Genomic DNA, 72089 nt, shown 5'->3' with positions numbered 1-72089 from the left:
CAAGTCATGATATAATTTTGGCTCTCTCAAAGAGGTGTGTCCAGCAAGGATTTATGACTTAAAGCACAAAATAAAACAAGCAAAGACACATATCATACAAGATGCTCCAAGAAAAACACATATCATGTGACGAATAAAAATATAGCCTCGAGTAAAATACCGATGGTCGTTAGAAGAGAGAGGGGATGCCACTCCGGGGCATCCCCAAGCTTAGTTGGTTGCTCATTCTTGGATAAGAGCTTGGGATGCTGGGGCATCCCCAAGCTTAGGCACTTCTACTCCTTATTCCTTCATCCATCGTAAGATAACCCAAAACTTGAAAACTTCAATCACACAAAACTCAACAAAACCTTTGTGAGATCAGTTAGTAAAAGAAAGCAAACCACTAATATAAGTGCTGTATAAAACCAATTCATATTTTGTTTTTCTATTATATCTACTGTATTCCAACTTTTCTATGGAAAAACTCATCAAAGAAAACCATAGAGCCATCAAAATAAGCACGCAACACAAAGAAAACAGAATCTGTCAAAACAGAACAGTCTGTAGCAATCTGATTTGTTTGAATACTTATGGACCTCCAAAAATTCTGAAAAACTAGGAAAACCTGTGTAATTTGTATATTAATCTTCTTCAAAAAGAATTGGCATTTTATCACGTTCTGGTGATTATTAACAATTATTTTTGTGAGCATAAAGTTTCTGTCTTTTTCACCAAGATCAAACAACTATCACCCAAGAAGATCCTATTGGTTCTACTTGGCACAAACACTAATTAAAACACACAAAAACACAATCATAACAGTGGAATAATTGTGCAAACACTCAAGAAAAGAAAGCAAAAAGCAAAAATAAAATTTATTCATTGGGTTGCCTCCCAACAAGCGGTGTAGTTTTACGCCCTTAGCTAGGCATAAGATTTCAACGATGCTCACACGAAAGATAATAATTGGAACACAAAGAGAGCATCATGAAACCTGTGACAATCACATTTAAGTCTAACATACTTGCTATGCAGAGGAATTTTATAGGAAAACAAATTTTCAAGACAAGAAATATCTAGCATATGCAAAGGAGAGGAATAAAACATTGCCAATCTCAACATAACGAGAGGAAATTTAATAACATGAAAATTTCTACAACCATATTTTCCTCTCTCCTAATAATTATATGTAGGATCATAATCAAATTCAACAATATAGCTATCATATAAAATATTCTGTATATGATCCACATGCATGCAACGTTGACACTCTTCCAAAATAGTGGGATTACTTTTACCTAAAGTTGACGCTCTTCCAAACCCACTTTCAATATTATTGCAAACATATTCATCATGAGGCTTAAATAAATTTTCAAGATCATAAGAAGAATCACCCCAATCATGAACATTGCAACAAGTAGTGGACATAGCAAAATTAGCATCCCCAAGCTTGGGGTTTTGCATATTATTAGCACAATTGACATTAATAGAATTTATAGTAAAATCATTGCAATCATGATTTTCATTCAAGGAGCTATCATGAATCACTTCATAAATTTCTTCATATAATTTTCAGATCCATGAATCTCAAGCAAAACTTCATAAAGATAATCTAGTGAACTCAATTCACTAGCAATAGGTTCATCATAATTGGATCTTTTGAAAAGATTAGCAAGTGGATGAGGATCCATATCAATAGATATTTACCAAGCAAAGATGAGATCTGACGAGAAAAAGGCGAACGAAAAAGAGGGCGAATAAAACGGTGAATTTTTGTGAAGTGGGGGAGAGGAAAATGAGAGGCAAATGGCAAATAATGTAAATTGCGAGGAGATGAGATTTGTGATTAGGAACCTAGTATATGTTGAAGATCCTCCCCGGCAACGGCGCCAGAAATTCCTTTTGATTGCTCCCTTACTATAGCGCCAGAAAGCTCCTGTCTGCTAGGACTACGTCGGTATTTCCCCAAAGAGGAAGGGATGATGTAGCACAGCGAAGGTAGGTATTTCCCTCAGTTATGAAACCAAGGTTGTCGAACTAGTAGGAGAACCAAGCAACACAACGTAAAACAACACCTGCACACAAATAACAACACCTCGCAACCCGACGTGTTAAAGGGGTGGTCAATCCCTTTCGGGTAACGAGGCCAGCAATTTGTAATAAATTGAAATAGTAGATCGTCAATAAAATAAAGTGCAGCAAAGTTTTTTATTTATTTTTGGTTTAATAGATCTGAATAAAAATGCAAAGGAAAAGTAGATCGCAAAGCAAATATATGAGAAAGAACACCCGGGGCCTGTAGGTTTCACTAGTGGCTTCTCTCAAGAAAAATAGCAAACGATGGGTAAACAAATTACTGTTGGGCAATTGATAGAACCTCAAATAATTATGACGATATCCAGGCAATGATCATTACATAGGCATCACGTCCAAGATTAGTAGACCAACTCCTACCTGCATCTACTACTATTACTCCGCACATCGACCACTATCCAGCATGCATCTAGTGTATTAAGTTCATGGAAAAACGGAGTAATGCAATAAGAACGATGACATGATGTAGACAAGATCCGTTTAACTATTGCATAGATATAGATCCCATCTTTTTATCCTTAGTAGCAACGATACATACGTGTTGTTTCCCTTTCTGCAACTGGGATCAAGCACCGTAAGATCGAACCCACTACCGGGCACCTCTCCCCATTGCAAGATAAATAGATCAAGTTGGCCAAACAAAACCCAAATATCGGAGAAGAAATACGAGGCTATAAGAGATCATGCATATAAAAGATCAAAGAAACTCAAATAACTTTCATGGATATAAAAATATGTGACTGATCATAAACTCAAAGTTCATCAGATCGCAAAAAACACACAGCAAAAAGAGTTACATCATATGGATCTTCAAGAGACCATTGTATTGAGAATTCAGCGAGAGAGAGAAAGACATCTAGCTACTACCTAAAGACCTGAAGGTCTACAAAGAACTACTCACGGATAATCGGAGAGGCACCAATGGAGGTGGTGAACCCCATCTGAGATGGTGTCTAGATTGGATCTGATGGTTCTGGACTCTACGGCGGCTGGATGAATATTTCGTCGACGCTTCTAGGGTTCTAGCATTTTTGGGGTATTTATAGAGCAAAGAGGCGGTCCGTGGGGTACCCGAGGTGGGCACAACCCACCAGGGCGCGCCTGGGCCCCCTGGTGTGCCCTGGTGGGTTATCCCCTCCTCGGGACTCCTCCCAGGTGCAACCAGGGCCCGTTGTGTTCCTTCTGGCCCATAAAAATTCTCCATGGAGTTTCGTGGCATTTGGATTTTGTTTGATATTGATTTCCTGCGATGTAAAAAATATGCAAAAAACAACAACTGGCATTTGGCACTATGTCAATAGGTTAGTACCAAAAAATGATATAAAATGACTATAAAATGATTATTAAACATCCAAGATTGATAATAAAACAGCATGGAACAATAAAAATTATAGATACGTTGGAGACGTATCAGTAAGTAGACAAGAGTAAATGCTTGGCAATGTAAGAAGAACTTTTCTTACGAATATCATCATTGATTGCTTTTAAGATCCCATGCTCTTGCTCTAGATTGAGATTTTCAAAGCGTAGCTTCTCACGAGTTTTTGAAAGCTCTCGATGATCCTCTAAGGTAGTTTCATGAGCTAAGTTACGAGTGTTTAGTTCTTTAGTTAGACGCTCAATATCCTTCTTATCATCGTCATTCGTTTTATATTGATTAGCATGATTAACAGCAATTTCATCATAGTTTTCATCACTAGAGTTGTCAACAAGTAAATCATCATCACCTAGCAAATCATCTTCATCACTATTGAAATCAACATACTCAGGGTGTGATACCTTAGGGCCTTTAGCCATGAAGCATCTTCCAATCCCTTCATTTGGTGAATCAAATATGTCGTAGGAGTTGGATGACACAAGTGCAAGACCGGCAACAGCTTCATCTTGAGTATATTCAGAGTCGGAGTGATAACTTCTCTCAGAGTAGTTGTCGGAGTCGGAGCCGGATACCCATTCACCAACATGAGCTTGATGTCTTCGTCTTGTGTAGCTCTTTGATGACCCGTCCTTCCTTTCTGAATCCTTGGTTCTGCGAGAGGGTCTTCGTTCATAACGATCATCTCTACTCCTCCTCTCTCTTGGTGGTGGTTCCTCTCTTTTAGGTGAGTCTTCTCTTCTCTTGTAGGGAGCCATACACTCACTAGAGTTGTGTCCGGGTCTTCCACAATTGTAGCAACTGCGATCATGACTAGAAGATCTTTTGTCATTGTAGGACCTTGACTTGTAACTTCTTTCTTTGCTTCTACTCTTGTAGAACTTGTTGAAGTTCTTCACCATTAGGCTCAATTCTTCATTGAAGACTTGTTTCTCACTTGACGTTGTAGGAGCATCACATGAAGCTTTGTAAGCACCACTTGACTTGTTGTGAAGCTCTTCTTTATCCTTAAGTGACATCTCATGAGCAACAATTCTACCAATGACTTCCGTTGGTTTGAGATCTTTGTAATTGGGCATCACTTGGATCAAAGTGCACACGGTATCATATTTTCCATCCAAGGCTCTTAGGATCTTCTTGATGATGAATCTGATGGTCATCTCTTCACTTCCTAAGCCGGCAATCTCATTTTTGATAAGAGCAAGCGTAGAGTACATCTCAGCGACACCTTCACCATCCTTCATTTTGAACTGGTCAAGTTGACTTTGAAGCACATCCAATTTGGATTCCTTGACAGACTCGGTACCTTCATGCATATCAATCGACGGCCTAGCGTACCCAAATTTCCTTTGCATTCTTAAGGCGGCTGCCGGCGTTTTGGGAACGGGGGTACCCAGACTTGCCTGCCTGCAGCCCACGGCATGGCTCCATCGACGGCCTGGTATGGCCCAGCTTCAACAACAACAACCCAAGACCCTCACGAGGGGCCAAGCCTCGCGAGGCAGACGACACCAAGACCTCCCTGTGGGGCAGCCTCCCGAGGCTGGCTCCCGAGGAGCAGAGATATCAATGCAAGGTGCACCTCGCGAGGTTCATATGACGTGAGCCATGACGACCAAGGCCAGGCGGGCGCCAGCGGTTGCAGTGTACCAGTTTCCTCTTTGGTGCTAAGGAGGCAAGCGCAGGCGTGGAGTCCCGAGGCGTCAAGGTTTCTATTTTGTTGCAAAAGGACCAGGACCGCCAGGACGGCACGTGGGAGGTCATCGCGGAGTCCACCGCGGCGTCACAACCAGGAGCTTTTGCAGGCGAAGACTACTTTTGTCAGGATAACTTGTACTATTTGTCTCCCTTTGAATTTGGCCGTTGTGGGATCCCTTCCTGCCTACATTTGGGAAGAGGACCAAGGCCACTATAAATAGGACCTAGCGACCACCATAGAAGGGATCGGATCCATTCCACCCTGACCACCTCACCAGCTCATTGAGCCCAAGAACACCTCACCTCCTGAGGCTGTTCATCCATTGTACTAGTTCATCCACAGCCCCTCGACGCCAATCCACCACAAAGCAGGAGTAGGGTCTTACACCGCAAGGTGGCCCGAACCTGGGTAAACGACCGTGTCTCTTGTCCATTTGGTTCGTTGAGCTCGGCCGTGGAATCAGAGCGTAGGCAAACTGGGGAGGACGAGTTCTTCGCACGCACCCCAGAGTTCGAATCTCTCAAGGGTCCGCGGGACCCCGAATCCGACATTTGGTGCAGCAGGTAGGGGTGCGTCGGAGCCTCTCTTCCGCTGATCGATTCGCCGCCGCTCCACCGCTTCCATGGCTGACGCCTGTCGAGCCCGTGCTGAGTGTCGGGCCGCCCTTGCTGCTCGCATCGCCCAGACGGCGCCCGCCGGCGGGCCTCCCCGTTGTTCTCCATTGCTTGCCGCCAACACCGCCACCGGCCCGGCGGGGCACGAGCAGCAAGCTTCGTCGCTGCACCCCTCCATGCGGTGTGACGGACGCACGGCCACCACGTCGCTGTCTCCGGCTGGTTCGTCATCTCACGCTCGTCGCGGGCCGGCAGACGCTCAGGCTGCGCTGCTCATGGCCCACAAGCTCCTACGCTACCGCCCCGCCGACGACTTCTGCGAAGACTGGCTGGACCGCATCGCCGAGCTCGTCGGCGCCGCTGGGGGCTCTCCCGCATCGTCTCTCGCTGCCTCGCCCGCCGCCTACTGCGTGTGACGTAGCCCATGGAGCGCCTCCTCCACCTCCCCGTCAAGATGCCATCATCGAGACAAGGCGCGCGGCCCCGCGGTGTGACCCACTGTGCAGGGCGCCCACGCGCGAAGAAGAAAGCTTCCAAGAGGTTCAGCGGCCACAAGAAGATGCTCCCGCGCTCCCAGCACCACCACGTCATGACTGCGCGCCACCTTCGGTGGTGGCGTGTGAGCGCCAAGACAAGGCCCCACCTCCACGAGGGGCTCCCGTGACTACCGCGGGCTGCCGTGCCTTCACTCCAGAGCTACGCAGCGTCGTCTGGCCGGGGAAGTTCAAGCCCGACCTGCCTCCACGCTACGATGGCACCCCCGACCCTGCTGAGTTCTTACAGCTCTATGAGCTGAGCATCGAGGCGGCCAATGGCGACGAGAAGGTTATGGCGAACTGGTTTCCCATGGCCCTCAAGGATGGGGCACGTTCTTGGCTCCTGAACCTGCCCATGGGTTCGATCTCCTCCTGGGGCAAGATGCGCGAGTATTTAGTCGCCAACCTCCAGGGCACTCGCGACCGCCCGCCTGCCGTGGGTGACCTGCGGCGCATCAAGCAGCAGCCAGGAGAGACCCTACAGAAATACATCCAGCGCTTCAACAACGTCCGTCTCAAGATCCCCAAGGTGTCGGACGAGGCCATCATCTCCGCATTCACTGATGGTGTCCGTGACGTCAAGATGAAGGAAGAGCTCGCCATACATGAGGACTCGTGCACGGCTCTGGAGATGTTCAACATGGCAACCAAGTGCGCAAGAGCTGAGGAAGGACGCCTCTCCCTCCTCGAGCTCCCAGATACTGACTCGGAGGACAAGAAAGCCAAGGCCAAGGACGTGAAGCGCAAGGGGCGACCGTACTCGCGGCTGAACCAGAGATGAAGGGCGGCTGCGACCACCCCCAAAGTCATCCAAAAGCAGCCACCCATTCTGCGTCTTCCACAACATGCACAACCACAACACCAACGACTGTCAGGATCTCAGGGCCATCCACGACGGGCGCCTTGGTGGTCGCCCCGAGCACGGCGACCGCGGCTATGACCGCGGAGGAGGACGAATTGGAGGACACTGGGACGACCGCGGTCCCCGACAGGAGTGGTGCGATCAGCCTCATGAGGAGCGCTGGCAGGGCCAGCCTCGTGAGGGCCCTTGGAGGGACCAGCCTCATGAGGATCGTCCTCAGGGCAACGCTGGCCTCCCTCCGCTACCGCCAGTGCCAAGAAGGAACGACGACCACCACCAGGATGAGGGGGCTAGGGGCTTCCAGGAGCCGTGCGCCATCGCCTGCATCCTAGGCGGTGCTCAGGCCCCAGCCTCTTATCACATCTTCAAGAAGTTTGCCTGCGAGGTGAACGCAGCTCTCCCCAGGCCCGAGGCCACGCGACTGCTCAGGTGGTCCAAGTGCACCATCACCGTCAGCTCGACCGACTAGCTCAAGTGTGGGGCAACTTCCGGTGCCCTCCCAATGCTCCGCTCGCCCGCCATCAGCAATGTCCTTGTCACCAAGACTCTCATCGATGGTGGTGCAGGGCTCAATGTTCTTTCCATCGAGACGTTCGACCGCCTCCAAGTGCCCTCTGACCAGCTGCAGCCCACCAAGCCTTTCTCAGGAGTGACCAACGACTCCACCACCTCGATAGGGCAGATCCGCCTCCCTGTCACCTTCGGCCAATGCGACAACTATCGCACAGAGCTCATCGATTTCGACGTCGCCCACATCCGCCTCCCGTACCATGCCATCCTTGGGTATCCAGCCCTGGCCAAGTTCATGGCAGTGACTCATCATGGTTACAAAGTCCTCAAGATGCTAGGAAACCGTGACATCATCACAATCGCCTGCGAGGAAAAGTACGCAGTGTGCTCCCTCGAGCGCACTTACCAGGCTGCGGCGGTCGAGAACCCCGACGATGAAGGCGCCATCTACCCTCCTGAGGTTGTCCCCAAGAAGAAGAAGTAGCTGCTCCATCAAGAACCTCAGGGGAACAGGGCGTCCAATGGCACAACCTCAGGGCCTGCGCCCACGGATGGGGCGCCTCCCTCCCTTGCATAGGAAGGCGCGCCCGGTGCCCCCTCAGCTTGGGCTTTGGAGGCTTGGGGGCTCTCTTCTGGAGGGCCTCTGACCTAGCCAATGTCACGAGGGAGGCGCTCGGGCACCACGTGGAGGCGTGCTTCATCGCACGCTTCCCCCACAAGGGCACAAGACGCGGGACGCCAGGTGCTCAGGAGTTCATCACCAAGGCAACCGAGGAGCTTCAAGAGGCAAGAGCCATGCGCGGCGACCGCCGCCCACCACCTGGCGCGACTCCTTGTCCTGGCGAGGACAGTGAGCTGCGCGTCTGCGTCAACATCCCAAGGCCCAATAGGGTTGCCTCTCAGCGGCTCTACTGGCCGTCGCGTGTCGGCCGATGCGAGGGCCCCCCTCACAGCTATGTTCGCATGCCTTTTGGTTTGCCGAATGCGGCTGTTACATTTCAGGACCACCTGCGGAGTGTCATGGCGGATCAGGAGGCCAGGCACCAGGGCGGTCCTGGCGGAGATGGCGATGGTTCTTCACGAGCCCCCTGAGCCTCCAGAGCCCCCCGAGGCTCAGGACCCATGCGGCTCGTGAGGAGCGACTTCTTCAACACGCGTCTTCAGCTACTTCAACACCTCTTCAGCAATGGTGCCAGGTGACATTTTTCGATTTATTCAGTTGGGGGCGCCCCTCGAGCTGCATTATCCCCAAGTCGTGTGGGTTTGTCCCTGCGATATGTATCGTTCTTTCATCCTTTAGTCGTTCAGCTGGGAGCGCCCCTCGAGTGTTGGGGAACGTAGTAATTTCAAAATTTCCTACGCACATGCAAGATCATGGTGATGCATAGCAACGAGAGGGGAGAGTGTTGTCCACGTACCCTCGTAGACCGACAGCGGAAGCGTTATCACAACGCGGTTGATGTAGTCGTACGTCTTCACGATCCGACCGATCAAGTACCGAACGTACGGCACCTCCAAGTTCTACACACGTTCAGCTCGATGACGTCCCTCGAACTCCGATCCAGCCGAGTGTTGAGGGAGAGTTTCGTCAGCACGACGGCGTGGTGACGATGATGATGTTCCACCAACGCAGGGCTTCGCCTAAGCTCTGCAACGGTATTATCGAGGTGTAATCTGGTGGAGGGGGCACCGCACACGGCTAAAATATCGTATATCAAGTGTCCTTAGGTGCCCCCTGCCCCCATATATAAAGGAGCAAGGGGGAGGCCGGCTGCCCTAGGCGCGCCAAGGAGAGAGGGGGAGTCCTCCTCCTAGTAGGAGTAGGACTCCCCTTTCCTAGTCCTACTAGGAAAAGAGGGGGGAAGGAAAGAGAGGGAGAGGGAGAGGGAAAGGGGGCTGCGCCCCCCTCTCCTAGTCCAACTATGATTCCCCTTGGGAGGGGGCGCGCCACCTCCTGGCTGCTGCCCTCTCTCTCCCCTCAAGGCCCACCAAGGCCCAATACTTCCCCGGGGGGTTCCGGTAACCCTCCGGCACTCCGGTTTAATCCGAAACTTCTCCGGAACACTTCCGGTGTCCGAATATAGTCATCCAATATATCAATCTTTACGTCTCGACCATTTCGAGACTCCTCGTCATGTCCGTGATCACATCCGGGACTCCGAACAACCTTCGGTACATCAAATCACAAACTCATAATATAACTGTCATCATAACTTTAAGTGTGCGGACCCTTTGGGTTCGAGAACTATGTAGACATGACCGAGACACCTCTCCGGTCAATAACCAATAGCGGGACCTGGATGCCCATATTGGCTCCCACATATTCTACAAAGATCTTTATCGGTTGGACCGCATAACAACATACGTTGTTCCCTTTGTCATCGGTATGTTACTTGCCCGAGATTCGATCGTCGGTATCTCGATACCTAGTTCAATCTCGTTACCGGCAAGTCTCTTTACTCGTTCCGTAATACATCATCCCGCAACTAACTCATTAGTCACAATGCTTGCAAGGCTTATAGTGATGTGCATTACCGAGTGGGCCCAGAGATACCTCTCCGACAATCGGAGTGACAAATCCTAATCTCGAAATATGCCAACCCAACAAGTACCTTTGGAGACACCTGTAGAGCACCTTTATAATCACCCAGTTATGTTGTGATGTTTGGTAGCACACAAAGTGTTCCTCCGGTAAACGGGAGTTGCATAATCTCATAGTCATAGGAACATGTATAAGTCATGAAGAAAGCAATAGCAACATACTAAACGATCGGGTGCTAAGCTAACGTAAGGGTTCATGTCAGTCACGTCATTCTCCTAATGAGGTGATCCCGTTAATCAAATGACAACTCATGTCTTTGGCTAGGAAACATAACCATCTTTGATTAACGAGCTAGTCAAGTAGAGGCATACTAGTGACACTCTGTTTGTCTATGTATTCACACATGTATTATGTTTCCTGTTAATACAATTCTAGCATGAATAATAAACATTTATCATGATATAAGGAAATAAATAATACTTTATTATTGCCTCTAGGGCATATTTCCTTCAGCCTCCCACTTGCACTAGAGTCAATAATCTAGTTCACATCGCCATGTGATTTAACATTAATAATTCACATCACCATGTGATTAACACCCATAGTTCACATCTCTATGTGACCAACACTCAAAGGGTTTACTAGAGTCAATAATCTAGTTCACATCGCTATGTGATTAACACCCAAAGAGTACTAAGGTGTGATCATGTTTTGATTGTGAGATAATTTTAGTCAACGGGTCTGTCACATTCAGATCCGTAAGTATTTTGCAAATTTCTATGTCTACAATGCTCTGCACGGAGCTACTCTAGCTAATTGCTCCCACTTTCAATATGTATCTAGACCGAGACTTAGAGTCATCTAGATTTAGTGTCAAAACTTGCATCGGCGTAACCCTTTACGACGAACCTTTTGTCACTTCCATAATCGAGAAACGTATCCTTATTCCACTAAGGATAATTTTGACCGCTGTCCAGTGATCTACTCCTAGATCACTATTGTACTCCCTTGCCAAAATCAGTGTAGGGTATACAATAGATCTGGTACACAGCATGGCATACTTTATAGAACCTATGGCCAAGGCATAGGGAATGACTTTCATTCTCTTTCTATCTTCTGCCGTGGTCGGGCTTTGAGTCTTACTCAATTTCACACCTTGTAACACAGGCAAGAACTCTTTCTTTGACTGTTCTATTTTGAACTAATTCAAAATCTTGTTAAGGTATGTACTCATTGAAAAACTTATCAAGCGTCTTCATCTATCTCTATAGATCTTGATGCTCAATATGTAAGCAGCTTCACCGAGGTCTTTCTTTGAAAACTCCTTTCAAACACTCCTTTATGCTTTGCAGAATAATTCTACATTATTTCCGATCAACAATATGTCATTCACATATACTTATCAGAAATGCTGTAGTGCTCCATCTCACTTTCTTGTAAATATAGGCTTCACCGCAAGTCTGTATAAAACTATATCCTTTGATCAACTTATAAAAGCGTATATTCCAACTCCGAGATGCTTGCACCAGTCCATAGATGGATCGCTGGAGCTTGCATATTTTGTTAGCACCTTTAGGATTGACAAAACCTTCTGGTTGCATCATATACAACTCTTCTTTAATAAATCCATGAAGGAATGCAGTTTTGTTTATCCATTTGCCATATTTCATAAAATGCGGCAATTGCTAACATGATTCAGACAGACTTAAGCATAGATACGAGTGAGAAACTCTCATCATAGTCAACACCTTGAACTTGTCGAAAAACCTTTTTGCGACAATTCTAGCTTTGTAGATAGTAACACTACTATCAGCGTCCGTCTTCCTCTTGGCGATCCATTTATTCTCAATTGCTTGCCAATCATCGGGCAAGTCAACCAAAGTCCACACTTTGTTCTCATACATGGATCTCATCTCAGATTTCATGGCCTCAAGCCATTTTGCGGAATCTGGGCTCACCATCGCTTCTTCATAGTTCGCAGGTTTGTCATGGTCTAGTAACATAACCTCCAGAACAGGATTACCGTACCACTCTGGTGCGGATCTTGATCTAGTTGACCTATGAAGTTCAGTAATAACTTGATCTGAAGTTTCATGATCATTATCATTATCTTCCTCACTAATTGGTGTAGGTGTCGCAGAAACTGATTTCTGCGATGATCTACTTTCCAATAAGGGAGCAGGTATAGTTACCTCATCAAGTTCTACTTTCCTCCCACTCACTTCTTTCGAGAGAAACTCCTTCTCTAGAAAGGATCCATTCTTAGCAACGAATATCTTGCCTTCGGATCTGTGATAGAAGGTGTACCCAACAGTCTCCTTTGGGTATCCTATGAAGACACATTTCTCCGATTTGGGTTTGAGCTTATCAGGATGAAATTTTTTCACATAAGCATCGCAACCCCAAAATTTTAAGAAACGACAACTTCAGTTTCTTGCTAAACCTCAGTTCATAAGGAGTCGTCTCAACGGATTTTGATGGTGCCCTATTTAACGTGAATGCAGCTGTCTCTAATGCATAACCCCAAAACGATAGTGGTAAATTGGTAAGAGACATCATAGATTGCACTATATCCAATAAAGTACGGTTATGACGTTTGGACACACCATTATGCTGTGGTGTTCCAGGTGGCATGAATTTGTGAAACTATTCCACATTGTTTTAACTGAAGGCCAAACTCGTAACTCAAATACTCTTCTCTACGATCAGATTGTAGAAACTTTATTTTCTTGTTACGATGATTTTCCACTTCACTCTGAAATTATATGAACTTTTCAAATGTTTCAGACTTATGTTTCATTAAGTAGATATACCCATATTTGCTCAAATCATCTGTGAAGGTCAGAAAATAATGATATCCGCCACGAGCCTCAATATTCATCGGACCAAATACATCTGTATGTATGATTTCCAACAAATCTGTTGCTCTCTCCATAGTTCCGGAGAATGGTGTTTTGGTCATCTTGCCCATAAGGCACGGTTCGCAAGTACCAAGTGATTCAAAATCAAGTGATTCCAAAATTCCATCAGTATGGAGTTTCTTCATGCGCTTTACACCGATATGACCCAAACGGCAGTGCCACAAATAAGTTGCACTATCATTATTAACTTTGCATCTTTTGGCTTCATTATTATGAATATGTGTATCACTACGATCGAGATCCAACAAACCATTTTCATTGGTGTGCATGACCATAGAAGGTTTTTATTCATGTAAACAGAACAACAATTGTTCTCTAACTTAAATGAATAACCGTATTGCAATAAACATGATCAAATCATATTCATGCTCAACGCAAACACCAAATAACACTTATTTAGTTTCAACACTAATCCCGAAAGTATAGGGAGTGCGCGATGATGACCATATCAATCTTGGAACTACTTCCAACACACATCGTCACCTCGCCTTTTACTAGTCTCTGTTTATACTGCAACTCCCGTTTCGAGTTACTACTCTTTAGCAACTGAACCAGTATCAAATACCGAGGGGTTGCTATAAACACTAGTAAAGTACACATCAATAACATGTATATCCAATATACCTTTGTTCACTTTGCCATCCTTCTTATCCACCAAATAGTTGGGGTAGTTCCGCTTCCAGTGACCAGTCCCTTTGCAGTAGAAGCACTTAGTCTCAGGCTTAGGACCAGACTTAGGCTTCTTCACTTGAGTAGAAACTTGCTTGCCGTTCTTCTTGAAGTTCCCCTTCTTCCCTTTGCCCTTTTCTTGAAACTAGTGGTCTCGTCAACCATCAACACTTGATGTTTTTCTTGATTTCTACCTTCATCGATTTCAGCATCACGAATAGCTCGCGAATTACTTTCGTCATCCCTTGCATACTATAGTTCATCACGAAGTTCTAATAACTTGGTGATGGTGACTAGAGAATTCTGTCAATCACTATTTTATCTGGAAGATAAACTCCCACTTGATTCAAGCGATTGTAGTACCCAGACAATCTGAGCACATGCTCACTAGTTGAGCGATTCTCCTCCATCTTTTAGCTATAGAACTTGTTGGAGATTTCATATCTCTCAACTCGGGTATTTGCTTGAAATATTAACTTCAACTGCTGGAACATCTCATATGGTCCATGACGTTCAAAACGTCTTTGAAGTCCCGATTCTAAGCCGTTAAGCATGGTGCACTAAACTATCAAGTAGTCATCATATTGAGCTAGCCAAACGTTCATAACGTCTGCATCTGCTCCTGCAATAGGTCTGTCACCTAGCGGTGCATCAAGGACATAATTTTTCTGTGCAGCAATGAGGATAATCCTCAGATCACGGATCCAATCCGCATCTTTGCTACTAACATCTTTCAACATAATTTTTCTCTAGGAACATATCAAAAATAAACACAGGGAAGCAACAACGTGAGCTATTGATCTACAACATAATTTGCAAAAATACTATCAGGACTAAGTTCATGATAAATTTAAGTTCAATTAATCATATTACTTAAGAACTCCCACTTAGATAGACATCCCTCTAATCATCTAAGTGATTGCGTGATCCAAAGCAACTAAACCATGTCCGATTAACACGTGAGATGGAGTAGTCTCAATGGTGAACATCACTATGTTGATCATATCTACTATGTGATTCACGCTCGACCTTTCGGTCTCTGTGTTCCGAGGCCATATCTGTATATATGCTAGGCTCGTCAAGTTTAACCTGAGTATTCCGCGTGTGCAACTGTTTTGCACCCGTTGTATTTGAACATAGAGCCTATCACACCCGATTAACACGTGGTGTCTCAGCACGAAGAACTTTCGCAACGGTGCATACTCAGGGAGAACACTTTTGTCTTGAAATTTTAGTGAGAGATCATCTTATAATGCTACCGTCAATCAAAGCAAGATAAGATGCATAAAGGATTAACATCACATGCAATCAATATAAGTGATATGATATGGCCATCATCATCTTGTGCTTGTGATCTCCATCTCCGAAGCACCGTGCTCGTGATCTCCATCTCCGAAGCACCGTCATGATCACCATCGTCACTGGCTCGACACCTTGATCTCCATCGTAGTATCGTTGTCGTCTCGCCAACTTATTGCTTTTACGACTATCGCTACCGCTTAGTGATAAAGTAAAACTATTACATGGCGATTGCATCTCATACAATAAAGCGACAACCATATGGCTCCTGCCAGTTGCCGGTTACAAAACATGATCATCTCATACAACACATTATATCACATCATGTCTTGACCATATCACATCACAACATGCCCTGCAAAAACAAGTTAGACGTCCTCTACTTTGTTGTTGCATGTTTTACGTGGCTGCTACGGGCTTAGCAAGAACTGTTCTTACCTACGCATCAAAACCACAACGATAGTTTGTCAAGTTGGTGCTATTTTAACCTTCGCAAGGACCGGGCGTAGCCACACTCGGTTCAACTAAATTGAGAGAGACAGACACCCGCCAGTCACCTTTAAGCAACGAGTGCTCCGAACGGTGAAACCAGTCTCGCGTAAGCGTACGCGTAATGTCGGTCCGGGCCGCTTCATCTCACAATACCGCTGAACCAAAGTATGACATGCTGGTAAGCAGTATGACTTATATCGTCCACAACTCACTTGGTTTCTACTCGTGCATAGCATCAATGCATAAAACCAGGCTCGGATGCCACTGTTGGGGAACGTAGTAATTTCAAAGTTTCCTACGCACACGCAAGATCATGGTGATGCATAGCAACGAGAGGGGAGAGTGTTGTCCACGTACCCTCGTAGACCGACAGCGGAAGCGTTATCACAACGCGGTTGATGTAGTCGTACGTCTTCACGATCCGACCGATCAAGTACCGAACGTACGGCACCTCCAAGTTCTACACACGTTCAGCTCGATGACGTCCCTCGAACTCCGATCCAGCCGAGTGTTGAGGGAGAGTTTCGTCAGCACGACGGCGTGGTGACGATGATGATGTTCCACCGACGCAGGGCTTCGCCTAAGCTCCGCGACGGTATTATCGAGGTGTAATCTGGTGGAGGGGGGCACCGCACACGGCTAAAATATCGTATATCAAGTGTCCTTAGGTGCCCCCCTGCCCCCGTATATAAAGGAGCAAGGGGAAGGCCGGCTGCCCTAGGCGCGCCAAGAAGAGAGGGGGAGTCCTCCTCCTAGTAGGAGTAGGACTCCCCTTTCCTAGTCCTACTAGGAAAAGAGGGGGGAAGGAAAGAGAGGGAGAGGGAGAGGGAAAGGGGGCTGCGCCCCCCCTCTACTAGTCCAACTATGATTCCCCTTGGGAGGGGGCGCGCCACCTCCTGGCTGCTGCCCTCTCTCTCCCCTCAAGGCCCACCAAGGCCCAATACTTCCCCGGGGGGTTCCGGTAACCCTCCGGCACTCCGGTTTAATCCGAAACTTCTCCGGAACACTTCTGGTGTCCGAATATAGTCGTCCAATATATCAATCTTTACGACTCGACCATTTCGAGACTCCTCGTCATGTCCGTGATCACATCCGGGACTCCGAACAACCTTTGGTACATCAAATCACAAACTCATAATATAACTGTCATCGTAACTTTAAGCGTGCGGACCCTTTGGGTTCGAGAACTATGTAGACATGACCGAGACACCTCTCCGGTCAATAACCAATAGCGGGACCTGGATGCCCATATTGGCTCCCACATATTCTACGAAGATCTTTATTGCTCGGACCGCATAACAACATACATTGTTCCCTTTGTCATCGGTATGTTACTTGCCCGAGATTCGATCGTCGGTATCTCGATACCTAGTTCAATCTCGGTACCGGCAAGTCTCTTTACTCGTTCCGTAATACATCATCCCGCAACTAGCTCATTAGTCACAATGCTTGCAAGGCTTATAGTGATGTGCATTACCGAGTGGGCCCAGAGATACCTCTCCGACAATTGGAGTGACAAATCCTAATCTCGAAATACGCGAACCCAACAAGTACCTTTGGAGACACCTATAGAGCACCTTTATAATCACCCATTTACGTTGTGACGTTTGGTAGCACACAAAGTGTTCCTCCGGTAAACGGGAGTTGCATAATCTCATAGTCATAGGAACATGTATAAGTCATGAGGAAAGCAATAGCAACATACTAAACGTTCGGGTGCTAAGCTAAGGTAATGGGTCATGTCAGTCACGTCATTCTCCTAATGAGGTGATCCCGTTAATCAAATGACAACTCATGTCTATGGCTAGGAAACATAACCATCTTTGATTAACGAGCTAGTCAAGTAGAGGCATACTAGTGACACTCTGTTTGTCTATGTATTCACACATGTATTATGTTTCCTGTTAATACAATTCTAGCATGAATAATAAACATTTATCATGATATAAGGAAATAAATAATACTTTATTATTGCCTCTAGGGCATATTTCCTTCATCGAGCTGCATCATCCCCAGGCCGCGTGGGTCTGTCCCTGTGGCATGTATCGTTCTTTGCACCTATTAGAGCTGACTTACTTCCTTCCATGAGTTATTTTATGACTATCACCTACTTGCCTGATGTCGTATCGCCCATCGCGGCCTCCCGCACTGCTGACCGGCCTCTTGCTCATCCTGCAACGGGGTCTAGACATGCTGGCACGACGCTTGTGCTCGGGTCCGCCCCTGCAATGCCGATAAATCTAAGGGATCGAGCTCTGGCTCGCGGCCAGCCCCGCGCACGTCGCCTCACCAGATCCTCAGCGCCTTCATCTTCTCGCGGAAAGATCAGCGCCAGGATAGAAAGCGCGCTTACAAGTTATGCTCCCCCTTGGACTAACCCGCAGGAATCCCTGGAGCCTAGCTACAGGCGGCCCCGCCGGCCGTCCCCTTTTTCACGCAATTCGCTTGCATGTTAAAGGGGGGCTCCTGAGCACCGCGCCTCAGGAGCTCCTACTGACTCTCCAGCCCTCACCCCCTAGGCTTGACCACGTCATCATGACCTGGCATACTAGCGGCGGCTGAGCCTCGCTCGAGGGCCGGGACCCGAGGACGTAGAGCACTCCGATGAGCGAGGGAAGGGGAGGCCGGCACGAGCCCTACCTGAAAGCATCACCACTAAGGCCTAGCCAGGCACTGCGCAAGGGAATCACCGCAGGACCGAAAAGATAAGTGACCTACACATATCAGCGCAAACCCGCAGTCTAGAATTTCGACTCTCACAATCTCGCTCCGGCATCGCCATTTTCCTTTCTGGCCTCCAGGAAGTTGCTTGCACGCCAAAGGGGGCCTCCTAAGCATCGCGCCTCAGGAGCTCTTATCGGACCTCGGGCCTCTCACCTCCTGGCCTTGACCACGACATCATGACCTGGCATACCAGCGATGGCTGAAGCCTGCCTGGGGACTGGGACCTGCCGGCGTAGAGCGTGAAGCTACCGCAGGAACGAAAAGGAGGGGCAATGCCAGAGCGAGACACACAATCGCAAACTCATACTAGGAATGATAAACTTCAAAGCAAAAGCATTACAAGATTTTTTACATGCCCCCGCGGGGTTTGTCTCGATTCCTCGCAGGGAACAAAAGAAGAAAAACTACAAGGAACCCTGGCTACGTGCATCACCGTCGACACCATCATCAACAGTGGGCCACGTGGGGCCGATGCCAACCCCATCCAGATCATCATCGACACCAAGCGGATGCCGCTACCACGCCCCGGGCACGGGGAGAGCTCGGGGACACGTAGCTGTCGTCGCTGGACTCCGGGGACTCGCTGGGCTCGGGAGGGTCGCTGGATTCCTAGGAGTCGTCGCTGCTGCTGGAGGAGCCGTCAGGGAGGCCGGGGTAGGATCAACGCCCGCGGCCGCGCCACATAGGCTGCTTCCTTCAGGATAGCACTCCAGCCAGCGGCCTCCTTGTCGAAGATCTTGAAGAACAGCGTGGAGGCGCCATCGTACTCGAAGTGGATGGCAAGGGCCCCGTCCACACGGCATGCGCGGGCAACATCGCCCCATCCTCGGGTCATGAAGATGCCGCCCCGAGGGACGGCCTCGACCTCTGCCCCATGGCCAGGCTGCAGCACGCGGCGTGCTGCAGCCACAACTCGAGCGCCCCCCTCGACGGCATATTCTCAGCAAAGAACCATGGGAACCGGATCCAAGTGCACCGCGGCATTGCCGCCCATATCACAAACTCACGCGAGGAGCCCTTGGCGTGGGTTCGCCGGCCGGCCGGCCAAATAACCTCAGCCTAGCCACCGTGTCCGTGGCCCGCGCGGCGCTGGGTGCTGCCGCCCTCTCCGGAGCCCCACACACGTACGTACAGAGGGAGCAGGAAGCCAGGCGGTGGCCGCTCGTACCAGGGCCGCATCACCTCTTGCCTCTCCCCGGCATCGCGAGGGCGGCTGAACCTTTTCTTTGGCGGAAGTGGTTCATGCTCCTCCCGAGGGGCCTTTCCCTTTTCCGCCGCGGAAAACCTCCTGATCGGCGCCATGGGAGCTACAGCAAGACGGAGAGACAAGGAAGAAGAAGAAGAAGTGGACTGCAAGAAGACGGAGATGAGCAAAGGGGGGCTCCGCCCCTCTACTTATTTATAGCTGGAGGGAGGCCAACCGCCAGCCCCCATGATCCCACGCAATGATGGTTTTCTCTAAACACAGTGAAGTCTCATCAAATCGAAAAGTTGCCAAGGCAGCATGGGGAGATGGAGGCGCCCACGTCCCGTCAATCGCCACGCGTCGACCAAGGCTGCATGCGGTTAGGGCCCACGGCGCTCCGCACTTGCCCTTTGGCTTCGCCTTGAAGCCAAGTTCGAGCGTGACTTGGGCCCGGGGGCTACTGTCGGCATTCTGGGAAAGGGGGTACCCAGACTTGCCTGCCTGCGGCCCACAGCATGGCTCCATCGACGGCCTAGTTCGGCCCAGCTTCAACAACAACAACCCAAGACCCTCGCGAGGGGCCAAGCCTCGCGAGGCGAACGACACCATGACCTCCCTGGGGGCAGCCTCCCCAGGCTGGCTCCCGAGGAGCAGGCATATCAATGCAAGGTGCACCTTGTGAGGTTCATATGACGTGAGCCATGATGACCAAGGCCAGGCGGGCGCCAGCGGGCATAGTGTACCAGTTTCCTCTTGGTGCTAAGGAGGCAAGCACAGGCGCGAAGTCCCGAGGCGTCAAGCAAAGGTTTCCATTTCAGTGCAACAAGACCAGGACCACCAGGACGGTAAGATGGAGGTCATCCCGGAGCCCACCGCGGTGTCACGATCAGGAGCTTTTGCAGGCGAAGACTACTTTTGTCAGGATAACTTGTACTAGTTGTCTTCCTTTGAATTTGGCCGTTGTGGGATCCCTTCCCACCTACATTTGGGAAGAGGACCAAGGCCACTATAAATAGGACCTAGCCACCAGCCCACCACCATAGAAGGGATCAGATCCATTCCACCCTGACCACCTCACCAGCTCATCGAGCCCAAGAACACCTCACCTCCTGAGGCTGTTCATCCATTGTACTAGTTCATCCTAGCCCCTCGAGGCCAATCCACCACAAAGCAGGAGTAGGATCTTACACCGCAAGGTGGCATGAGCCTGGGTAAATGGCCGTGTCTCTTGTCCATTTAGTTCGTCGAGCTAGGCCGTGGAATCAGAGCGTAGGCAAACTGGGGAGGACGAGTTCCTCGCACGCACGCTAGAGTTCGAACCTCTCAAGGGTCTGCAGATCCCGAATCCGACAACGGCTGATTTTGTTGAATTCTTCGGGGCAGAATCCGTTGAAGAGGATATCACAAGCTTGAGTATTGTATTGCAACATCTTCAATTCTTCCGTGGTTGCTTCATGATCCGGTTCTCTTCCATAAAAGAATTCACCTTGCAAGCCAATACACAGAATAGCCCTAACAACAGGGTTATGTCCAAGAATATGCATTTTCATCTTATGCTTCGAACTAGCAAAATTAGTATCATCAAAGTAAGGACCTCTATGGTGGTAATTTCCCTTGCTAGACGCCATACTCCCCTAGGTTGTGAAACCAAGGCTATGATCACCAAAGCTATAGAAATCAAGGCAAATGGAGACTAAAGCTCTGATACCACTTGTAGGATCGAAAGTAGGTCTAGGGGGTGATTAGACTACTTGACCAAATAAAAATCTAGCCTTTTCCCAATTTTAAGTCTTGGCAGATTTTAGCAACTTAGCACAAGTCAAGCAATCAACCAACACATGCAATTCTAATAGTATAGCAGCGGAATGTAATACATTGAATATGAAGGTAAATGGAGGGGTTTGGAAAGGCAAACGCAATGTAGACATAGAGATTTTTGGCGTGGTTCTGATAGGTGGTGCTATCGTACATCCACGTTGATGAAGACTTCAACCCACGAAGGGTAATGGTTGCACAAGTCCATGGAGGGCTCCACCCACGAAGGGTCCACGAAGAAGCGACCTTGTCTATCCCACTGTGTCGGTGTCAAAACCAGCCGATCTCGGGTAGGGGGTCCCGAACTGTGCATCTGAGGATCAAAGATAACAGGAGACAGGGGACACGATGTTTACCCAGGTTCGGGCCCTCTTAATGAAGGTAATACCCTACTTCCTACTTGATTGACTTTGATGAGTATAGGGGTTACAAGAGTTGATCTACCTCGAGATTGTAATGGCTAAACCCTAGATGTCTACCCTGTATGATTATGATTGTCTCTACGGACTAAACCCCCCGGTTTATATAGACATCGGAGGGGCCTAGGGTTGTACAGAGTCGGTTTACAGAGGAAACTACACATCTGGACACCAAGCTTGCCATCCACACAAAGTAGAGTCCCATCCGGACACGGGGGAAAGCCTTCTATCTTGTATCTTCACGGCCCACCAGTCCGGCCCATGTCACATAGCCCGGACGCCCGGGGACCCCATAATCTAGGACTCCCTCAGTAGCCCCTGAACCAGGCTTCAATGACGATGTGTCCGGCGTGCAGATTATCTTCGGCATTGCAAGGCGGGTTCCTCCTCCAAATACACCAAAGCAGTCTTCCGAACAAGAGAACTGAATCCGGCTCTATATAATAAACCCCCAACCACAGGGAAAAAATACTTAAACAAAAAAGTCATGTCCACTGATAGCTTTTTCGGCAAGACGTTATGTCTGGCCTTATTATCATTTTGAACCATTTTTTGGCCTCCCGCTTCGTGTTTCGAGGCACGGCCTCTATTGACACGTCTTGTCAAAGCAGAGATCGTGTCCCCTTATTGCGGGATTCTCATCAATACGGGTTTGGGTAATCCAACCGTGTCGTTCGCATGATCCCTTGGGAATAGGTGAGTTTTAAGGCTTGTGAGGGGGCGCTTGATATCCACTGCCTTTATAAGAGGATAAGGACCCATCTTTTTACCACACGCCTTCTTCTTCCTCAGCCCTTCCATCCTCGAGTTCTAGCGCCCAAGTTTAGATCTTTTTCGTCCCCACCTAACACCCCAGCCATGTCCGGATCCGGCTCGTAGGGCAAGTGGATGGCTTCCTCCGTCACGGAGAGGAACGTCAAGGAACTCCGGGAAGCGGGATACTTGGCCGCGAACATCGTGCATCGGCTCCCTGCCAAAAAGCAGATCATCCCTACTCCGGAGCCCTATGAGAGGGTGGTGTTTATCCCCCACTTTCTCCGTGAACTAGGGTTTCCCCTCCGCCCTTTCGTCCCCGGCCTCATGTTCTATTATGGGCTAGATTTCCACGATCTAGCCCCAAATTCCTTTCTCCACATTTCAGCGTTCATCGTCATGTGCGAGGCGCTCCTCCGCATCCCCCCCACTTCGGCCTATGGCTTAAGATCTTCAACGTGAAGCCGAAAGTGGTCGACGGGCAACATGCGGACTACGGCGGTGCCATGGTGAGCAAGCTCCCCAACGTCACCTGTCCCAAGGGAGCCTTTGTGCACTACAAAAAAAAGACACATCCATGACATTTTTGGGCCGAACAAAATTTTCCCTCTCATACTTATGACACTTCTATGACGATAGTTATGACAAAACCCGGTATCATCATAGATGTGGTGGGCTCCTACTTCTATGACAAAAAATCATGACAGAAAATGGGCTTTTCGTCCTGGGCGGGCCGGAGACGCAGATGCATGACATTCTTTGGGCCGTCTATGACGGAAAAAACCGTGGTAGAAGCGAGGGCGAGGAAAATATCGGGGTGTTCCCGGTTACGGTGGGTGGTCGGGGCCAAGCGATGCGCGTTTCTCTCGTACACGCACGCGCGTGGGTGCGAGGCGTTGGGCTCTAACTGAACCCGAGCGATTGCACTGCAGGCTACGCGTTACTGAACCCGAGCGATCGATCGATGGCTGTTAACTGAACCCAATCGAGCGATTCCTTCGCTACTGCTGCTAACTGAAGCCGGTCTATGCTGCCTCTAGATGAACAGTGAGCGTTGCTGGGGGGGTTTGGATGAACAGTTCCCGATGGGGGTGGATGAACAGGACCCCGTGGTGTTGCCTCTAGATGAACAGGACGCCGATCGATCGAGCCGGTTGGGGTTGGATGAACAGGACCCCGTGGAGGGCTGGATGAACAGGACCACCCCGTGGAGGGCTGGATGAACAGTAGACGATGGAGGGCTGGATGAACATTAGCCTGTGGAGGGGTGGTTGAACAGGAGCCCATGGAGAGGGCTGGTTGAACAGTAGCCGGTGGAGTAGCACGCGGTGGAGGCTGGATGAACAGGAGCCCGTGGATGAACAGTCGCAGGTGGAGGCTGAAGGAGGTCGATGGTGGATGAATAGTTGCCCGTGGAGGCTCGAGGGGGTCGACGGTGGAGATGAACAGTATCCCGTTGAGTCCCATTTTGCGGTACGCCACACCCCTCCCGATGAATAGGACCCCCATTTCGATCGTAGTGCTCCAACACAAGTCCGTTTCCTCCGTTTTGCGGTACGCCACACCCCTCCCGATGAACAGGACCCCCGTTTCGACCGTAGGAGGTCCGTTTCCTCCGTTTTGCGGTACGCCAGACCCCTCCCGATGAACAGGATCCCATTTCGACCGTGGCCGGTCAAACACAAGGCCGTTTCCTCCGTTCTGTGGTACGCTAGGCCTCGTTTCCATCGGCTGTTCCGTCCAAGCCCTCCCGATGAACACGACGATGCATTCCGTTCCGACCCAGCCGGTTGGCTGCCCATGAACACGACGACGACGCTGTTTCTCCGTTTTGACCCAGCCATGTACATGAGCCCTGGCCGTACATATGCGCGAGTAGGCGTTTGAGACCCTGCCCGTATGTATGTACGTGGCCTGATTTTCTTTCTTGCACACTGGCCGTTGTACGTACGTGTACATGCTACGTGCGTGCCTCTACTACGACACGTGCGCGCCTCTACATGGACCAGTATGTACATACATGTTCGCAACCAGAATGACAAAGCTACGTACGCTTCGACCAGGTGGGTCCCGACTTGTCACGCACTTCCTTGCGTGCGAAGATGTAGCTGGTGGGTCCCAGCAGTCAGGGGGAGGAATCGTTTTTTTTGCCCGGACGCACTTCCTTGCGTGCAAAGATGTCACTGGTAGGGCCCAGCAGTCAGGGGGGAAACGTCTTTTTTGCGAAATACGGTTGCCCGTCCGGTGTGTCCCTGCTGTCAGGTGGAGGAATCATTATTTTCCGCGTAATAAGGAGGCACTTCCTTGCTGCGGCCATGGACCCAGCTGTCAGCCTCTCCACGTACAATCCACGTCTGATGGAAGCCGTTCCTTGACCACGTCGACCACGCCGCGCCGAGAGCACCAGGGCAGTGGACGACGGCGAGGCCTAGGAAGGGGACAACACGGAGCCGGGGAAGACACGGCAGTGGATGCCCACGCGTAGAGGAGTATGAGGGTTCACTGGTTCGCTGCGGTGTGAGGCTGCCGTCGCCGCAGAATAAAAGGGGGTGTGGGTGAGTAGAGGGATGGCCTGGCCAGCGGTGGGAGTAGTAGGGTGCGGTGAGGCCTCCGCGGCATCGCAACCGGCCATGGGAGGCAGGAGCACGAGGCATGACCGGCGCTGGTTTGGGCGGCTGGAGCAAGAAGACTAGAGGTTGAAGAAGCACTATGGTTGTTGGATGGACATCGTACGGTCACTCGAGCTAGAATCGTGCATATTGACTAAGTTGACAAAGCCCCCCGTCCCCGTGAACTTAGTTGGCCCACAAGTCAGCCTGCCACTATTGTGGGTCCCAGCTAGCAGGGGGTATTCATTTTTTTGTGCGTAATAAGGAGGCACTTCCTTGCGTGCGAAGATATAGCTGGTGGTTCCGACCTGTCAGCGGTGGGAAAGTTTTTTTCGTGAAATACAGAGGCCCTTCAGGTGGGTCCCAGCTGTTAGGTGGAGGAATCATTATTTTGCGTGTAATAAGGAGGTGTTTCCTTGCGTGTGGCCGTGGACCCAGCTGTCAGCCTCTCCACGCACAGTCTACTTTCGATGGTGTCGTTCGTTGACCATGTTGACCACTCCGCGCTGAGCGCATCCAAGGTGGTGGATGACGGCGAGGCCCCGGACAACACCGAGCCGGAGATGGGAAGACGCGGGAGTAGAGTTGCAGACGGAGAGGTGTATGAGTGTTAACTGGTTCTGGTGCTATGTGGTTCGGCAGTCGGTGGAGAAGAACAGGAGGTGTGGAGGGGTGGAGGATGGCCTGGCCAACGGTGGAGTAGCGCTTCACAGGGAAGCGTGCTAAGCAGAGCTGCTAGCAGCAGGAGGCGGGAGCAGGTGGTCCCGGCGGCGCTGGAGGAAGAAGATGAGAGATTGAAGATGGATGCCGGTCGTTGGATTTAAATCTAACAGCTAACGATGTCAGAATCATTTGTTGACTAAGTTGACAACGACTTGCATTGGCTTCGACCTATTGGCCCACATTTCAGCCTCCAAAAATGTGGCACGTATTCAACCCATTTTTTCAGAATTTACAGTCTTTTTTTGCGGGGTAGAATTTATAGTCAATTTGATCTCTTTTTTTGAATTATAGTCCATTAGCTGGGCTGGGTGAACAAATAATGTAGCGTCCATGCGGCCCATTTATGTTTTTCCTAAAAAATTACAGGCCATTTGCACTTTCTCGAAGAACACGATTTTGCTAGGCTGATTCTAATTATAATGTTGGGGTGGGCGCAGCAATGTTATCAAAAACTAAACAAGGGCTGAGCATTTTTGTTATATATATATATATATTTAAATAATAAGTGATTTATTATTACATTGGTCCTTAAATCTTACCAAGCTTTTGTACACAATCACCAGGATTTTCGTTGCCAAAAAAATCCAGGATTTTATTGTTAAGAAATTATTTTTATAAGTTAATAAGATGTGGGATATTGTTTTCTTACATATGTATGTATCTATTAAATATATGATGACAATAACAATAATATATAATAATATATAAAATAATTTAAATATATAAAATATAGTTTGAAGGGAAACATAAGTTGGACCAGGCGTTCCTATTCTTATATAGAAAAATAGAACAGACCTCTGCGTTTTCTTGAAAAAAAATACATAAATTGGGCTGCCGATGTTTCAGGAAAAATAAAACCTCGGATGGGAGGTCCATGGGCCGGTCGATACATGACGGCCCTCAAGAAAATACAAACAGGCCTATGGACCTCCCATCCGAGGTCGTGGGCTGCGCATGTTAAAAAAGAAAGCCTAGACGGGGCAGCCCAAAACCCAGCTGATACTTGCTGCCCCAGTGATAATAAATGATACCTGCCAGCTCCCCGGCTTCATTGTGAATTTATCTCCTATAGTAACTACGTTGAAGCATCTAAAAAATGTAACTATGTTGACAAACCCGTGGGCCCCAATGTCAGTATAGCATTAGGAGGAAGTATTTTTGGATGAGGCACTTGCTTGCGTACGGGCATAGACCTGGTGGGTCCTGGCTGTCCGCCTCTCCATGTACAGTCCTCTCCAGATTCCTCTCGTTTCTTCAGCATGTTCACAACGGCAGACAGCGGCGTCGCGGCGAGCGCACAAAGGCGCAGGAGGAGATTTGACCACCTGAGGAAGTGCCTTATTAGTAACGAAACAACTGAACTAGCCTAGTGGCCGAGTTACACTACCTGACAGCTGTTCCGCCCGGGTTCGATTCCACCTATGCAGAGAAAATATCTCCAATTTTTTTGCTCTGCCTTTATTGACATGTGGGTCCCAATTGTCATCTACGCACACCACGTCCAACACTTGCCAAAACTTCGTCCCTCGTTTTCTCTGTTTTTCGCACACTCGACATTGTGTGGGCATTTTGAAAATAGCATATCTTTTTGACTATGCATCATATGAAGATGTGCTATGCATGAATTTTGATCAGCATGATGTTAATTGGCTGGTAGTTCCAGTTTCGACCATGAATAAAACTTCCAACATGATGTTAACACTGTTTGAAAAGGCCGTGTTAATATAAGTGCTCTGCCTCTGAAAGTTGCAGTTTCTTATCTGAAACTGAACTTGGAGTTTCTTATCTGATACTGAAACTTGTAGTTTCTTCTCTGAGAATCACATTGTCTGCACTTTTATACTCCTATGAAACTACTTTTTTTAAGTGCTAAAAATAGATCTCTAGAATTCATAAAATACTTCATATGCTCAATACTGCAAATCTGAAATTCAAAAGACATTCATATCTGAAAGTACTCTCAAAATACACAACACAAAACACAATTCACAACCTGCAAATACTAACAACCCTAAGCTCCTCCTGACAATTCACAACCTGCCCGACTATTGGGCTGGTGGGGGCAGTCCCTCCTATTCCTCGGCGGTAGACAGCCGCCTCATGAGACGATGTGAATGGCGAGGGGGAGGATGGCGGGGAAGCGTCGTCGGGCCAACTGTTTTTCTCCTCTTGCAGTTGGGTTCGGTCGACGAAGACTCCACCGGCTCGCTCTGGCACGACACCCTCACAAACGACACGCAGTAGATGCTCGATCCTTCAATCTCTGGTGGATGCTCCATCTAGGATCGATACTCCCACCACCGCTCCCTCATGATCGGATTCGGTGAATCTGTTTGCTCCATGGCCCAGAGGAGCAGCTCTATGTACTCCCGCGCGACTCCCTCCGGGAGTATCGCCGCCTTTTCACTCTATTGCAGATATTTGGCCATGGATGTCGCCGTCGCTGCTAGTTGGTCCTTGTTGTCAAACCAAGACTGTATCTCCAACATCCTAGCTAGTTTCACAGGGTCGCCGTCTGCGATCCTCATGTATCGGTTGTACTCCTCCATCGATCTACTTTTCCACAGCACCTTCACTTGCCGGCGGTGGTTTTTGAATGGAAGAGGAGAGGAGGAGTGCTGGTTTTGGATTAGAACGGGAGAGGAGCGACGCTGGTTTTGGATTGGAACAGGAGAGGAGGGGCGGTGGTTTTGAAATGGAAGAGGAGAGGAGTGGCGCTGGATTTAGATTGGAACAGAAGAGGAGCGGCGGTGGTTTAGGAGGAGAAGAGCGGAAGAGCGGCGCTGGTCTTGGAAGTATTTTTTTTGCGTATTTTGGGTCAAAGTTTGACCACGTACTGTATTTGACAAGCAAAATGTGAATGCATGTCACCAAAAATTGTATCGTTTGGTTCGTATGTGAATGTACTTTCAAATTATATTATTTTTGCAATGTATAACATATATTTTATTTGCGAAAATCATGGTCAATTATGACCCAGAATAAAAGGGAGACTAGTTAATGTGGGGTCGCTTTCTTAATTGAAGAGTAAATTGATTTTGATTTTGATCCAGTCACAGCGCGCTGGCCCGCTCGTCCAATCCTAAATCGCTGCCGCACGCTCCTCTCCCTCTTCTCCATTGCAAAACCACCTCCTCTCCTCTCCATCATCTCCATTCAAAAACCACCGTCTCGCCTCTCCCTCTTCTCCATTGCAAAACCACCTCCTCTCCTCTCCATCATCTCCATTCCAAAACCACCGTGTTGCCTCTCCCTCTTCTCCATTGCAAAACCACCTCCTCTCCTCTCCATCATTTCCATTCCAAAACCACCGTCTCGCTTCTCCCTCTTCTCTATTGCAAGACCACCATCTATCCTCCCATCTTCCAAAGCTAGCACCGGACCACTCAGAAGGACATTTATGGAGAGGATGCAGCAGCGAATCAGGCAGATCGCCTGTGGCGACCAGGCAAAGTTAGTCAGGTTGAAGGAGATCCTTACTTGGTTTGACAATGAGTGGGAGATTTCGGGGACGGTGAGGGCCATGTGGCAATGTATGCGAAAGAGCGAGACAGCGGCGATGAGGGCGGCGATGTACATGTACTCCTCGGCGGCAGTCACGCCGCAGTCCTTCGAGTTCATCGAGTATCTCCTCTGGGCGATGGAGCAGACAGATTCGCCCGAGGCGAAAGTCAGGCGGAGGTGGTGGGCGTATAGGTCGAAGGTCGAGCACCCAGAGGATAACGAATCGATCGAGTACTGTGTGTCGTTCGTGAGGGTGCAGAGCCAGCCGGAGCCACAGGAGTATTCGTTCTCCCACCGCAAGAGGAGGCCGGATGGCGCAACGTTGCTTCCCCGCTGTTCTCCACGGTTCCCTCGACGCTCGCCTCGTTTCAACGGCGGCGGTAGGGTTTAAGGTAAGCTTCGCACTAACCTAATCTTCCACCTGCTCATGCTTACAATCAGTGTGACAGCTAATGGAAATCATGCTTACAATCAGTGTGACAGCTAATGGAAATCATGCTTACAATCAGTCTCCGAGTACTACGCCAATCACCCTTAAATAGCTCTGGACCTTTGGGTCAAAGTTGTGACACTGTGTACAAATAAAGAAAAATAGATTGGTGCTTCTTTCAGAAAAGAGTACTCCCTAGAAAACTGCCAATGTAAGCTACTAGTATTTGGTTAAAGGATTTGCTGCCGACAAAGATCCGTCCCCAGAGAGCGCCACACATCCCACTGGTGGTGGTGGATGCGAATGCGTGCATGGAGCATGGTTGGTGTCGGTAATTTTTACTTCGCACACCTCGCACTCTGCATATATGCCGGTTCCATCCGTACATTTATGCAGTTCGACCAAAATGCAGCTGAATAACCCTGTTTGCACGGATAATGAAAAAGCATGATTAGATTATAGTGGCACTAGTTGATGAAACACACAAAATAAATAGAAGAAAATATTGCGATAGTATCATAGTATGCCATGTTGCGAGGACGAGATGGGCCCTGCGACGCCTCATACGGTACGCCACGCCTCATACTGGAAATCGGCCCAAGTCTCCCCGATACACCTTTTGCCAGAGATGAACATAAGTGTACAACGGTAGTACAAGGAGGGGCCTTGAGACATTCAAATCTCTATTTTTGTGCAGATCAACTAAAATTAAGCACCCCAGGCCTTGAGACATTCAAATCTCTATTTTTGTGCAGATCAACTAAAATTAAGCACCTCAGTTTGCAGAAACGCTTAAACATTAACAATGGGACTAGTTGATGAAACATACATTAACAAAGAGAAGCACTTTCTTTATCTACCTTGGAAATGAAATGATAGAGAGGACACTCGCTCTATTTTAACTGTATTATTACTTCATTTTATCAGTGACACTAGGGTCGAGCAGGTGGCAAACGAGGTGTACCGTGCGTCGCAAGGATGAAGGCCAGGGGTGCTTAGACTGGGATGCTGAAGCTGGCTCTTTCAGTCCCTATCTTCTTCATTAGTTGCAATAAAATTGAGCAACATCAAGGTTGGTCGTGAAGCTCCTGGAATGTTCAACTATAATTTGGATATCATTTGTGTAGTTCAACTAAGATCAAGCGTGAAATGTATATCTATGTTTGCACAAAAAAGGTGGAAAGGAGGGTGACTAACAAGTGACGAAACATGCATCAAATGAAAAAAAGCATGTTCCTTTTCTGAATGGCAATCGTACAAGGACAGTAGCATTTTCTAGCAGCATTTCTAGATATTAGTGTGGGCATTAGGATTAACTATGACAACCATTAAATACGACATTACTTTAATGGTGCCATTGCTTCATTTTACCAGCAACATTACATTAACAACTGCTACAGAGTCGGTATTTGGGCACGGGAGAGTAGGCGGACCAGGACAGTTGCATCTCTAACGAAAAGAAGCAACTTATCTTAATGGGAAATTTACCAGTACATGAAAAAAAGTGCCATTGATTCATATTACTGGAGGCATTACATTGAAAACAACATTGGTTTAACGTGTCCTTACTTTTAACAGTGTGACTGCTACATTTTACGAGTGGCATTACATAAGAGCGGCTCGGGGCAACAAACATCAGAAGAGGATATCTGGGTTGGTCCCATTTTTGTTTGGTATATAGCCACCTTATACTGTGTGAGGCTAGCAAATCTAGTGCTGGACTTACTCTGTTGACTTGTCCCCCAGTCCCCACTTTCTTTCCTTTTTCAACCAATAGATCGGGTTTATATTGAGTTTGTACTGCGTTCCCCTTATTTCCCTATTAGACCTAGAGATCAATTGGATAGCTAGTCTCTGCTACTTTTTGCCCCCATTATTTCCTCTTTCGACCAAGTCCTAGATTCAGGTAACAAATCTTCCCCCACCCCCACCCCCTTTCTTCCTTGTTTGAACCAAGTACTACTAGATTCGAGTGCATGAACTAGTTTTACCTCTTAACAGTAAAAAATTAGGTGGTTTTCGAACAGCCGATCGATCCTATCTACGAGGGGGCCTAAGAAATAGTAGAAGATACAAATGCAGCGACTCAGGAGCTCGGGAAGTAGAGCAAGGCTGGTTTCGAAGGAAGTTATACCTGAGGGTCGTCGGGATGTCGCTAGGTGGGCGGCGGGAGGCCGGATCTGCCCACACTACGGCAGCGAGGAAGAAGGGGTGGGAGGCCCTCCCTCCCCAGCGATGCTTGGGAGAGAACGGCAAGGCACGCTGATTGGGATGCGCCGGAAGTGGGTAAGAGCTGTCGCTGAGGAGGACCGCGTGAACGTTGCACCTTCTCACCTTCCCCGCGGAGAGGATCCGGCTAGATCTGTGACCAGCGGTGAGTAGAGAGAGAGTGTGTGGCCACCGCTGTCTGATATGTCTCCAACGTATCTATAATTTATGAAGTATTCATGCTATTAGATTATCAACCTTGGATGTTTTATATGCATTTATATGCTATTTTATATGATTTTGGGACTAACCTATTGACCTAGTGCCCAGTGCCAGTTTCTGTTTTTTTCCTTGTTTTTGAGTTTTACAGAAAAGGAATAGCAAACGGAGTCCAATTGACGTGCCAATGTTTGACGTTTTTATGGACCAAAAGAAGATCCCGGAGTAAAAGAGTTGGGCTAGGAGAGTCCCGGGGCGTCCACGAGGGTGGGGGGCGCGCCCACCCCCGAGGCGCGTGGGCCTACCTCGTGGACACCTCGGGCACCTCCTTGACGTGAGACCGATGCCAAAAATTCCTATAAATACAGAAACCTCGGGAAATTAACCTAGATCGGAAGTTCCGCCACCGCAAGCCTCTGTAGCCACGAGAAATCAATCTAGGCCCTCTCCGACACCCTGCCGGAGGGGGCCATCATCACCGGTGGCCATGGAGGAGGATCCCGGAGAGGCCATCATCGCCATGAAGACCAAGGACCAGAGGGAGACCCTCTCCCCATCCAGGGGGGAGGCCATGGAGGAGGAAGCACAAGGGGGAGAACCTCTCCTCCTGTCTCTTGGTGGCATCGAAGTGCCATCGAGAGGGGAATCATCGCTGCGGTGATCGTCTTCATCAACATCACATCATCATCTCCATCCTCATCTATTTTATGCGGTCCACTCTCCCGCACCCCACTGTTATACCTACTTGAACATGGTGCTTTATGCCACATATTATGATCCAATGATGTGTTGTCATCCTATGATGGTTTGAGTAGATATCCTTTGTCTTTGGGTTGATTGATGATCTAGATTGGTACGAGTTGTATGTTTTATTTTGGTGCTGTCCTATGGTGCCCTCTGTATCGCGCAAGCATGAGGGATTCCCGCTGTAGGGTGTTGCAATATGTTCATGATTCGCTTATAGTGGGTTGGTGAGTGACTGAAACACAAACCCTTGTAAGGGGGTTGTTACGTATGGGAATAAAGAGGACTTGATGCTTTAATGCTATGGTTGGGTTTTACCTTAATGATCTTTAGTAGTTGCAGATGCTTGCTAGAGTTCCAATCATAAGTGCATATGATCCAAGTAGAGAAAGTATGTTAGCTTATGCCTCTCCCTCATATGAAATTGCAATGATGACCATCGGTCTTGTTAACAATTGCCTAGGACAACCTCCGCACACCGATCCACCATTATTCCACACTCGCTATTTATAATACTTAGTAATAAATTCTAACTTTATGATAACAGCACCTACTTTTATATTTTAGCTCTCCGATACCATGCAAAGTTATCCTCTTCATACCCACAACATAGTTTTATCTCTCGTTTCTAGTTGGAAGCAAACGTTCGGTGCACGTAGAGTCGTATCAGTCGCAGATAGGGCTTGAGAGAATATTGATCTTACCCTCCTTGTGGGTTCGACACTCCATACTTATCACTTCCATCTTTGGGAACTGCTACGATGATTCCCTGCACTTGGGGATTATCAAGCTCTTTTCTGGCGCCGTTGCCGGGGAGCAATAGCGTGGGGTTGATATTCTCGTGTGTGCTTGTTTGGTTTCTTCACTAAGTAGATTTTGTTTTTTCCTTTTTATTTATGTTTAGTTGTGGGTGAAACATACAAAAAAAATTAAAAGAATGAAAATACAAAAAAATTAATTGCCTTTCATGCCTAAAAAGTTTTTCAAAAAAGAGAAGTGATTGGAAAGTTATGCATTGGAGAAGTGAGGGTCGACCTTGAGCACTTGTGTTCATGCTCACGGAAACAATGTAGAATTTTTCATGGAAGTTTCTCTGTAAATAATTATCCCCTTATGTATATCCATTGTATTATAAAAATAATGTGCCAAGCTTTGGTTTTAGGATGATTAGATTGCTTGTTTACTATGTGCAGAACAAAAACAGAAACTTTGGCTGTAGTGCATGAATTTACATTTTTTACTGGAAATTCAAATGGGTCTGAAACTTTTTACACATTACTTCTGTACAAATTTTTCAAATTTTCATATTTATTTCATAATTTTAGGAGTTACGGAAGTTTGCTAAACTTCCAGATTACTACAGACTGTCCTGTTTAAGACAGATTCTGTTTTTGATGCATTGCTTGCTTGTTTTGATGAAACTATCAATTTCTATCAGTGTATTAAGCCATGGAAAAGTTATATTACAGTAGCTATAATGCAAAAACAAAATATGAATTGGTTTGCAACAGTACTTATAGTAGTGATTTGCTTTGTTATACTAACGGATCTCACAAAGTTTTTGTTAAAGTTTTGTGTGGATGAAGTGTTTGAAGATCGAGGAGCTATCAATATGAGAAGAATAAAGAGAGGCAAGAGTTCAAGCTTGGGGATGCCCAAGGCACCCCAAGGAAATATTCTAAGGATACTCAAGAATCTAAGCTTGGGGATGCCCTGGTTGGCATCCCATCTTTCTTCTTCAACAATTATCGGTATACCTCGGTTTTTGTTTTGTTCACATGATTTGTGTCCTTTGTGTTTTTCTTTTTCTTCAAGAACCATGCTAGTGTGAGATGTCCCTTCATCAATTTATTGAATACTTCATGTGCTTCACTTATATCTTTTAAGTATGATCTTATAGAATTGCTCTTTGTGCTTCACTTAAATCTTTTGAGTATGGTTTTATAGAATGCTTCGTGTGCTTCACTTGTATATTTTGAGCTTGGATATTGGTTAGCCTATATTAATTGTAGAATGCTCCATTAACTTCACTTATATCTTTTGGAGTATTAATAATACTATCATTTAAAGTGGGTTTGGAAGAGTGTCAACTTTAGGAATTAGTGATCCCACTATTTTGGAGGGTGTTGAATCTTAGTGTGATATTTATGAAAGTGGATTTGGAAGAGTGTCAACTTTAGCTAGTAATGATTCCACTATTTCGGAAGAGGTTCCAATTGAGTATGAGAACAAAGTTGCTGTCCATGATGCTACTGAAAATTATTATGAGGGAGGAATACATGCTTGTAGGAGTTGCAATAATATCAAGTTTCCTCTCTAAGTGCTTAAACTTTTGAAGTTATACTTGTGTTGCCTTCCTATGCTAGTTGATTGTTGTTCTTATAAATGGTGTGCTCACAAAATCCCTAGGCATAGGAAGTGGGTTATGTTTAAATGTGCTAGTCATATTCTTCATGATCCTCTCTTTATGTTTCAATTCTTTTCTTTTATGTGAGCATCATTGAAATCATCATGCCTAGCTAAAAGGCACTAAAGAAAAGCGCTTGTTGGGAGACAACCCAATATTTACCCTTACTGTTTTTGTGTATTTACATGATTAAGCTACTGTAGTAATCTTGTTTTATAGCTTTTGTTTCAATAAAGTGCCAAGTAAGACCTTTGGGAAGACTTGGGTGAAAGTTAATGTGATCTTGCTGTAAAAAAATAGAAACTTTGTGATCACGAGATTAGCTACCATTTTTTACATAAGAGTGCCTTTGAGTTATTCTTTTTGCAGAAGATTAATAGACAAATTCCTCACGTCCACCAATTTATTTCATAATTTTTGGAGTAGCAGAAGTATGGTTGTTGTTCAGATCATTACAGATTGTTCTGTTTCTGACAGATTCTGTTTTCATTGCAAAGTTTGCTTGTTTTCTAGTTTCTATGGCTTATATGTCTCAATATAAATTGTAGTAATGATATGGTACAGTAGACATTGTGTGGGAACAATTATGAACCTTGTCTTATACAGTACCAAAGTGGATGGTTTACTCTTTATCATACTAACCTATCTCACGAAGTTTTGTTAAGTTTTGTGTGATTGAAGTTTTCAAGCTTTGGGTGAGATATCGATATGAGGAGAATAAGGAGTGGAAAGACCCTAAGCTTGGGGATGCCCAAGGCACCCCAAGGTAATATTCAAGGAAGACTCAAGTACCTAAGCTTGGGGATGCCCCGGAAGGCATCCCCTCTTTCGTCTTCAAAACTATCAGTATACCTTACTCGGAGCTATGTTTTTTATTCATCACATGATATGTGTTTTGCTTGGAGCGTATTTTCAATTTTACCTGCTGTTTGAATAAAATCATTGGATCTGAAACATTGAATGAAAAAGAATCCTCCCATGGCTAGTTAATTATTTGACTACTCAGTGTTCTTCACTCATATCTTTTGGAGTAGATTGTCATTACTCATGTGCTTCACGTATATCCTATGAGTAAATGGTTGAATGAATTGAATGTCATAAATCTGAATTTATATATGTTTCATATCCTTATAACATGGGGAGTAATGACTTCACACATAATAAGTATAGGTAGTAAACTTATTGAAAGTTAGCAAACATAGAATTGGTCACTCGAACAATTCATGAAAAATATTGAAGGAAGATGGATTTCACATATAAATATACTATCTTGGACATCTTTTGTAATTGTGAGCACTCATTAAAATAGGACATGATAAAAGGTTGATGTTGGACAAGGAAGACAACATAATGGGTTATGTTTTCTTATATCCGAAATAAAGTATATTGTCTTGGATCATCCAACATGTTGAGCTTGCCTTTCCCCCTCATGCTAGCCAAATTCTTTGCACCAAGTAGAGATACTACTTGTGTTTCCGAATATCCCTTAAACTAGTTTTTCCATGAGAGTCCACCATACCTACCTACGGATTGAGTAAGATCCTTCAAGTAAGTTGTCATCGGTGCATGCAATAAAAATTGCTCTCTAAATATGTATGATCTATTAGTGCGAAGAAAATAAGCTTTATACGAACTTGTGATAGGGAAGAAATAAAAGCGACAGACTGCATAATAAAGGTCTCTATCACAAGAGGCAATATAAAGTGATGTTCTTTTGCATAAAATTTTGTGCATCCAACCATAAAAGCGCATGACAACCTCTGCTTCCCTCTGCGAAGGGCCTATCTTTTACTTTTATTCTTCTACCTTATGCAAGAGTCATGGTGATCTTCACCTTTCCTTTTTACATTTTATCCTTTGGCAAGCACATTGTGTTGGAAAGATCCCGATATATATATCCAATTGGATGTAAGTTATGATGAACTATCATTGTTGACATTACCCTTGAGGTAAAAGGTTGGGAGGCAAAACTATAAGCCCCTATCTTTCTCTGTGTCCGATTAAAACTTTGAACCCATAAATATCACGTGAGTGTTAGCAATTGTGAAAGATTAAATGATAGTTGAGTATGTGGAGTTTGCTGAATCAAAGCTCTGACATAGACCCTTCCTGAAAATAAGATGAATTGCAATTGTTTGATTACTGAGAATATAGTTTGTTAGTTTCAAGAAAGTTTATGATCTATACTTTAACATGTGAATAGCTTGTTACTTGATCATGAAAAGTTCTATGAGATGAGCTACTGTTATGACATATAATGATGCTAGAAAAAGTGATTAAAACTATCATTGATCAAACTTAAGCACTTGCTAGCATTCACACATCATAAATTATTTCTTTTATCATTTACCTACTCGAGGACGAGCAGGAATTAAGCTTGGGGATGCTCGTTAAGTTATCCTCATTTCCTGAGATAAGCGCAGTTCAACAAAACTAAAAGCTAGATATATTGTTGTAAAGGCAATAGGCTCGATGTGATAGCATCGTCCTTTGTAATGATCAAGACTGGTAAGTCCATCAGTCCAAACAGTTGTCCATGTACCAGTAGAAGATTCGGTAGCTACGGCTACTGCAGCCCCTGCTTCTTCGGGCGGAACCCCAGGCTGAAGACTTACTCGGAATGCTGCCAAGATATTAGTATCCTTAGTTTCATACTCTGGGGTGTAGTAAGTCAATTTATAATCTTTAACACCAGCTTGAAATCCAACACCTCCTTTAGTTTCTGTTTGTGGTACGTCTCCAACGTATCTATAATTTATGAAGTATTCATGCTATTATATTATCAACCTTGGATGTTTTATATGCATTTATATGCTATTTTATATGATTTTTGGGACTAACCTATTGACCTAGTGCCCAGTGCCAGTTTCTGTTTTTTTTCCTTGTTTTTGAGTTTTACAGAAAAGGAATACCAAATGGAGTCCAATTGACGTGCCAATTTTTGACGATTTTTTATGGACCAAAAGAAGACCCCGGAGTAAAAGAGTTGGGCGAGGAGAGTTCCGGGGCGTCAACGAGGGCGGGGGGCGCGCCCCCCCCCCCCCCCCCCAGGCGCGTGGGCCTGCCTCGTGGACACCTCGGGCACCTCCTTGAGGTGAGACCGATGCCAAAAATTCCTATAAATATAGAAACCTCGGAAAATTAACCTAGATCGGAAGTTCCGCCACCGCAAGCCTCTGTAGCCATGAGAAATCAATCTAGGCCCTCTCCGGCACCCTGCCGGAGGGGGCCATCATCACCGGTGGCCATGGAGGAGGATCCCGGAGAGGCCATCATCGCCATGAAGGCCAAGGACCAGAGGGAGACCCTCTCCCCATCCAGGGGGAGGCCATGGAAGAGGAAGCACAAGGGGGAGAACCTCTCCTCCTCTCTCTTGGTGGCACCGAAGTGCTATCGAGAGGGGAATCATCGCCGCGATGATCGTCTTCATCAACATCACCATCATCATCACCATCCTCATCTATTTTACACGGTCCACTCTCCCGCACCCCGCTATAATCCCTACTTAAACATGGTGCTTTATGCCACATATTATGATCCAATGATGTGTTGCCATCCTATGATGTTTTGAGTAGATATCCTTTGTCTTTGGGTTGATTGATGATCTAGATTGGTACGAGTTGTATGTTCTATTTTGGTGCTGTCCTATGGTGCCCTCCGGGTCGCCCAAGCATGAGGGATTCCCGCTGTAGGGTGTTGCAATACGTTCATGATTCACTTATAGTGGGTTAGTGAGTGACTGAAACACAAACCCGAGTAAGGGGGTTATTGCGTATGGGAATAAAGAGGACTTGATGCTTTAATGCTATGGTTGGGTTTTACCTTAATGATCTTTAGTAGTTGCGGATGCTTGCTAGAGTTCCAATCATAAGTGCATATGATCCAAGTAGAGAAAGTATGTTAGCTTATGCCTCTCCCTCATATGAAATTGCAATGATGACCATCGGTCTTGTTAACAATTGCCTAGGACAATTCCGCACACCGATCCACCATTATTCCACACTTGCTATTTATAATACCTAGTAATATATTCTAACTTTATGATAACATCACCTACTTTTATATTTTAGCTCTCCGATACCATGCAAAGTTATCCTCTTCATACCCACAACATAGTTTTATCTCTCGTTTCTAGTTGGAAGCAAACGTTCGGTGCACGTAGAGTCGTATCAGTGGCAGATAGGGCTTGAGAGAATATTGATCTTACCTTTAGCTCCTTGTGGGTTCGACACTCCATACTTATCACTTCCACCTTTGGGAATTGCTACGATTATTCCCTGGACTTGGGGATTATCACTGTCGTGTTTAGATCTGGAGAGGACGAGACAGTGTGAAGAAAGCAACACTAACAAGCAAGCGCGGAGGCTCCTGCCTATATAGTGGAGTACTAGTTTTCTTTTGTCTACCGGCCGGAGCCGGCTTGACCTCGGAAATGTGACTGTCGAGAAGTCTTCATGCACGTGCCTCGGAGGCGCAGTTGTCGTCATTTTGATCTGAAGCACCGGATTATAACATATAACACGAAAAAAATGCCACATGACAAGAAATCATAACCTCACTACCCAAAAGAGACAAGATGAATCCCGACGGACAAACTAGACGAGGATCAAAGCTCAAATTAAAGATAAACTCGTAGAGAAGCGGTCCGTCAATAGATGTCCTAATTAACATAGCCGGCTTGACCTAGATGGCAGCCGAGTAGTCTTCGTGCATGTGCCCCCAATGACTAGCCCAACTCAGTTGTCGCTGTTTAACCCTCGCAGTGATCCGAAGCACATAACACCTAATTTTACGAGATGACAAGAAACCTTATTTTTGATTTCTCACAAGAACTACAGCATTGTACAACACATCCTGCACGATATGTAGACGATAGCCAATCCAGGCTTGTCTGCTGGAGTCTGGTCACATGCATGGACGAACAGATCTTCCATGTCTTGCAGGGATCGTCCAGGTACCAACGTATGTACTCCTACAACACTTCTCTAGTAGTACTATCTCTCGTCTCTCTCTTCTATTAACTCATCCGACTTGCAGGCCGGGGAGTGTGCCTATGGTCGGTTCTCAATTGCGGTCCCACGTGTGTGTGCAAACGCAATATGACGTGCGTTCCATTCGGAGAGCGGCATGCCAAACCGACCGACCGTCTAGGCTGCGACGCGAACGCGACGGGCGTGCTGTCTACTCCGTACATGTGTACCGCCGTTTTCTTGAGGCTTTGCTCCATGGCGCAATCCATGGATACAAAATTAGTATACTGTACTATTTAAAAGTCAAGGGCGGGGCTTTTCCCGTGCGGTAGGCGGGGCAGTTCCGCCTAGTCGGTTCGACAGAGACGCAAGAAGATGAGGGAGTAGGCTGCTGCAAACGTAGGGCTGTGTGATTTGACAGTGAGTTACTGCTGGACAGGTGGGGCCCGGTGATTTGACCTGCCATTATCATTTTAACTGCGGCGCTACGACCGGCGTGAGTCTCCCGATTCCTGACCACCTCCATACAGGTGCCTCTCCCGATGCTCCACCATGTAGAGGCTGGCTCTTGCTTGAGAGCCCACTCCTCCACTTTTTCCTTGCCTCTTTCCCCCACATATGCAAAAGTGCCATGTGAAGCGGGCTTATAGCCCACTATTGTACTTGATCCCACATGTGCTAAGCCTGCCACATATGCATAAAGTCTGATGTGGCAAGTTAATTAAGAAGAGAGAGACTAGTTTGGTGACCCCAGGAAGAAACGGTGATAAGCGTGTGTACCTAGATGAAGCAAACTTAGCAACAGAAAACTAAGCACCTATGCATTGGGGACTTGAGTTGCTAAGCCATTTAATGCCCATAGCACCTCATCTAAGCACCATTTCATTGGAAGAGGTCACTCCTTGGCAAATGCAATAAATACTACGAAGAAAGAGATAGAGAGAAGTAAACAAAAAATACTCTTATAGCCAAACTTATCGCTAACCTTGTTGTATGAGTGACTAAGTGATGACTATGTATGACATGCCAACATCAGATAGCCTAACGCACCGTGTTAAATCTCCAAGGGCGCGACCGCGCGAGCGAGGCGACGGTCATGGTAGGCGCGACCATGATACGGGCTACTGGCAGCCCTTGGATCTGCGATCGAACGGTCGCATGCTAAGTTGCTTAAAATTTCCAGAATAACCCTCCAGGGTAGGATATTCACCCATAGATCTAGAATCACGCCATGCAACCGTTCGATCTCGGATCCAAGGGCTCTCGGAAGCCCGTATCATGGGATAATGGAAAGCTTCGTATCACTTGTAATTTTCCCGACGCTTGACATGACATCGAAAGCCATTTAATTGGGCGTTGAGTAGACATGACATCTAATTGGGCCCCCATAGTACTGTGCATGAATCCATTTATCCACCAGGCAAGCCACTACCCTGCCATTCGAACACGCCCCCCACTCGACATTTTTACAATCGATAAACCGCTCCTAGTCGTCCCGTCCTTTCACATTACGGCAATTCCACTAATCCTAACCCTCCTCCCAAATCCATGGCTTCCCAAATCTCCATGATCGGCAGTGAGTACAAGGTTAGAACCATCACCGGCGATGAGTTCAATGTCATCTACACCCATTCTTCCGCAACGGTGAAAGAATGCCTTGCTCGCTTCAAACGCATGTTCGAAAACTCAAATGATGAGTGGGTCGCTGGGCTAGATGTTGAGTACACCACAGTCCTGGGAAGCAAGAAGAATCTAAAGGAGATAGAGAAGAAGAAGAAGCCCTCCGTCATCCAGGTTTGCGTGCATGACTTATGCTTGGTCTACCACATATGCCATGCCGACGTTGAGTGCGACGAATTTAAGAAGTTCCTCAAGGGCAGCCGAGTCAAATTTGTTACTGTAGACTTTAGGAACGACAAGGAAATCCTGGGTCGGATAGGCCTCGCTGTAGGCGACCCCTTCGACCTCCAGAAGGAAGGGCTGGTGCCCTCCCTTGATCAGCCTTCAATGCTGACCCTGGCAGGAGCCATGGTTCATCCTTCGTACGGTGAACTGAAGAAACCTCCGCACATGTTTCATCGTGCATGACAGTGGACTGTACTAGATATAGACCACATCCACTACGCTGCAATGGATGGCTACCTTTGTTTCAATATCTACAAGGGTTGGATGAAGAGCAAGAGCCAAGTGTGCGGTTCAAGCAAAGAAGTATCGCCCAAGAGGAAGAGGGCCAAGGACGAAGTCGAGGACATGGACGAGGACTCCGAGTAAGGTGGCAGTGTCGTTGCTCATGGTGGTTCTAATGCAGTGTCTACCGGATTAGTTGCTTAGTTTAATTTCTAGTGTGCTTAGTTTTAATTGAGGGGTGTGTTGTGCTGAGCCCCCAGCAGAACTATGTTATGTTTCTTCTCGTTATATTTCGTACATTTCATCTTTTAGTTGGTATAGTACTTCCACTCGTTTCTTCACATTATATACGTACAATATATATGGCCAACATCATATAGCCAGCAGTTTAGTTGTCAAAGAATTTCAGGGTGCTTAGTTTTGTCAAAGAATTTCAGGGTGCTTAGTTTTATTTGAGGGGTGTGTTGTGCTGGACACCATTAACTTATCATTGTGAGAATCGGCTTATTTTTGTCATGTAACATGGTCAACGGGTTTGACGTGAAAATAACAATGTCTAATGGCATTTCTGAGCAAACATCTAACTTAACGATGGCATTTTTTAGATATCTAATTGCATTTTTGAGCACGCATCTCACAGATCGATGACATTTTTTGAGTAGTTGTAACTTCTAATGGCAAAACTGAGTAGTGATACACAACTAGTGGCATAAATAATAAGAACCCAAGAATTAAATAGGTATGTTAATTTCTTTATTTCTTTATACCTTTGTGTGCGAAACAATATACGCTGCCTCCTCCCAGATTTTCTTTACAGAGGCAACATAGAACTATATGAGTGCCCTGTTAAATTTTGGAATTATTCTGGGTTCATTTGGCCTTTTTTATACATTAATTGAGTTTCTGGTCATTTAATGTGCATAATTCAAATTTGAACTACAAGCACATGCTCCCGTGCACCAAAGTTGATTGAGAAATCACATGTGTGTCCTCGGGTGAATTTCTAGGTCCCATGCAAGAAATGGGAATGAAATTCAAACATCTGGGCATCGTGGTTCGGCTAGAACATTGAGAAGCTTGGTTTTAAAATTCTTGTAAATCAAAAACACGCTTGAAAATCATGAAACTTGGCATGGTGTCTCCTAGCTAATCAAAGGGTTCGCTTGAAAATCAAAGGGCTCTCTTCCCGCTAGGAGGCGTGCGATCAGACCCCTGCGCGTGCTTATCGGGAAGAGAGCCCTTTGACTTCCATCTGCCGTCCACCTCTCTCCCCAGGTCTCCATTAATGGCACCCGAGCCTCTGTTTAATGGCATGGCAATGTCTCACTCGACTGAGATTTAAGAGAGAAAAAAGAAATATGAAAAGAAAATTTTGCACGGATCTTGATGTAAGATCCGACGGACCTATATAGAATCTACTGCAACTTATAGCAAGACTGATGAATATATATAAGGACGACGAGAGTGGATAATAATTGTCTTACATAATTAGGAAGGTAATTAAAAAAGCCACATGCGGCTATGCCCGAAATACACAAGGGCAAAAGAAGAAAGAAGACGCATACAACGATCTGGCTCGCTGATCTCTACTTCTCGCGGTGGGCGATGATCTCTTTCATCAGTTTCATGTCCTTAATATGCTTCTTGGTAGCATCCATGGATTCCTACACCAGCCTATTGCGCTCGATGCGGAGCATGGCATTCTCGTCCATAAGTTTCTTGATGATGACGCCCGTCCTCTGCAACAAGGCAGCGGTCTCCTCCTCCTGCTTCACCCTTCCGGCGTTCTTCGCCCTCAGCAGGTCGCGCTCGCCCCGGAGCTTCGCATTGCCCTCCCCTAGTTGCTGGATGACGCCAGTAGTCTCGTCCTGCAACCTTGCCCAGCCGGAGATCTGATCCATCTAGCTATGGACCATCGCATGCCTGCGAGAAATTTTCCCAGGCCGCCGCGGCGCGGCGGGACCTCCGTGCTGCTTCGGCGGCACGGCGGGACATCTCTGCTGCTTCCACGGCGTGGCCGGACCAGTCTGCTACATCGACGGCGTGGCGGGACCTCCGTGCTGCTTCGGCGGCGCGGCGGGACCTCTGTGCTGCTACTGCTGCGCGGCTGGACATGTCGGCTGCTTTCGCGGCGAGGCGAGACATCTCTCGTGCTTCCTATTCCATGCTCACCTCTCCCTGGTGGAAATCTCTCAACCCAGAACTCACGCTGGCTATGGCTTGATTGACTTGATTGTTTTTTATGGATGAGGAGTTGAGGAGGAATGTGCAGTCATCTTAGCATAGTAGTATTTATAACCGAGTACTACTAATACGCTCCTAAGTGGGAAACCGTTTAGGTTGTGATCGGTGTGAACAGGTTTGCAATTAAATATAGCGTGGTAGTAGTAGTAATTTGGAATGTGACGAGACGCGCTCAAAATTTATTGACGGTTCTAGTTTCGAAGTGCGGCACTATTCCCGGATGGCGTAACGTCGGCACGTTTTCTCGGCCGTGGTGTAGCATATGCCATGGTACTAGTTCTTTTTCTACTGCTGTGTACGTGAAAAAACTGGCACCGGAGGATACATATCTTATGCTTGGTGTTTGACAGGAATAGCCTCGTGGCGAGCTATAGACTAGTCTTTTTTCCAGACGCATTAACCTATCTCTCGGGACTTCTCGCACGCACCATCACTGCTCCCTAGGTCGATGCCACCCACATACACTTGTACTCTGAGAAGAGGTGCACGCACACACTCGTCCTCTCTCACACACGCATCTGTAGCTATGAATTGTAGTGTTCTCAACCATCCGATTGGCTCTATCATAGGTTTCACGTTGCTCCTTGGCCTTGATATTGAGAAGTTTAAAACGCGGATGCTAAGATGGAGGCGCGAGGTTTTGGTTAATGTGCGGGCCGCACACGGCACCAACATGACACGAGCTTCGTCTGCCTGGTGCGCATGCAGTCGGGTGAGTTGTCCAAGTATAGACACAACCAGGCCCTCGTTGGTATCGGCGCCTCGACTTTGGCTGGTCATAGTGGAGAGTAACATAGACTAGTTACTAGTCTATGTTACTAGTACCTTCATAGTGGGTAGTGTCATATAGTATATGCATAATTTGGCGACGAGCGCTCTCTATATGTACCACCTTTTTTCTTTAATTTCATCTTGTTAGTTTTGCTCCATGGCGCAATCCATTGATACTACTACTGTACAAATGTATACATTTTTTAAAAGGCTAGAGGGCGGGGCAGTCTAGCTTGGTCCTTTTCACGAGAGGCGAGGGCCTTTGTGATTTGACGGCTCATTACTGCTGGAAGGCGGGGCCTTGTGATTTGACTGCTCATATAAATGTGCCGACGACCTGAGGAGGAGCAAAGAACCGTGCGGTTAACTCAAGTTTTCCACTGGAGTAGTACTACGACGGAGGAGCACGAAACACGGCCGCACAGTGCCATATGGCGATAAAAAATGATCTAATTTGCTAGTCATCTCATTGTTAGCATTGTTCTATTCATGCCTCGCAGAGAACGTGACACGTGCGGCGAAACACCCGAAGCAAAAGAAGAAACACAGGAGCAACAGAAGAAGGAAGATTATCACCCCAAATGATCTAATTCACCGCGGAGTCATAACTGCTTCTTCATCGCCTCCACGAACTCCATCTCCTTGCGCGTCTCCTCCGCCTTCTTCATTCTGTCCATGATGCGGGATTTCTCGACACGAGCCTTCATCATCTGTTCCACGGCCGCATTACGTACCTTGACAGCAGCCGGGTGCTCGATGCGGAGCCTGCAGCATCTTCATCGAGGAACTACTACTCTCATGCAGCTTCTTCCAGCCGGCGTTCTTCTCCTTTAGCAGGTCGAGCTCGTGGCAGAGCTTCGCCTTGTCCTCCTGAAGTTGCAGGATTTTGCCGGTCGCGTTCTTCTCCGAGGCAATGCTCTTCTTCAGCAACATCACCAAGCCGGCGGTCAACTCCCTCTGCTTATTGAGCTCAGCGGGCATGTCGTCGAGGCTCTCCTTCAGCAGCTCCACCAAGCCGTGGATGAACTCCTTCTACTTATTGAGGTGCTTATTGAGCTGATCAGGCATGCCGTCGAGGGATAACGATTCAAGCGCCGCCAGCTCGGCATGTTTGCCTCCGCGGCTAGGGCGCTCCTGGGAGCCATCGCCAACCCGTGAGAGATCTTTCGAGGTCTCTGCATGGCGGCGAGCCCTGTTTTTTCCGCAGCCTTGGTTGCCGCTCGCTTGTTACGAGTAGTTCTCGACCTAGAGCTCTGCACACCGTACATGGCAAGGACGGACGAAGAAGAAGCACTTATGAGGAGGAAATGTAGAGTAATTTTCGGTTAGGTAGTTCCCCTTTTTATAACCTAAGTACTAGCACTAGTACTAATACCTGCATAGTGGGAACACGTTTAGGTTTGGTACGTACTAGTAGGTGTGAACAGGCTTGCACTTAATTGTTGCACTAGTACTTTCAAATGTGACGGAACAACGTAAAGATAAATTGATGGGTTTTGGTTTCGAGGCCCAAAACGGCTCCCGATGAGTTTAGTGGAACATAAATTTCAAGTAGACTACACTGCTCAGATGCGTAAATATTATGTTACTGTCAAAAATTGGCACAAAATACGAAGGAGACCAATGGAAGTACTACTAGCAACCCATGATTTAACTACTCACATGCGCGCAGTGGAGTAGTAATGTCTTCCTTCCGCCCTCACGTCCACTCAATTTGCATACGCTGTATTAATTGACCATCAATGAAGTGAAGGACTTTACACGCGTCAAATTATCACATGGGATGGATCTTGGTACAAAATTGCATCCGCCCGTGTACCCGCGTGTGCGTGCGAGGGAATGAGTGCGTGCGTGGCGTGCGTGCACATCTTCGCTTCGTGCATGTACCGCCAGTGTGGCTCAGGGAGGACGAGTACATTCTTCTGGAACCAGCAGCACGTCACTGTGATCAATCCACACAAGGATGTCACGACAACGCCTCCACATGTGCCACGTGGCTTCATGAACTGTAAGAGAGACACTGTGTAGCGTGCCATTGTGTTTTGCACATACTCGAAGTACTAGTAAGGTACACGTGCATTGCACGCGTCAGATTTTGCAACCAAATTATGAATAAATACCACACTATAGCATGTAAGCTCTGAGTCATATATGCCTGATGTAGACCTTCGTTTAATTCTTATAGTTCATCTCATTCAAAATCAATTAGTTTTTATAAAAAACCTAGGGCCTCTTTGATTCGTAGGATTTCCAAAACGCGGGAATAGGAAGAACATGGGATTAGAGTGGAATGTCGTCTTGAATCCTACAGGATTGTACGAGTGTTTGATTGTGCATAGAAAAAACGCAGAATTCTTTCAAAGAGGTTTGAGTGGATGGGATGTTTCCTATGAAATCTAGTGCAAATGAATCATATGGAAAAATTCCTATGGTTTACAATCCTACGAATCAAACAACCAAGATAGGAAAAATTCCTAAGGATTAGAATCCTCCAAAATTCCTTTGAGAATCCTTTGAATCAAAGAAGCCCTTAATCTATTTTATGATTCATGGAATTGTGCGTTGTAAAGCATAAAGTAAAAACAAATAATGGCAATTCAACTAGAAAAAAGTTTGGGCAGTTATGATACGGAAGATTCTAGAACAAAGGAGAACCACTGTTGTTTTGAGATTTGTGCATTATGCTTAAGTTCAACCATGGAGTCTGCTAGATTGTACATGTGGCAAAATCCGGTGGGGGGCTAGAAGATGGTGCGAGGGGCCGAGTGGAGGGAGACTATGAAGGAGTGCACAACTGCGAGATCGATATTTAGAGAGAGGGGGCGAGAACGTGCGCTGTTGCGCGCAGTGGCGGAGCCATGAAAAATGTCCCATGAGCTAGGGGGCCAAGCATTGCTAATCCTTTACGAGGAGGGCCAATTCATCAACTTAAACCATTTTTACCAGCAATTGTCTAATGATCACATTCATATTAGCCTCGATATATAGTGATGTTAGGGGGGCAGGGCCCTTGCTGCCCCCTGTCTTCGCCATTGTGCGCGCGTCTGAGAGATGAAGCGGAAGGCATGGATGATGAGAGGGGGGCATTGGATATATAATTAATGTGGGTGTATTAGCTATATATGTAATCCTATATAGAGAGGTATAGATTGATCGATGTGGACGTGGGAAAGAGGGTGAGACCTCACTAGATATATAGATTGATCGGTTTATGTGGAAAACTATGAAAGACCTAGCTATATACACACACACATAGAGGAACATCGATCGTTGCGCATGCACGTGAGAGATAAAGAATGCCCGATATGATGGAGAGGGGGATGTGTGTGTGTGTGTGCCTTCATGGGAGACCGACCTGAAGAAAAAGATTGCATGTGTGCGATGGATAATGCCGACTGGTAGTGTGTGTGCATGCATGCACGAGAGAAAGTTAGTGGTACAATTATAAAGAGAAGACCAATGTGTGGGTGTAAAAGACTAGGTGAGGTCATAATCAATGTAAAGTTGAATTCAAATATTTGAATAAGAGATCATGATGTTTGAAACCCATGCATGCATGAATATAATGGAGATCTGCGCGGTGTGGTTTGGAAACGAGCATGTTGTAATGTATACACATTGAACAAGGTCAGACTGGTTTGAATTTGAGATACCGATGGCAGACATCGTTTGGCCACATTGCATCCGTGCATGGACACACTATTCTAATTGGAGATGATGGGTGGCTTTCGCATCACATATCTATATCTATACCCCTATATATATATATATTTATATTTTTTATATAGTGTGCGGATAACTTTAACTTTGAAAGATGGTCGTTGGATGAGGCCAATCCGATGGTGCAGAGCTGGCAAATTTGAGCACTACTGGCCGTTGGATATCATCTAGATTCCACCAGATTTTGCCACATGTACAATCTAGAAGACTCTATGGTTGAACTTAAGCATAATGCACAAACCTCAAAACACAAGCACTTCTTCTTTGTTCTAGAATCTTCCGTATCAGAATTGCCCAAATGTTTTTCTACATGATTTGTTTTTACTTTATGCCTTACAACGCACAATTCCATGAATCTTAAAATAGATTAGCTTTCTTATAAAAACTAGATGATTTTGAATGAAATGAACTATAAGAATTAAACGAACATCTACATCATGCATATATGACTCAAAGCTTACATGCTATAATGTGGTATTTATTCATAATTTGGTTGCCAAATCTCATGCGTGCAATGCACGTGTACCTTACTAGTCTAAATGGTGTCTCTGTGTGTGTTGTGCGTGTTAAACACATTGTACGTAGTATATCATACTAGTCTAAATTGTCTTTTTTGGTACACGTTAAGCTTGTTCTCCCGAAATTTCAAGCCGCGCCTTGTTATGCCGAAATTTCAAGCTAGCGTCTCTGTCTATCGTGATGCGAAACTCCCACCTCTTCAACCCGCGCCTTGTTACCCCGAAATATTTAAGATAAATCTTTGTCTCGTTGTGCTCCAACAACTGCCCCCATCTCAACCCGCGCCTTTCTATTCCAAAATTACAATGCGCACAAAAACTGCCACCTCTTGTGAAATCCCGACACGCCAAATGCCCGTGATACCCCTGAACCAAAAGAACCGCCTCAAATCGGTGGGGGTACTTTTGTAACTTACCCCACATTTCGGACAAGCGCATCCCTAAGCCATGGTTCCCCACTCCCATCCCATCCGCCCACCCATTCGTACACCGAGGCCGGGAAAACTCGTGAAGCCCCACACCGTCCTCCGTCCGCCACCCAGCCGGAGCCTCTTCCCCGACGATGTCGTCCACAGCAACACCTCGATGTCCCTCATCCACCGCACCGAGGATCCGTCGTTGATCTGGTCATCCCGCCGGTTCAGCCACCCCGTCCTCCACCTCCACGGAGCTGCCCCAACGTTCCTCTCGTCTTTCGCGCCACCTCCATTCCCACACCACCGTCTTCACCTGCACCACCGGAAGAGCATCATCATCACCGTTTCCTCGGATGAAGCTGCGGCCTAATCGGCGCCACCAAAGAGGTTGTACACTAATCGCCGCATTTTCTTCTTGATTCGATCTTACGGTGCTGCCGGCGCTCGGTCCCGAGCCGACACGACGCGGCTCCATCCACTGCGGCATCACCGGCCACTTCCTCCACGGCGTCTCTCACTCGGCGGCGGCGTCCACATCAGTAGGAGCTGCTGCTGCTTTAGCTCTCGCTCGCGCTGCTGCTCTGCTCTTACTCTCAGTCCCCTGCCTTGTCTGCTCTTGCTCTTGCTCGCGCTGCTGCTCTCGCTCTTGCTCTTGCTTGCGAAGCTGCTCCGATTTAGCTACACTTCAGTCGACTGAATCGACTACTGGGTCAGTCGATTTTCAGGGGGTGGGGGGCTCGCCGGAGTTAAGGAAGAACCAGCCGCAGCGGGGAGGGGGCTCGCCGGAGAGGTACCCCACTATCTATCTTAGGGTTCAGGGTGGGGCGGTGGTCGCCGGCGGTGGTGGGGCGGTGGCGTGGGGATCACCGAAGAAAAAGCTCCGCACGGGGGGGGGGGGGGGCTAGATGGATGGTCGGGGCGATGGCAGACCGGCAGTGGGGAGTGTTTTCAGGGCGGGCGGGGCGGCGCACCACCGGCCGCGGGCGGCTGTTTGGCCGGTGGTGGCTGGCGGATCAAGGGGGTGGAGGTTGAAGATGAACTGCAGGCCCTTGATTTCGTATCCAACGGCTGCAAAATCGACGGACCAGAGATGAAAAAGTCAGTCGACTGATGTGTAGCCTCACCTCTAGTGCATTCAGTTTCGACGGTAAAATTCAGTTTCGATAGCAAAATTCAGTTTCGACAGTTAAGTTCAGTTTCGATAGTTAAATTCAGTTTCGACAGTTAAGTTCAGAGATGAGCTGCTGATGTATACATCTAGCACTTTGTGGTTATGTATTTTACGTCATCTATTGGAGATGCTATTAGAATTCCACTCAGGTTAACGTTGTCTCTCTTGTCCTGCTTCAGCCTCGGCGTCGTACAACTCACCGGAGCTGCTCCAACGACGAAACCCTCCATCACAGCGGAGCAGTACCTTGAGCTCCATCTCTAGACACCTAAGATCTTCTTCCCCTCCTCCGACAGCCAAGTCAGCCGGAGCATCCTCACCGGCCAACCCAATCACGCTGAGATCGACATGGCTTCGCCAAAGAGGTTGTACACTTGTTGCATATCTTTTTTACTCTACATGTTATATATATTGTCCACTGAGCACACGGAGTAACGGGAAATACGATTATTTTATCCTACTATATGACAAGCAGTGAGGTACCAGGAACTTAGCTATCCGTGATGGACTCTCTTGAACGCCATCATTATTTATCTCTGCGCGTTTGAGCTGTGCATTTGTCGATGGCCCTGGGAGTTGAGCTAGTAGGGCAGTGGCCTGGGTCCAAAGTAATAGAAGTAGCACAAAAACATTTTTTAGTGTAGGCTTTTCCTTGCTCAAGCCTGCCTACTAGAATCGCCAGTGCTTGAAAGGAAAAGTGAATGAAAAACATAGGAATTGGAAAGTTTCCTATGGTACTACTTTTCATGAATTTGGTGCAAAGGAATGGAGCAAAGGAAAACTGTAGGATTTTCTTAGTGTCTCCTTGAAAGAAAACGTAGGAATTTTAATTTCCACTTGTCCTCCTTTTCAAATTCCTATTCATGAAGCACAAGACTAAGAGATAGTAGCATAATAGCATTATAACCGTACATTTTCTTGTGGTTTGACTTAATCTCACCATGCTTCTTTGCATCCTGTGATCTTCCAATTCTTGTGAACCAAACACCCAGATTGGCAGAAATCCTGTGTTTTTAAATTCTCTGTTTTGCACGTGCATTCCTATCCTATTCCTGTCTATTTCCTATCCCTGCATTGTTAGAATCCTCAAATTCAAACAAGCCCTTACACAATTACTTCTGTTACAGATATGTGTCAAAGAAAACCTTGTGTGGTTTGTCCTGCTCCTGCGGTGCTGTGTTCCACCCCAGCTCAGCTGCTCCAACGACGGAAGGGTTCACCACAGCAGGGATCCGCTCTCCAGACTGTCTTTCGCCGCCTCAGATCTTCTTCCCCGCCGCCGGCAGCCACGACAACTGCATTACCATCATCAACTGAGCAGATGACCTTGAGGACTACACGGGTCCGCAAGAGAGGTCGCACTCTTCCGTGTCTGCTTACGTTATGCATCGCTTAATATGATGACATGCTACTTTATCGTCGTGTTCACCTATTAGACTCCGAGTCAGGTCCAAACTTATGCTGAAACTTGAGTTTTTAAATGGTTGTGGGGTACATATTGGGGCAGCAATCAGTACTATCTGTCTACTATCTGGTTAATCTCGGGTGTCTACTATGAGTTTCATGTTGGGTGCAAACAAACATTAAAGGAGCCATTATCTGTATTTTTAACTAAAGCTATTATCTGCCTGCTATCATTGGTTTTGGGTCTATCCACAGTTTGCTACCATCACTCTGGATTTGTGCATGCACTCCTTACATAATCTCACTATGTTTTATTCCTATGCATGTCAGTTATTGTACACAATGGAACTGAACATGTAGAGCAAAAGAGACGAGCCTTGCGTGGCAATAAAATTTCATGCAGACGTCGCTCCATGGTGGGCGCAAAGGCAGCCCCCCTCCACCCATTTCGGATCGTAATCAAGAGGAAGATAACTGTTCTGAGGGGGATTCAGAAGCAGAAGACCACTCCTATTTACCCCATGAGGTCTTCGCTCTAACTTGGCATGCTGATGTTGGTAATATCATGCATATGGTGCCTTGCATTGCTTACTGTATACATCAAAGATGTCATCTGCTTAGTTTAGACATGCTTTGTGTCAATGCCATCTGTTTAGTTTCTTTATCGTATATGTGAATCATGCAATGCCATCTTGTTTAGCCAGGCATCATATATGTGAATTTTGCAATGCCACCCTGGTTAGCCAGTCATCTTATATGTGAATTATATCATGACATCATTTTTTATTACGTGTTAAATTTGTCAACAATTTTAGTACATTCAATTACTCTTCCTGTGCATCAGCCATTCGGCACGGTCATGGAAAAATCTGGAGTGGAAACAAGGTCTTCAGAGCAGACAATGCTATCTGACGAAGCGCATGTCTTGCTGGTTACAGATAGCTCCTCAGAGGAGGATTCAGAGACAGATGACCAGTCCTATTCCCCCCCCCGAGGTGCATGCTCTAACTTGGCAGGGTTATGTTGCTCATATCGTGCGTATGGTATCTTGCATTGCTATGTCATTTGCTTAGTTTAGACATGCTTTGTGTGAATGCCACCTGTTTAGTGTCTAATTACCATATATGTGAATTATGCAATGCCATCTTGTTGCAAGACATTATATATGTGAATTATGCAATGCTATCTTGTTGCAAGGCATTATATATGTGAATTATGCAATGCCATGCTGTTTAGCCAAGCGTCATATATGTGAATTATATCATGCCGTCCTTTTTTTGTATTTCTCATTGCTTTTGTCGACAATGTTTGTATATTCAACTGCTCTTCCTGTGCATCAGCCATTTGAATTGGTGATGGAGAAATCTGGAGTGAAAACAAGGTCTTCAGAGCAGACAATGCTACCTGCTGAAGCAGATATCTTGCTGGTTACAGATAGCTCTTCAGAGGAGGATTCAGAGGCAGATGACCAGTCCTATTATCCCCCTGAGGTGTATGCTCAAACTTGGCAGGGTTATATTACTCATATCATGCATATGTTGTATTGCAATGCTTAGTTTTTACATCATATACACGATATTGAATGCCATCTCCTTAGTTGACACATCATATATGCGATTGCCCTCTGCTCACTTCCTTAGTATATAAATCATATATTTGAATTATATCATGCCATGATGTTTACATAGACAGCATGTATCTGAATTATGGCATGCCAACCCATTTTCTAAAGACATAATATAGTTATATCATCTCATCCTGTTCACATAGTCATCATATTTTGAATTATGTCATTCTATCCGTGAATTATATCATGCCATCATGTTTCCATCGACGGCATGTTTGTGATTTATGGCATGCCAACCACTTTAATAGACACATCGTATAGTTATATCATGTCATCCTGTTTACATAGTCATCATATTTTGAAGTATGTCATTCTATCCTGTTTAGTTAGCCATCATACATGTGAAATTGTGTCATGCTATCCTGTTTAATTAGCCATCATATATGTGAAATTATGTCCTGCTATTCTGTTTGGTTAGACAACATAAATGTGAATTATTTCATGCCCTGTTTTCTTCCCTACTATCCATTGCACCTGTCTATCTTACAATGTCTGTACATTCAATTACTTTTCTTGTTTATCAGCCATTTCAATTGGAGGGGGTGATGGCAGTATCTGTGGGAGTAAAAACACGGTCTTCAGAAAAGATCGTGCTACCTGTCGATGGAGATAGAACCACGGTTGTACTTGCCCAAGAACCAGCCCCACCACACATAACCCAGACTCACGCAGATTGTACCCCTACCCAGTTGGACAGAGAACCAGCTACACCCCTTCTAACCCCAACCCCAGCAGATAGTAACCCAGTTCCCGTTGACACAGCACCGTCTCCACCACAGAGCACCCAAACACGAGCAGTTAGTAAGGCAACTGCAGTGCCCAAAGCACGAGGACCACCACTCCGAACCCCAAGTCAACGCTTAAAGCAGAAGAAGAATTGTTCTCAGGTCAGGTTCCGTAGCTATGGTTCATACTACTTTGCTCTTGCATCACTGTATTTACTCATACCAACTAATTTCAAATTTGAAGGATGCAATTGAAACTCCAATGGCGCAACAGGTATGTTTTAAACCTGTTTCTTTAACGTGTTTGCTGTTGTAACTTGCTCTATGTTGATTTCAGTTTCAATTGAATAAACAGTTATGTTCTCATGCCATGCACATTACAAGTGTTGTTATTGCTGTGTAGTTTCCCACACTTATATTCTGTCTATGCTGCTTTGTCTTAAATAGATATGATTCGAACTGTATCTATCTTGATTTGGCAACATAAACTAGAATGATATAGACCATACAGTGACCATACTACATAGATATATGTTTGTTTCATGCTGTTATCCTGTCCACCTTACTACTGAACTGGTTTACCAAAATGAGTTTCATATACTACATTGTAAACCTGTGATGTGTTTGTTTGTTTCTCTTTTAGAACGCGGATAAAATATTGGAGAAGAGTACCCCGTTATGCAATGGTAAAGGAAGTAATGCAGATAAGGTTCAAGATAGTGAGACATCCCTGTTGGTCTCCAAGAAAGCTGATAAAAACTATATTGAAGACACTGAGACAACCCCAAAGTCCTGTCTTGATGTAGTGTTCGAGTTACTGGCTACTACTGCTGGCACCAGCTCTTCGAACTCGCTGCCTGAATCAGTTCGGCTTCTTGAGTCTCAACTTCAAGTTGAAAGACATCGATCAGATGTTATGCGACAGGAAGCCGAAGGACTGAGGAAGTCCCTGCAGAATTCAGATGCATACTTTCTGGTGCAAGAGCAAGTGCTGGAGGATTTAAGCGCCAAACAAGAGAAAGTTAATAAGCTTGCTAAGCATCTTGCCAGCATTATGGGTACCCAGGATATTGTTTCTTGAGCTCTTCTGAAGTGGTTTCAGTTCTGGACTTGTTTTGCTGCGGCGTTTATTTGCTGATTTGTTCCCTATATTTGCACTGGTGGCGAACTTTGATGCCCAGTAGATGTAATATGTGTAATATCCGTGATAGCCTAGCGTAAGTTGCTTGCTTATTTATTTCCTTATTGTCTTGTTTATTTGTTTTCTTGTAGTCAGTGCAGTTCTTTTTCCACGGTTTGCTAGTGGCCGCAATAACCTATTTTTTAAAACTAGGCCACATTAACCATGGGCTACATATTTACTGTAGTTAACATGGGCCTCCTACGGGCCGTAGAAACAATGGGCCTTCTAAGGGCTGTAGAAACAATGGGCCTTCTACGGGGCGCAGAAACAATGGGCCTTATACAGGCCATAGACACAATGGGCCTTCTACGGGATGTATCATCAATGGGCCTTCTACGGGATGTATCATCAATGGGCCTTCTACGGGTCGTATGATCGGTTGGCCAAACATGGGCCAATAATAGACCACATTATGGCCGTAAAAAAATGGGCTAGAGTTGAAATCGTCTGTTCATGGGCCGACCATAACGGGTCGTTAATCGGCCGTATTTGATGACGCTATGAAAACGGCCCAACGTATTAACGGGCCACAAACGGGCCGACTGTAACCACGGGCTGAATTTGGCCCACAAGCAGAAAATGATAGTAACGGGACGAAAGTAAACAAATGCTGGAAATGAGCCCAAGAATAAATGGGCCCTGAGAAGGCCGAAAGATAACATGGGCTGGAAACGGCCCAACAGAATAATGGGCCGTTAATGCGTATAAAGTGATACACTGTTCATTACGGGCCAGTTTTACCACGGGCCGTTAATGGGCCGAGGGTTACTAAGGGCCTCATATGGGCCGAAAGACGTCATGGGCCATACATGGGCCGGAAGTTAAAACGGGCTGGAATTATATTGGACGGCCCAGATGACGCTACTGGGCCTAATTCGGATAGGCCGTAAACGGGCCCTGGGTTAGCGCGCTGTAAATGGGCTATATGCGAACAGGCCATTAACAGGCTTGCCGTGGGCCGGCCCGCCACCTTTTGACCAAGTCAAATGGGCCGGCCTTTTCACAAGAATGGGCCTCTGTTGGACCGTGCCACATGTCGACGTATCATAGGCGCTTTGGGTCCAATGAGTGGATGACATCTGTCCCAACGGTGAGCCGACACGTGTTTCCTCCAGCCAATGATGATTTTACACGTGGAAAATCCCCATTGGTCGGGGCTGTTAACGGGTTATCGGATCCAAAACCGGACCAGATAGCTTAACGGCGTTCCGTTACGATGGATGCCATGTGTCGGTCACCCTTGACGAAAGCACTTCTGTGACGCGCGATTTATCGTCATGGAAGTGGACACTTCCGTGATGATAATTTTGGTAATGTCATGGAACACTTCTACGACAGCACAGGTATGACTATCTTGATTCTGTCATAAAATTGTCATGGATGTACATGCATGACAGAAAACGTGACCTACTGTGACAAACACGTATCATCACAGAAGTGTATTTTTTTGTAGTGGTGGAGACCGTGAAGGGATGGCAACAAGAGTGGTTCTATGTCACGGAACCTCGCGATACCACATGGGCCGCCACTCCTGAATTTAAATCCGGACCTCCATGTAGGAACACGTGGTACGCTACACTAGCGCCAAATAAAATTTTCTACCGTGCACCCAAGATCATGCTGCTGGAAATAGATCACGGGATCGGGTTTACCACTGAACGCGCAGTCACCGCAGCGGAAGTAGAGTTGGTGATGCGTGTAGCCGATCTTCCGAGCCGTCTCCTCCTCGCGTCGTCGATCTGCTACGAACAGCGAAGACCCGTGAATGGTGATCTCACGTGAACGGCGCCTTGCGGTTCCCTCGAACAGTTCGTCCAAGCACCGCAGATGCGATGCCTCCAAGGTATCCACACGTGTGGGGTGTAGCGGCGGGTGGCGGGCTGCTAGGTCCGGTCGCACGTCATGGGCGTGGGGAGTGGCGGCGGCTAACGAGGGTTGGATCAAGATCGACCCTAAGTGGTGCGCCCACTACCCTTTATATAGACCTCGGAGGTGGGCTTCAACACTTGAGCCCACTAGGAGTCTGCGTCCATTTTCCATTCGGATCCAATCCGAATGGGCTGCAGCCCCTTAGGTGTGCGACGCTATAGGTTCACGTACACATGGACACGACCAAGTCCCATGTGTGCGTAAAGTCATTTGACAAACCTCGACAATGTGTCATATGCAACATTCCTTTTGCCTCATGATATTTGTTGTCGAGCTCAAGGCGAGTACTTGTCACCCTTGTGATAGCTCGACCTCTCTTCTTGAAACCGTGATACAGATTCCCGAACTGGGTTAACACTTAACCCAAGATGCATGGCCATGCTTTTCGAATCTGATCACTCGAGAGGGCCCAGAGAATATCTCTCCAAATAGGAGGTGCAAATCCCATCTTGGTCAACCATGTCTCGCGGCATGTCTCATGACTCACCCGAAAGCTACCTTTATAACTACCCAATTACGGAATAGCGTTTGATAGACCCTAAGTGAGTCGATCCTCATCCCGAGAACATGCAAGGACCTCAGGTCAAGGACATGGCATAAACATTGTACTTGAGACTAACATATGACAATATCTCGCTGTGTCTCAAAGTGGGTCTGTCCAGCTCGGTGATCTCCATCCCCGAGCACATACTATCGGTTTAACATCTCCATGCACATGACTTGTGAAACATAGTCATCACCCGAGTCATATACTAGTCAAGGATATGTGTCCGCATAACCTTATCAACTAGGGACCATTAGAACAATCATCATACAATAAATAGTTCCACAAAAAAGTCACATACTCATTAATACATATCATTAATGATGTTCAAGGACAATGCAAAGGACTCATGAATACATATGGAAATATCATCATCACATGATTGCCTCTAGGGCATATCTCCAACAGTCTCCCACTTGCACTAGAGTCAATCATTTAGGCATCGTATGCCCATGGAGCTCATGTGCGCCTCATGCTTCGAACGTGGGAGAGGCTTCATCAATGGATCAGTAGTATTTGCATCCGTGTGTACCTTGCATATGTTTACATCACCTCTTTCGACAATGTCGCAAATAAGGTTAAAACACCTGAGTATGTGTTGGGTTTTATGATGGTTCCGTGGTTCCTTGACTTGCGCAATGGCACCACTATTATCACAATAGAGGTCCAATGGATTAGACGCGCCCTCAACCACACCAATATCAGAAATAAAATTCTTCACCCAAACACCTTCTTTTGCAGCTTCAGAAGCCGCAATGTACTCAGCCTCTGTTGTAGAATCAGCTACCGTATCTTGCTTGGAGCTCCTCCAGCTCTCTGCTCCTCCGTTCAGAATGAACACAAACCTAGATTGAAATCGACTATCATCCCTATCGGTTTGGAAACTAGCATCGGTGTAACTCTTTACAATGAGCTCATCCTCACCTCCATAAACCAGGAACATATCCTTAGTCCTTCTCAAGTACTTAAGGATATTCTTAACTGTTGTCCAGTGACTCTCACCTAGATCAGCCTGGTATCTTCCCACAACGCTAAGAGCAAAGCTAACATCAGGACGAGTACATACCATAGCGTCCATGATGGACCCAACAGCCGAAGCATACGGAATCCCATCCATGCGTCTTCGCTCATCAGGAGTCGAAGGACTCTGAGTCTTACTAAGACTAATGCCAGGTGACATGGGCAAGAAACCCTTCTTGGCATCTTGCATGTTGAACCGCTTCAACACCTTGTCAACATATGCACTCTGGCTTAATCCAATAAGCCTTCTCAATCTATCTCTATAGATCTTGATTCCCAAAATGTAAGCTGCTTCTCCCAAGTCCTTCATCGAAAAACTATTTTTCAATGAGTCCTTGACAGATTAAAGCATTTGAACATCATTTCCAATCAACAATATGTCATCCACATATAAGATCAGAAATGTGACTGAGCTCCCACTAACCCTTTTGTATAGACAATGATCACAATCGTTCTTGATGAAGCCAAACTCTTTGACCGCTTCATTAAAACGAATGTTCCAATTCCGCGATGCTTGCCTCAATCCATAAATGGATCTCTAAAGCTTGCATACCATGCTAGACTTCTCTGGATCGACAAAACCCTCCGGCTGTGTCATATACACATCCTCGGTTAAATTTCCATTAAGGAAAGCCGTTTTGACATCCATCTACCATATCTCATAGTCGAAATATACTGCTATAGCAAGAATGATCCAAATTGATTTAGGCATCGCTACCGGTGAGTAAGTCTCATCGTAGTCAACTCCTTGAACTTGTCGATAACCTTTAGCGACAAGTCGAGCCTTATGGACTGTGACATTTCCATCCATATCAGTTTTCTTCTTAAAGATCCACTTGCACTCAATGGCTCGAACGCCATCTGGCAGATCAACCAAGTTCCAAACTTGATTGTCATCCATGGACTTTAATTCGGATCTCATGGCCTCAAGCCATAACTCGGAATCAGGGCTCTCCATCGCTTCCGCATACATAGTCGGCTCGTTGTTCTCCAAGAACAACACATTGCAGTCATGCAAATTGCGTAACCTTTCCGACCTCCGTGGAACCGGTGTCGACTCAACTACGGGTTCCCTGACTAACTCCGCCGTGATAGTATCACCTACCGGAACATTCCTATGTGGTCCTCGAATTTCTTCTAGTCAGACCGTCCTCCCACTAGCCTTCCGATTGAGAAATTCTTTCTTAAGGAAAACTCCATGTCAAGCGACAAACACTTTGCCCTCTTCATGGTTGTAGAAGTAATATCCCAAGGTTTCCCTTGCATATCCCACGAATATGCACTTGTCCGATTTGGGTGTTAGCTTATCCGACTGGAGTCGCTTGACATATGCTTCACATCCCCAAATTTTCAGAAAAGACAAACTGTGACTCTTCGCAGTCCATATCTCATATGGTGTCTTATCTACGGACTTAGATGGTACCCTGTTTAGTGTGAAAGCTGCAGTTTCTAGAGCGTATCCCCAAAATGACAAGGGTAAATCCGACTGACTCATCATCGATCAGACCATGTCCAACAGGGTCCGATTCCTCCGTTCTGACACACCATTTCTCTGTGGCGTACCCGGAGGAGTCAGTTGTGGAACTATTCCACGACTCTTCAGATGATCATCAAACTCCTGGCTCATATACTCACCGCCACGATCAGATCGTAGAAGTTTGATTTTCTTGCTGAGTTGATTTTCCACTTCGTTCTGAAAATCCTTGAACTTTTCAAAAGTTTCTGACTTGTGCCTCATCAAGTAGACATATCCATATCTACTCAAGTCGTCGGTAAAAGTCATGAAGTATTGGAAACCACCTCTGGCTGTCGTGCTCATTGGTCCACATACATCACTATGTATAAGTTCCAACAGCTCGGACGCCCTCTCGCAACTCTTTGCAAAAGGAGTCTTAGTCATCTTACCGAGTAGGCAAGACTCGCATGTCTCGAATGATTCAAACTCAAACGAAGTTAGAATTCCATCATCATGGAGCTTCTTCATGCACTTTTGACTAATGTGTCTTAGTCGACAATGCCAGATGTAAGTTGGATTATTTATCTCAATAGGCTTATGCCTCTTGACATTTATGTTATAGACTGATTCACCTTCAAGATCTAGGATAAATAACCCATTCACAACGGGTGCAAAGCCATGAAACATATTATTCAAGTAAATAGAACAACCATTGTCCTTAATACTGAATTCATAACCTTGTCTCATCAAACATGAGGCAGAAATAATGTTTCGAATCAAAGCAAGAGCATAATAACAATTATCAAGTTCCATTACAAATCCTGAAGGTAAATTAAGTTGCATAGTGCCAACGGCCAATGCAGCAACTCTTGCTTTATTCCCGACGCGTATGTCGACTTCTCCTCTTGCGTCATTCCTAGTTCTGCTTAGCCCCTGCATCTTGCATATGTGAACAACCGATCCGGTATCATATACCCAAGAGCTACTAGAAACATCAGCAAAATAAATGTCTATAACATATACAACAAGTGTACCTGAAGAAGAAGTCATACTTCCAGTCTTCTTGCCCTTCTCGGCAAGCCACTTGCTGCAGTTCCTTTTCCAGTGTCCGGGTTCCTTGCAATGAAAGCAAATACTCCCCGAGGCCGTCCCTAACTTAGGCGCAGCGGTGGTAGTTGGAATTGCCTCCTTCTCCTTGCCCTTTGCCTTTTTCTTGGACCAGCTCATCTTGAACTTAGCCGAGTTCAGCACCATCAACACTTGACGATGCGTACCTTTCTTGATATCCTGCTCTACCACTTTGAGCATCCCATGCAGTTCAGTGAGCTTTTTTTCCTTCCCATGCATATGGTAGTTCGAGATGAACGGCCCATAGCAATCCGGAAGAGAACACAAATTTGTATCTGTGGACAACTCATCCCCAAGTGGGAAGCCCAGCCTATCCATAGCTTGCATGTACCCGATCATCTTGATCACATGCATGCTCAGTGGATCACCCTCTTTCAGCTTACAATCCATCAAGGATCACCAGACGTTGAACCTTTCAGTCCTAGCCTGCATTTGAAACATGCTCTTAAGGTTCTCGAACATATCGAAAGCCTCAATATTTTCGAACTGCTGCTGCAGATCGGGCTCCATAGAAGCTAGCTTGAGACAGCTGATCTCGTTTGATTCATCAACAAGTTTCTGGTAGGCATTTCTGGTTGTGTGCTACCTCTTGAGAACTGCGTTGGTTTTCCCTTGAAGAGGAAAGGGTGATGCAGCAAAGTAGCGTAAGTATTTCCCTCAGTTTTTGAGAACCAAGGTATCAATCCAGTAGGAGGCTACACGCAAGTCCCTCGCACCTACACAAACAAATAAATCCTCGCAACCAACGCGATAAGGGGTTGTCAATCCCTACACGGTCTCTTACGAGAGTGAGATCTGATAGATATGATAGGATAATATTTTTGGTATTTTTGTGATAAAGATGCAAAGTAAAATAAACAAAATAAAAATGGCGCCAAAAATAGCTTGTTGTCGGGAGATTAATATGATGGAAAATAGACCCGGGGGCATAGGTTTCACTAGTGGCTTCTCTCAACATCATAAGTATTTTACAGTGGGTGAACAAATTACTGTTGAGTAATTGACAGAATTGAGCATTGTTATGAGAATATCTAGGTATGATCATGTATATAGGCATCACGTCCGAAACAAGTAGACCGACTCCTGCCTGCATCTACTACTATTACTCCACACATCGACCGCTATCCAGCATGCATCTAGAGTATTAAGTTCATAAGAACAGAGTAACGCCTTAAGCAAGATGACATGATGTAGAGGGATAAATTCATGCAATATGATAAAAAAACATCTTGTTATCCTCGATGGCAACAATACAATACGTGCCTTGCTGCCCCTACTGTCACTGGGAAAGGGCACCGCAAGATTGAACCCAAAGCTAAGCACTTCTCCCATTGCAAGAAAGATCAATCTAGTAGGCCAAACCAAACTGATAATTCGAAGAGGCTTGCAAAGATAAACAATCATACATAAAAGAATTCAGAAGATTCAAATATTGTTCATAGATAAACTTGATCATAAACCCACAATTCATCGGTCTCAACAAACACACCGCAAAAGAAGATTACATCGAATAGATCTCCACGAGAGAGGGGGAGAACATTGTATTGAGATCCAAAAAGAGAGAAGAAGCCATCTAGCTAATAACTATGGACCCGAAGGTCTGAGGTAAACTACTCACACTTCATCGGAGAGGCTATGGTGTTGATGTAGAAGCCCTCCGTGATCGATGCCCCCTCCGGCGGAGCTCCGGAACAGGCCCCAAGATGGGATCTCGTGGGTACAGAAGGTTGCGGCGGTGGAAATAGGTTTTTGGCTCCGTCTCTAATCGTTTGGGGGTACGTAGGTATATATAGGAGGAAGGAGTACGTCGGTGGAGCAACATGGGGCCCACGAGGGTGGAGGGCCCGCCTGGGGGGGTAGGCGCGCCCCCCTACCTCATGGCTTCCTGCTTGATTTCTTGACGTAGGGTCCAAGTCCTCTGGATCATGTTCGTTCTGAAAATCACGTTCCCGAAGGTTTCATTCCGTTTGGACTCTGTTTGATATTCTTTTTTTTTTTGTGAAACTCTGAAATAGGCAAAAAACAGCACTTCTGGGTTGGGCCTCCGATTAATAGGTTAGTCCCAAAAATAATATAAAAGTGAATAATAAAGCCCAATAATGTCCAAAACAGAAGATAATATAGCATGGAGCAATCAAAAATTATAGATATGTTGGAGACGTATCAAGCATCCCCAAGCTTAATTCCTGCTCGTCCTCGAGTAGGTAAATGATAAAAACAGAATTTTTGATGTGGAATGCTACTTGGCATAATTTCAATGTAATTCTTCTTAATTGTGGTATGAATATTCAGATCTGGAAGATTCAAGATAAAAGTTCATATTGACAGAAAAATAATAATACTTCAAGCATACTAACTAAGCAATTATGTCCTCTCAAAATAACATAGCCAAAGAAAGTTCATCCCTACAAAATCATATAGTTTAGTCATGCTCCATTTTCGTCACACAAGAATGCCCTCATCATGCACAACCCCGATGACAAGCCAAGCAATTGTTTCATACTTTAGTAATCTCAAACTTTTTCAACCTTCACGCAATACATGAGCGTGAGCCATGGATATAGCACTATGGGTGGAATAGAATATGATGATGGGGGTTATGTGGAGAAGACAAAAAAGGAGAAAGTCTCACATCAACGAGGCTAATCAATGAGCTATGGAGATGCTCATCGATTGATGTTAATGCAAGGAGTAGGGATTGCCATGCAATGGATGCACTAGAGTTATAAATATATGAAAGCTCAACAAAAGAAACTAAGTGGCTGTGCATCCAACTTGCTTGCTCACGAAGACCTAGGGCACTTGAGGAGGCCCATTGTTGGAATATACAAGCCAAGTTCTATAATGAAAAATTCCCACTAGTATATGAAGGTGACAAAACAAGAGACTCTCTATTATGAAGATCATGGTGCTACTTTGAAGCACAAGTGTGGTAAAGGATAGTAACATTGTCCCTTCTCTCTTTTTCTCTCTTTTTCTTGGGCCTTCTCTTTTTTTATGGCCTTTCTCTTTTTTTTATTCCTCACTTGGGACAAGGCTCTAGAAAAATGATGATCATCACACTTCTATTTATTTACAACTCAATGATTACAACTCGATACTAGAACAAAGTATGACTCTATATGAATGCCTCCGGCGGTGTACCGGGATATGCAATGAACCAAGAGTGACATGTATGAAAGAATTATGAACGGTGGCTTTGCCACAAATACTATGTCAACTACATGATCATGCAAATCAATATGACAATGATGAACGTGTCATGATAAACGGAATGGTGGAAAGTTGCATGGCAATATATCTCGGAATGGCTATGGAAATGCCATAATAGGTAGGTATGGTGGCTGTTTTGAGGAAGATATAAGGAGGTTTATGTGTGAAAGAGCGTATCATATCACGGGATTTGGATGCACCGGCGAAGTTTGCACCAACTCTCATTGTGAGTAAGGGCAATGCACGATACCGAAGAGGCTAGCAATGATGGAAAGGTGAGAGTGCGTATAATCCATGGACTCAACATTAGTCATAAAGAACTCACATACTTATTGCAAAAATCTACAAGTCATCAAAAACCAAGCACTACGCGCATGCTCCTAGGGGGATAGATTGGTAGGAAAAGACCATCGCTCGTCCCCGACCGCCACTCATAAGGAGGACAATCAAAGAACACCTCATGTTTCAAATTTGTTACATAACGTTTACCATACGTGCATGCTACGGGACTTGCAAACTTCAACACAAGTATTTCTCAAATTCACAACTACTCAACTAGCACAACTTTGATATCACTACTTCCATGTCTCAAAACAATCATCAAGCATCAAACTTCTCTTAGTATTCAACACACTCATAAGAAAGTTTTTACTAATCTTGAATACCTAGCATATTAGGATTATTTAAGCAAATTGCCATGCTATTTAAGACTCTCAAAATAATATAAGTGAAGCATGAGAGATCAATAGTTTCTATAAAACAAATCCACCACCGTGCTCTAAAAGATATACGTGAAGTACTAGAGCAAAAACTATATAACTCAAAAGATATAAGTGAAGCACATAGAGTATTATAATAATTTCCGAATCATGTGTGTCTCTCTCAAAAGGTGTGTACAGCAAGGATGATTGTGGTAAACTAAAAATCAAAGACTCAAATCATACAAGACGCTCCAAACAAAACACATATCATGTGGTGAATAAAAATATAGCTCCAAGTAAAGTTACTGATGGAAGTAGACGAAAGAGGGGATGCCTTCCGGGGCATCCCCAAGCTTTGGCTTTTTGGTGTCCTTAGATTATCTTGGGGGTGCCATGGGCATCCCCAAGCTTAGGCTCTTGCCACTCCTTGTTCCATAATCCATCAAATCTTTTACCCAAAACTTGAAAACTTCGCAACTCAAAACTCAGCAGAAAATCTCGTGAGCTCCGTTAGAGAAAGAAAACAAAAGACCACTTCCAGGTACTGTAATGAACTCATTCTTTATTTATCTTGGTGTTAAAACTACTGTATTCCAACTTCCCTATGGTTTATAAACTCTTTTACTAGCCATAGATTCATCAAAATAAGCAAACAACACAGGAAAAACAAAATCTGTCAAAAACAGAACAGTCTGTAGTAATCTGTAACTAACGCAAACTTATGGAACTCCAAAAAATCAGCCAAAATAGGACGACCTAGACAATTTGTTTATTGATCAGCAGCAATTGGAATCAATATTTTATCACGTTCTGGTGATTTTTAACAATTATTTTCGTGAACAGAAAGTTTCTGGAATTTTCTGCAAGATCAAATAACTATCATCCATGAAGATCCTATAGGTTTAACTTGGCACAAACACTAATTAAAACATAATAATACATCTAACCAGAGGCTAGATCAAATAGTTATTCCTAAACAGAAGCAAAAAGCAAAAAAACTAAAAATAAAATTGGGTTGCCTCCCAATAAGCGCTATCGTTTAACGCCCCTAGCTAGGCATAAAGGCAAGGATAGATCTAGGTAGTTACATAGTAATAGGATAGATCATTAAAACTCATTTCGTATTCTCTATGTTCAGCAGCAAGTTTTCTTTGAGGCAAGCAAAAGTAATCAAAAGGGCTAAATTTAATGGGACAAAAGTCCCCAAGATCAATTTTAGGAGGTATAGGTTCCTCCTTCGGCCCTTCGTATTGCACAAACAATTCATCATTATAAGCATTCTTTTGACAGAACTTTGTGAGCCTATACTCAAGAGAATATCCTAGCTCATTATTTCGAATAGCCAAATCATCATTAAGTTCAGAAATTCTATCAACTAGAACATTGGTAGGGACCTTTTTTCTAAGGTTTTCATTGAAAGCAACATAGTCTAGAGATTGAAAACGCATTATTTCTTCTTGATCAAAGAGGATAGCCTCTATGGGAGGACGGCCAGCGTCCACCATATAATGCGGAAAGATTTCTTTGGCCTCTTTTATTATAAATCTGAACTCATAAGCCAAAAAGATAGTAGCGGCACGCTTAACAGAAGAATGCTCTATATTAGAAAATTCTAGGAAAATCCTTTGTATGCAAGGGTGCAAGTGCATAAATTGCCTTTCAAGTTCAACTATAAGCATGGCAATAGCGTCCTCTAGACTACTAGTTCTATGAAGAATGGAACTACCCGTAGAAGGCAAAGCACCGGCACAAGTAAAGAAATCTTGAATAACTCCTTTTCCAATAATATTACCACTACCAATTCGAAATCTTTTTGTATGCAAGGTAGGGGGTTCTTCAGCAGGAGCATTAGAATTTTCCATGATATTATTATTGTCCATATCGACAATAATTTCCCCAATTTCAGACATAACGGCAGAAAGAGCGAGGGGCAAAAAGGAAAGAAGACGGCGAATAAAATGGCAAGGGTGAAGTGGGGGAGAGGAAAACGAGAGGCAAATGGCAAATAATGTAATGCGGGAGATAAGGGTTTGTGATGGGTACTTGGTATGTTGACTTTTGCGTAGACCTCCCTGGCAACGGTGCCAGAAATCCTTCTTGCTACCTCTTGAGCACTCCGTTGGTTTTCCCTTGAAGAGGAAAGGGTGATGCAGCAAAGTAGCGTAAGTATTTCCCATAGTTTTTGAGAACCAAGGTATCAATCCAATAGGAGGCTACACGCAAGTCCCTCGCACCTACACAAACAAATAAATCCTCGCAACCAACGCGATAAGGGGTTGTCAATCCCTACATGGTCACTTACGAGAGTGAGATCTGATAGATATGATAGGATAATATTTTTGGTATTTTTGTGATAAAGATGCAAAGTAAAATAAACAAAATAAAAACGGCGCCAGAAATAGCTTGTTGTCGGGAGATTAATATGATGGAAAATAGACCCCGGGGCCATAGGTTTCACTAGTGGCTTCTCTCAAGAGCATAAGTATTTTACGGTGAGTGAACAAATTACTGTTGAGCAATTGACAGAATTGAGCATAGTTATGAGAATATCTAGGTATGATCATGTATATAGGCATCACGTCCGAAACAAGTAGACCGACTCGTGCCTGCATCTACTACTATTACTCCACACATCGACCGCTATCCAGCATGCATCTAGAGTATTAAGTTCATAAGAACAGAGTAACGCCTTAAGCAAGATGACATGATGTAGAGGGATAAATTCATGCAATATGATAAAAAAAAACCCCATCTTGTTACCCTCGATGGAAACAATACAATACGTGCCTTGCTGCCCCTACTGTCACTTGGAAAGGACACCGCAAGATTGAACCCAAAGCTAAGCAGTTCTCCCATTGCAAGAAAGATCAATCTAGTACGCCAAACCAAACTGATAATTCGAAGAGGCTTGCAAAGATAACCAATCATACATAAAAGAATTCAGAAGATTCAAATATTGTTCATAGATAAACTTGATCATAAACCCACAATTCATCGGCCTCAAAAAACACACCGCAAAAGAAGATTACATCGAATAGATCTCCACCGAGAGAGGGGAAGAATATTGTATTGAGATCCAAAAAGAGAGAAGAAGCCATCTAGCTAATAACTATGGACTCGAAGGTCTGAGGTAAACTACTCACACTTCATCGGAGAGGCTATGGTGTTGATGTAGAAGCCCTCCGTGATCGATGCCCCCTCCGGCGGAGCTCCGGAACAGGCCCCAAGATGGGATCTCGTGGGTACAGAAGGTTGCGGCGGTGAATTAGGTTTTTTGGCTCCGTCTCTGATCGTTTGGGGGTACGTAGGTATATATAGGAGGAAGGAGTATGTCGGTGGAGCAACATGGGGCCCACGAGGGTGGAGGGTGTGCCTGGGGGGGGGGGGGTAGGCGCGCCCCCTACCTCGTGGCTTCCTGCTTGATTTCTTGACGTAGGGTCCAAGTCCTTTGGATCATGTTCGTTCCAAAAATCACGTTCCCGTAGGTTTCATTCCGTTTGGACTCCGTTTGATATTCTTTTTCTGTGAAACTCTGAAATAGGCAAAAAATGCAATTCTAGGCTGGGCCTTCGGTTAAGAGGTAGTCCCAAATAAATAATATAAAAGGAATAATAAAGCCCAATCATGCCAAAAAGAATATTATATGGAACAATCAAAAATTATAGATACGTTGGAGACGTATCAGCTTGGCATTATTATACAGGTTCTCTGGAGGAAATTCCTGCTAGAACGAGTCCTTTTTCTCAGCCTATAAGATCTCAGGTTCAATACCAGGTGTAAACTTTGTTCATCATTCCTACGATTGATTTCACGAAGGAACTTGAGCAGTGATGCCATGTCCAACAGATATGCAAACACAAGACCTTGTAGTAATTCATTTAACATATAGATCATTACTTCCTAAATGATCCTCGAGTATCTAGTGATTCAAGCCATCACACTCAACCTAGCTTTGCATCGCACGCTAGAGGACAAGATCACTGGTAGGCACTCTGCTAATCGTATCTCCATACGACTCTTGTTTTGGGGACATCTCATGCCCTCGCCAACTCCTATACCTCGTGGCCAAAACTGTTTTGATAGCCACGACAAGTCAACCAATGCTTCGCGTGTAAGTGTCCGACACAAACCCATCACTTCAGGGAGATTAGTGGCACCCTATTTCATAGGCCCTCACTATAATATACTTGAAGGTGCAGCAATTGGGAGGCATTTGTACTTGACATTCTTTGAGGATCACCCATACTTAAAACATCTACCATGCAAAAGAAGGGTGCATAAAAGGATAACTTTCACAGGCAGTTTATATATGTGTGATATGGTATAGCCCCTTCTCACAGCGATGGTGATCTCCATCTCCACGTGCGCGGTCTGCCCATGCATGGTTGTCCTCGTGGTGATTCTCCATCTCCATGCTATGGTGTCCACAAGTGTTACATAAGATACTATGCTATTAAAAACTAATAGCTACTGAAAGTAAATTACATTACATGGCTTCTCATGTGACACGCAGGTCATTAATACAATAATGGGAACAACCATAGGCTCCTGTCGGTTGCCGCACTCATTACACACATATCATGAAATAATAATATTACAAGCACATACATGGGCTATACCAAATCACAGTCATTCCTGCAAAAACGGTTCAGACTTCTACCGCCGAAGATAAAACCTCATGAAACTCTATCTTCCATGCGGATTTTGGCCAAGCCAGAAGCGCTGAAATCTCATTGTGAATTTCTCTGCTAATGCAACTTTGTTAGCTTCAGTTTGACAGTTCGTGGAGCAAATCGGAGTTGTATGCAAAAGTTACAGCCGTTTTACCGAGACCCGCTCCAACAGATTTCAGCACGCGGAAATCACATTTTGAAGGTGTGATCTATGGTCGATTCGATCATCTCATTGATCTTCATGTGCTGCATCCGGATTTACGTTCCACTGTCTACCCGATGGCGGAAACGACCGATAGGGGTAATCGTGTCACGACCTCTGCGTCACGATCATGGAAAACAAGATCACGAACCAACCTTCAACACTGACGTGCGCGACGATCTCAATCGCCCGCACTTGAACCGATCTACATATCTCAACATGCAAATCATTGAATCTATCACCAACATAGTGGGGGCTCTGATACCACTGTAGGAACACGCGGTACGCCTACGCCTAGCGCCAAATAAAATTTTCTACCGCGCACACCAAGATCATCCCCTCTGGAAATAGATCACGGGATCAGGTTTACCACTAGACCGCAGCACCGGCAGCGAAAGTAAAGTTGGTGATGGCCGTGGTACCCGACTCTCCCGAGCCGTCTCCTACCTCGCGTCGTCGATCTCCCACGAACCAGCGAAGACCCGTGAACGGTGATCTTCGCAAACAGGGCGCCTCGCGGTTCCTCGAAATGGTCCAGTCCAAGCACCGCCACTACCAAAAAAATACACTTCCGTGATGATACGTGTTTGTCACGTAGGTCGCATTTTTTGTCATGCATGTACATCCATGACAAATTTATGACAGAATCAAGATAGTCATACCTGTGCTGTCGTAGAAGTGTTCCATGACATTACCAAAATTATCATCACGGAAGTGTCCACTTCCATGACGATAAATCGCGCGTCACAGAAGTGCTTTCGTCAAGGGTGACCGACACGTGGCATTCACCGTAACGGAACGCCGTTAAGCTATCGGGTCGGGTTTTGGATCCAATAACCCGTTAACAGCCCCGACCAATGGGGATTTTCCACGTGTAAAATCATCATTGGCCGGAGGAAACACGTGTCGGCTCATCGTTGGGACAGATGTCATCCACTCATTGGACAGAAGGCGCCTATGATACGTCGACACGTGGCACGGCCCAACAGAGGCCCATTCCTGTGAAAAGGC

The sequence above is a fragment of the Triticum aestivum genome, chromosome 5D, assembly GCF_018294505.1.
Source record: "Triticum aestivum cultivar Chinese Spring chromosome 5D, IWGSC CS RefSeq v2.1, whole genome shotgun sequence".
Lineage (NCBI taxonomy): Eukaryota > Viridiplantae > Streptophyta > Magnoliopsida > Poales > Poaceae > Triticum > Triticum aestivum.
This window is presented reverse-complemented; position numbering follows the sequence as displayed.